Raw genomic sequence first — 72089 nt, forward strand, 5'->3', positions numbered from 1 at the left:
TGGCAGAACTCAGCAGGCTCCTGATGAAGGGTTTCAGCCCGAAACGTCGTCACTACCTCCTCCCATAGATGCTGTCTGGCCTGCTGAGTTCTGCCGGCATTTTGTGTTTTTATTTATTTCCAGCATCTGCAGATTCACTCACGTTGCCTTTGAATTCAAGATTGTACATTGTTTTGTGGGAGCATATTGGAAGAGGTGTTTTATTCTGTTAGGTATATCAGTAACTAGAATTCACACATTGAAAATTAATGATCAAAAAGAGCAAATGAAGAAAATGTTTTCACACCGATTGAGTCTAGGAATGCACAATCTACAGAGGTGGTGAAACATCAACCTGGAGGGACTTTTAAAAAGGAAATAGAAATATCCTTGGATAAAAGATAATTTCCTGGATTATAGGGGGAAAAAATGGAGAATACTCCTAACTCTTTCAAAATGTCAAAGCAGTCATGGTTGTCAACTTCTATGCTACAAGTTTAATGATTCTGTGGGCATTGCTATTCAGTGTAATTCATCCAATTTGAAGCATCTTAAGCATTCTATAGCTCTCCTACTGTTGTGTCTGATTGCCATATGTAGGCTTTGACTTCCATTATTTTGGCTGAAGTTTTTTTTCATGAATTATCAATTTTGAGTAAAGACAAATTCTCTTATATTAGTACTAATATTGATTTTTGCTAGCTTAAGCCTTTAATTCCTGGTCCTACTCAAACAATTTAACAAACCAATATTCAAATTTACTTATTCCATCATACTTTCTCAGATTACTGGTTTCCCAGGTTAAAATGTACACATTCATCCATATATGTCAGAGCTTAGATCTTTAATCGTGATGATCAACCTCCTCTCCACTTTCTTCAATATTTGGATGTCTCTTGAGTTTTGTCTGCAAGAACATAATGATCCAGAAATATTTATTGAGGCCTTTCTACAGTTCAAATATTACTTTCTGTGGCTTTGCTCATTGATATGCTGTACTGATTTAATCTCAAGTCCACAGGCAATTCTAAGTCTTTATCCACTTTATCCTTAGCTACTTCAACACAGTTTATTGACTAAACATGATTTTAATCTTTCCACTTTGTATAAAATATTGCAAACGCCTGCATTAAATTTCATCTGCTATTGATCTATGTACCGGTATATTTTGTTCAATTTACAAGGTAAGGATTATTTTTCTCTTTCATATCACTTTTAATTTGTTTGTTAATCCATTAAGGAACATGCTTTTTTTAGTCTGAACTATTAGCTTTCAATATGGATGGCATTACAGTCATCCTTCCGTATCCATGGATTCCACCTACCGCGGATCGAAAATATTCAGAAAAAAAATTCCAGAAAGTTCCAAAAAGAAAAACTTGAATTTGCCGTGCTCTGAGCACTATGCTGAATCCACATGAATGAAGTGATGTGTAGGCATACCCTGCTGTAGCCTCCTGCCACTTCACAGATCCTCAGTCTCTCTCCAGCACTCATTATTTGAGCATTGTTCGCCTTGCGACTTGTTCGTTCGCTGCTTGTGTTGTGAGCGAGAGGAAGGAGTTTAAGGCTAGTAACGGATGGCTGGCTAGCTGTGTAAAGCGCTACAGCCTCAAGAACTTAAAGATCATGGGGGAATCGGCATCGGCTGATGCTGGGGCAGCATCAGCATTCCCCGAAGAGCTACGATGGTTGCGTCTGTACTGAATATGTACAGACTTTTTTTTCTTGTCATTATTCCCTAAACAATACAGTATACCAACTATTTACATAACATTTACATTGTATTAGGTATTATAAGTAATCTAGAGATGATGCATGAGGTGAGCGTGCTTTAAAAAGGTGCATGCAGTGGGTATTCGGGACAGTGTGATTGAGAAACCGTTGCAGCAGGAAGAGGAGGAGTGAAGGGCTCATGAGATAATTGGCAGGGACAAATAAAAGGATGGGTAGCTGAAGAGGAGTGGCCAGCGGTGTGAGTGGCTTGGGGTAGGAGTGGAGCTTTGAGGCTTTGGCTTGAGAGACTTCGGCGAGCTTGCTCCAAGTGAGGTAAGGCCAGGTAAGTTCCTTTAATTAAATTAATTAACTTAGGAGTAGGTAATGGAGGCAGCAGTTAGGGCAGTCAAATGCTCCATATGTAGGATGTGGGAAGTCAGGGACAGCACAATTGTCCCTGATGACTACACCTGCAAAAGGTGCATCCAGCTGCAGCTCCTGACAAACCAAGTTAGGGAACTGGAGCTGGAGCTGGATGAACTTCAGACCATTTGTGAGGCCGTGAAATACACAGGAGTTTCAGGGAGATAGTCACCCCTAAAAGTCAGGAGGCAAGTAGCTGGGTGACTGTCAGGAGAAGGAAAGGGAATAGACAGGAAGAGCAGAGCAACCCTGTGGCTGTTCCCATCAATAATAAGTGTATCATTTTGGATACTGTTGGTGGTGACAACTTACCAGGGACAAGCTGCGGTGGTCACATCTCTGGCACCGAGACTGGACCCTCAGCTCAGAAAGGAAGGAGGAAAAAGAGGAGAGCAGTAGTGATAGGGGATTTGATAGCTAGGGGGACAGATAAGAGGTTCTGTGGGAAAGATCAAGAATCTCGGATGGTCTGTTGCCTCCCTGGTTCCCGGGTCCGCGATATCTCGGATCAAGTTCTCGGCATTCTCAGGACAGAGCAGTCAGATGTCCATGTAGGGACCAATGACGTGGATAGGAAGAAGAAGGAGGTCCTGCAAAGAGAGTTTAGGGAGTTAGGTGCAATGCTGAAGGACAGGACCTCTAGGGTTGCAATCTTAGGATTGCTCCCCGTGCCACGTGCTAGTGAGGCTAGAAATAGGAAGATAATGCAGCTAAATTTGTAGATAAGGAGATGACGCAGGAGGGAGGGCTTCATGGTTCTGGACCATGAACCTACCTGCTAGTGCTGCTCCGGGGGGGGTTGAAACTAGATTTGCAGGGGGAGGGGTACCAGAGTGTTAGAGCAGATGGTGAGGCAGAGGAGGATAAAGGTCATGTGAGGACTGCTTGTGTGGATGGATATCAAAGGTTTGTATATGATAGAAATGTTCTCAGGTGCCAAACTGAAGAGACTGGGGAAGAGGCATCTGGCTGTCAAATAGAGGAAGAGAGGAGACAGCATGTGAGGGAGGATAGGCAGTTGATAGAGAAGGGGTGCACTGAGATTGAAGGTTTGAGATGTATCTATTTTAACACAAGTGTTGTGAACAGAGCGGATGAGCTTAGAGCGTGGATCAGGACTTGGAGATATGATGTAGTGGGCATTACAGAGACTTGGATGGCTCAGGGACAGGAATGGTTACTTCAAGTACCGGGTTTTAGATGTTTCTGAAAGGATGGGGGGGAGGCAAAAGAGGTGGGGGCTTGGCACTGTTGATCAGAGATAGTGTCACGGCTGCAGAAAAGGTGGACGCCATGGAGGGATTGTCTCTGTGGGTCAAGATTAGGAACAGGAAGGGGTCAATAACTTTATTGGGTGTTTCTTTATAGGCCACCCAATAGTAACAGGGATATTGAGGAGCAGATAGGGAAACAGATCTTGGAAAGGTGCAATAATAACAGAGTTGTCCTGATGGGAGATTTTAATTTCCCAAGTATTGATTGGCATCTCCCTAGAGCAGAAGGTTTAGATGGGGTGGAGTTTGTTAGGTGAGTTCAGGAAGGTTTTTGACACAATATGTAGATAAGCCTACAAGAGGAGAGACTTTATTTGGTATTGAGTAATTAACCTGGTCAGGTGTTAGATCTCTCAGTGGGAGAACATTTTGGAGATAGTGATCATAATTCTATCTCCTTTACCATAGCATTGGAGAAAGATAGGAACAGACAAATTCAAAAAGCATTTAATTGGAGTAAGGGGAATTATGAGGCTATCAAGCAGGAAATTGGAAGCTTAAATTGGAAACAGATGTTCTCAGGGAAAAGTACAGAAGAAATGTGGCAAATGTTCAGAGAATATCTGTGTGAAGTTCTGCATAGGTACTGAGACAGGGAAGTTATGGTAGGGTGCAGGAACTGTGGTGTACAAGGGTTGTAATAAATCTGGTCAAGAAGAAAAGAAATGCTTACAAAAGGTGCAAAGAGCTAGGTAATGTTAGAGATCTAGAAGATTATAAGGCTAACAGAAATTAGCTTAAAATGGAAATTTGGAGAGCCAGAAGGGGCCATAAGAAGGCCTTGGTGGGCAGGATTAAGGAAAACCCCAAGGCATTCTACAAGTATATGAAGAGCAGGAGGATAAGGTGTGAAAGAATAGGACCTATCAAGTGTGACAGTGGGAAAGTGTGTATGGATCTGGAGGAAATAGCGGGGGTACTTAATGAATACTTTACTTCAGTTTTCACTATCGAAAAGGATCTTAGTGATTGTAGTGATGACTTGCAGTAGACTGATAAGCTTGAGCATGTAGATATTAAGAAAGAGGATGTGCTGGAACTTTTGGAAAGCATCAAGTTGTATAAGTCACTGGGACTGGATGGGACGTACCCCAGGCTACTGTGGGAGACGACGGGGGAGATTGCTGAGCCTCTGGAGATGATCTTTGCATCATCAACAGGGATGGGAGAGGTTCCAGAGGACTGGAGGGTTGTGAATGTTGTTCCTTTATTCCAGAAAGGGAGTAGAGATAGACCAGGAAATTATAGACCAGTGAGTCTTACTTCAGTGTTTGGTAAGTTGATGGAGAAGATCCTGAGAGGCAGGATTTATGAACATTTGGAGAGGTATAATCTGATTAGGAATAGTCAGCACAGGTTTGTCAAGGGCAGGTCATGCCTTATGAGCCTGATTGGATTTTTTGAGGATGTGACTAAACATATTGATGAAAGTAGAGCAGTAGATGTAGTGTATATGGATTTCAGCACGGCATTTGATAAGGTAGCCCATGCAAGGCTTATTCAGAAAGTAAGGAGGCATGGGATCCAAGGGGACATTGCTTTGTGGATCCAGAACTGGCTTGCTCTCAGAAGGCAAAGTATGGTTGTAGGTGGGTCATATTCTGCATGGAGGTCGGTCACTAGTGGGGTGCCTCAGGAATCTGTTTTGTGACCCTTCGTGATTTTTATGGATGACTTGGATGAGGAAGTGGAGGGATGGGTTAGTAAATTTGCTGATGACACTAAGGTTGGATGTGTTTAGTGTGAAGGACTGTCAGAGGTTACAGCGGGACATTGATAGGATGCAAAACTGGGCTGAGAAGTGGCAGATGGAGTTCAACCCAGCTAAGTGTGAAGTGGTTCATTTTGGTAGGTCAAATATGATGGAAGAATATAGTATTAATGGTAAAACACTTGGAAGTGTGGAGGATCAGAGGGATCTTGGGGTCTGAGTCCATAGGATGCTCAAAGCAGCTGTGGAGGTTGAATCAGTGGTTAAGAAGGCGGTTGGTTTATTGGCCTTCATCAATTGTGGAACTGAATTTAGGAGCTGAGAGGTAATGTTGCAACTGTATAGGACCCTGGTCAGACCCCATTTGGAGTGCTGTGCTCAGTTTTGGTCACCTCACTACAGGTATGATGTGGAAGTCATTGAAAGGATGCAGAGGACATTTACAAGGATGTTGCCTGGAATGGGGAGCATGTCATATGAGGATAGGTTGAGGGAACTCGGCCTTTTCTCTTTGGAGCGATGGATGATGAGAGGTGACCTGATAGAAGTGTATAAGATGTTGAGTGGCGTTGATCGTGTGGATAGTCAAAGGCTTTTTCCCAGGGCTGAAATGGTTGCCACAAGAGGACACAGGTTTAAGGTGCTGCGGAGTAGGTATAGAGCAGATGTCAGGGGTAAGTTTTTTACTCAGATTGGTGAGTGCATGGATTGGGCTGCCGGCAGCGGTAGTGGAGGCAGATACGATAGGGTCTTTTAAGAGACTTTTGGATAGCTACATGGAGATTAGAAAAATGGAGGGCTATAGGTAAGCCTAGTCATTTCTTGGGTAGGGAGATGTTCGGTACAGCCTTGTGGGCTGAAGGGCCTGTATTGTGCTGTAGGTTTTCTGTGTTTCTATGATTTAAAGTATACAGGAGGATGTGTGATCGACAAGAGATTGACAATAAACTGGACTGGTCAATGAACACTGAGTCTGTCTACAAGAAGGGTCAGAGCCTTCTCTATTTCCTGAGGAGACTAAGGTCCTTTAACATCTGCCGGAAGGTGCTAAGGATGTTCTACGAGGCTGTGGTGGCCAGTGCTATCACGTTTGCTGTTGTGTGCTGGGGCAGTAGGCTGAGGGTAACAGACACCAACAGAATCAACAAACTCATTCGTAAGGGCCAGTGATGTTGTGGAGGTGGAACTGGAGTCTCTGATGGTGGTGTCTGAAAAGAGGATGCTGTCCAAGTTGCATGCCATCTTGGACAATGACTCCCATCCACTCCACAATGTACTGGTTAGGCACAGGAGTACATTCAGCCAGAGACTCATTCCACCGAGATGTAACACTGAGCATCATAGGAAGTCATTCCTACCTGTGGCCATCAAACTTTACAACTCCTCCCTCAGAATGTCAGACACCCTGAGCCAGTAGGCTGGTCCTGGACTTATTTCCACTTGCCATGATTAACTTATTATTATTTAATTATTTATGTTTTTATATTGCTATATTTCTTCATTATTCTTGGTTTGTGCAGCTGTAACAAAACCCAATTTCCCCTCGGGATCAATAAAGTATGTCTGTCTGTCTGTATACACAAATACTACGTCATTTTATATAAGGGACTTGAGCATCCGCGGAGTTTGGTATCCGCGGGGGGTCCTGGAACCAATCCCCCACAGGTACCGAGGGACGACTGTATGGTGTAGCAGTTAGCAAGATGCAATTACAGCTGGGCATGCTCCGGGGACGAAAGAAGATGGCGCCAGTGAACAACGGGATCAAGTGCGACATCCTTTAGATGGTTCAGGAGACCTTTTTTCCACTTGTTTTACATCTTTTTTTCCTTTGAGATGTGTTCTGCGACTGTTGAAGCCTGTGATCTACATTTTGGCGGTCTGTATTTGTGCCGAATGAGTGATCTAGCTCTGACGATACCCACTCTCTGCATCTAAGCTAATGTTCCATCCTTTATCCCTCGTTATTCTTGTACTCTTGATGCATGTACAGAATGCCTTGAGATTCACCTTAATCCCACTTGCCAAGAACATTTCATGGCCCCTCCTAGCCTACCCAATTTCTTTCTTTAGTTCTTTCTTGGCTTCTTTATACTCTCATGTGCTTCATTTGATCCTATCTTCTGAAGATTTGCATGCTTTTCCTTTTACTTCTTGATTAATTTCATTACCCCTCTGGGCATCCAAGGTTCTCTTATCTTTCCATCCTCATCCTTCCTTTGAACAGGAACATACCTTTCCTGTACTCTGTGCAACTGATTTTTTAAACACTCATAATATGTTTGATGTGGACTTGTCAGAGAAGGTGTTCCCAACAAACACTTCTTAGTTCCTGCCTAATGGCCTCATAATTTGTCCTAGTCCAATTTAAAACTCTCCCACGATACAGATCCTGATCAAGTGCTATCCTGAAAGTTAAGGAGCTGTGGCCACTTTTCCCTAACTCTTCACCCACTGAAAGGTTAGTCAGTTGGCTAGGCTTGTTACCCAACACCAGGACCAGTACAGCCCCTCCCCTGGTTGGACCTTCCACATACTGAGTTAATAAACTTTCCAGGATACGCAACAGCTCCATCTAAACTCCTTACTCGATGAAGGTCCCAGTTTATATCAGGGAAGTTGAATTTCCCCATGAGAATAAGCCTGTTATTCTTACAGATTCACTTAAATTGACTATATATCTGATCCTCAATGTCTCGGTAGCCATTCAGGTGTCTGTAGTACCTTCTCATTAGTGTGAATCCACCCTTCCTATTGTAGTCATCAGGGAAACGGTCACAAACAACACACACAAAATGCTGGAGGAGCTCAGCAGGCCAGGCAAAATGTATGGAAAAAAATAAAATTTGACATTTTGGAATGAAACCCTTCAGCAGGACTGGAGAAAAAGAGATGAGCAGTAGATTTAAAAGGTGGGGGAGGGAAGAGAGAGATACATGGTGATAGGTGAAACCAGGAGGGGGAGGGATGAAGTAAAGAGTTGGGAGGTTGATTGGTGAAAGAAATATAGAGCTGGAGAAAGGAGAGTCTGACAGCAGAAGACAGAGGCCATGGAAGAAAGAAAAGGGGGGAGGAGCACCCGAGGGAGGCAATGGGCATGCAAGGAGATAAGGTGAGAGAGGGAAAAGGGGTTGGGGAATGGTGAAGGGAAGGGGGGCATTACCGGAGGTTTGAAAAATCAATGGTCATGCCATCAGGTTGGAGGCTACCCAGATGGAATATCAGGTGTTTTTCCTCCAACCTGAGTGTGACCTCAGCACAACAGTAGAAGAGGACATGGATTGACATATTGGAATGGGAATGGAGAGGGGAATTGAAATGGGAGATCCTGCTTCTTCTGGTGGACAGAGCATAGATGCTTGATGAAGCAGCCTCCCAATCTATGTCGTGTCTCACCAATACACAGGAGGCCACACTGAGAACACCAGACGCAGTGTATAATTTCAACAAACTCACAGGTGAAGTGTCGCCTCATCTGAAGGACTGTTTGGGGCCCTGAATGGTAGTGAGGGAGGAGGAGTAACACTTGTTCCGCTTGCAAGGATTATTGCCAGGAGGGAGATCAGTGAAAAGGGATGAATGGGCAATGAATTTGCATATGGAGTGATCCTTGTGGAAAGCAGAAAGTTGGGGAGAGGAAAAGATGTGCTTGATGGTGGGATCCTGCTGGATTTGGAGGAAGTTCTGGAGAATTATGTGCTGGACGTGGAGGCTGGTGGGCTGGTAGTGAAGACAAAAGGCACCCTATCCTGGGGTAAGAGCACATGTGTGTGAAATGGAAGAGATACAGTTGAGGGCAATGTAAATGGTGGAGGAAGGAAAGCCCCTTTCTTTGAAAAAGGTGGATATTTCCATTCTAGAATGAACAGTCTCATCCTGAGAGCAGATGTGGTGGAGATGGAGGAATTGAGAGGAGGGGTGGCCTTTTTACAAGTAAGAGGGTGGAAAGTAGTATAATCCAGGTAGCTGCAACAGTCCATGGGTCTATAACAGAGATTGGTAGATAAACTGTCTCCAGAGATAAAGACAGTGAGATTGAGAAAGGGGAGGGAGGTATTGGAAATGGACTGAGTAAATTTGAAGGCAGGGTGGAAGTTGGAGGCAAAGCTGATGAAGTCGACAAGCCCCGCATGGGTGCAGGAAGCAGCATCAATACAAATCTTCATGCCTCACCTATCTCCTTGTGTTTCTCTCTCTACTCCCCCACCTTTTAAATCCACTCCTTTTCTCTTTTTCTCCAGTCCTGCCAAAGGGTCTCATCCTGAAACTCAGACTGTACTTTTTTCCATAGAAGCTGTCTGGGCTGCTGAGTCCCTCCAGCATTTTGTGTGTGTTTCTTGGAATTCTGGCATCTTGTTTGTGAGGGAAACAGTCAGATATTCTGTATTCCCACATCTGACAGGGGGAGCATTCCACGCTGACTACTCTATACCAAAAAAGAAAGAGGCTTGTCTCTTCTTATCTGTGCCTTTGCCTCTTCATGTCAAAGACTGTTAAGCAAAAGCCTTCTCAATTTATCACTGGCCACGCTCTGACAATGGCCTACACTCTGTTGTTCTCAGCTGAGGCTGGGCCTCTGATGCTGACACGATCTGTGTCTGCATAGCCCAAAAAGACCGGTCTTGCCCAAGTCTTCTCCTTTTATCCTCTCTCACCAGACTTCCATAGGGCTCTGACTCTTACACACATTCCTCTCGCCTGAGCCATGGAAGACCGGCTTTACCCAAGTCTGCTCTTTCTATGCTCGCACTCCTAAGCTTCAGAAGGCCTCTGATCCTGACAATTTCCAGTCTTTTTGTGCAGCCCAAAAAGACTGACCTTGCCCAAGTCTGTTCCTTTTATCTTCTCTCACCTCTGACTCTGACACACACTCTTCTTGCCTGAGCCACAAAGTAAGTCACCACTACTATGTTTTGTAACTCCAGACACTAATCGTAAAAAAACAACATAGGAGTCAGGAGATAATCATGTACTTCACTTTAGTTTAGTGAGGGCAGCTCCTAAGAAATGGTGGCATAATGATGTAGGCCATTCACTTACATGTACTTACTGCCCGTTACTCTTAATTGCGTTTAGGACAGCAATGAATGACCTCCATCTCTGTATAGAAGGATTCTTCGCTGCTGTTTCCATAATAATTGTTTTTGATCACTTAGGTGTGGTAAACCATGTATATAGGTTGTAACTGGGTTCTCTGTCTGGACATGTCTGGACACGCCCCTCTGCTGACTGCTCCTGTGGCTCCTCCCACAGACCCCTGGATAAAGGCGATTGTGTCACTGCTCCTCCCACAGTCCAGGACAGACATACAGCATGGATGTGGACCTATTTTTCTGTTAATAAAAACCTTTCAGTATTTACTCTACTTCCAGTCTTTTGGAGTACTGTAGATTTCGCACTACAGAGCGCACCTGATTAAAAGCTGCTGGCTCTAATTTTAGAAAGAAAATCAATTTTGTACTTGTACAAGCCGCACCGGATTTTAGGCCGCAGGTGTCCCACGTTGTAATATGAGATATTTACACAGAAAGATATTACACGTGAGGATTTTTTAACTTTTAATTAAATCCATATGGTAACATAAACAAATACATATTGCAAATGCTTTTTTTCGAACCGTGCCTGTAACACGGCTACTTTTAAATATACATACGTATCGGTAACACATAAATTACGTTGCATATACATTCCAATATCTCCTAACGACTGGTAAAAAAATATATACTGTAGCCTACCAGGAAAAGTTATTGATCGCCTTTAACTTAAAAGCAGCGTTCGCTCGGGTCTAATGCCCCCACCTTCCCGTTTATCGCAAACCGGTATTTCCCACAAGACGCGGCGAAACCAGATGTGACGTCATAGTATCCCGGGATGTAGTACTTCTAACTTTAACTAGAAAATACTAACAAATGAATTACTAAGTGAAAATATTATAAACTAAATAACTGCCATAAAGGCAGCACAATGCTTTTTTTTGAGTGTTTTCCATGTTGATGAGGGTGAGTACAAATGACTGATTTACAATAATTTAATTGTGAAAGTGCGCTTGATTTATCATACAATTTCATTGGACCTCTGTGAACTACTCATCAATTTTATTGGTCTACTGTTACGAGGCAAAATGTTTTTGGCGGCATGAAAAAAAATCATGCATTAGCCGCACCGTAGTAAAGGCCGCAGTGTTCAAAGCTGTTCAAAATGTGGGAAAAAAGTAGCGGCTTATAATCCGACATCTACGGTAATTGATAGTGCATCATCAGGGTTGTTAGCCTTCAGCTGAACCCCCGAACCTAGAGGACCAGTGGACCACTCTTAGTTAGGCCTCTACATTTTGACCTGTTTGGCATGGGTGACCTTATCAAGAACCAAACACAAGGCCTAGACTCCAGCCAATGAAGCTCTCCCAGCCATTGAAGCACGCAAGCCTTATGACAAGTTTGTGGTCCTCTTGGAAATCCTTACATATAGTTGGGTAATGAATTATGCAAACAAACAAAGAATACTTAATTAAACAATAAACGTATTTATACTTACTCAAATATTACTGAAGTATTAAATACACAACAGCCAGGTGGCCAGGACTGCTGATTCAGAGAAGGCACAAGATGGGGATCTGTGTTTCCTGATAAACTCTTTTTGTGATTGGATACAGCTGTTTTATCACACTCTTGTTCCCCCAACCTGGATCATCTTAACGTTCTACTTACCAGGAGAGTTTTCCTCTGTGATCCTAACTGCAGCTTACATACCGCCCAAGGCAGGTGTTAAGGAAGCACTCAAGTTACTGAATGCTGTCATCAGCAAACAAGAAACAGCCTACCCCAACACCTTTCAAATTATTGTCAGTGATTTCAATCAGGCTAGTTTGAAGAAATCTCTGCCCAGTAATTATCAACGTATCTCCTGCATCACCAGGAATCACAACACACTCAGCCACTGTTATATGACCATAAGGAATGTGCAGTATACTGTTTGATTCCTAGATCGCATTTTGGGAAATCTGATCCTTTGGCCATCCTCCTCCCATCTGCATAGAGTCAAAAGCTAAAGACCAAGGCTCCTGAAGTAAGGACAATGAAGAGCTGGTCGTAGGAGGCAGAAGAATGGCTACAGGATTATTTAAAGTTGGTGGACTGGGCCGGGTTCAAAGAATCATCAATGGATGTGAACAAACACACCACAGTTGTCACTGACTTTATAAAAACAGGATGAACATGAGATCTGCAATCTGCCAAGGGCCAGATCATTGGTGTTCAGGTCTGGTGACAAAGTAAAATACAAGAGGTCAGGGTACGATCTATAGAAAACTATCTACTTGTAAAGTGGTAGTTCTGGACCAAACTTGGATCATTGAAGGATGCTCGACAGCTGTAGCAGGGCTTGTATTGTATCGCCTCTATCTAAGTGAAAACAAGCCAGATAGGTGATAACAAAGTTTCATTCCCAGATGAGCTCAAGCTCATCAAGAGGGTGAACTCATGGAAAACCTCCAGCCCAGACAGGGTACATGGCCAGATACTAAAGACCCTGTGCTGATCAACACGCTGGAGTGTTCGCTGATATCTTTAACCTCTCACTTGGGCAGACTGAGGTACCACCTCCTTCAAGCAGGCTTCAATTATATCATTGCCTCAGAAGAAAGTGTTAACCTGTCTGAATGACTATTACCCAGCTACACATATCCACTATGATGCAGTGCTTTGAGAGGTTGGTGATGAAACATATCAATGCTTGCCTGAGAAGCAATTTGGATTTTCTCCACTTTGCCTACCATCACAATGGGTCAACAGCAGACACCATTTCATTGGCTCTTCACTCAACTGTGTTACATCTGGCCAGTGAAGATGTTTACATGAAGATGTTCTTCATTGACTCCTGTTTGGCATTCAACACTAACACCTTCTCAAAATTAATCAATAAGCTTCAAGACCTAGGCCTCAATAATTCCTTGCACAACTGGATCCTTGATTTCCTCATGTGCAGGTCCCAGTCAGTTCAAATTGGTAGCATCATTTCTTCCACAATCACAATCAGCAAGGATGCCCCACAAGGCTGTGTGCTTAACCTCCTGCTCTACTCATGTTATACTTATGACTGCAAGGGTAAATGCAGCTCCAATACCATATTTAAGTTTACTGATGCCACCATTGTCTGTCACGAGAAAGCAACATCCATCATCAAATACCCCCACCATCCAGGCCATACTCCCTTCTCGCTGCTGCCACCAGAAAGGAGGTGTAGGAGCATCAGGTCCCACAAACCAGGTTCAGGAATGTATATTACCCCTCAACCATCAGGATCCTGAACCAGATAAATTCACTCAACCTCACTCATCTTATCTCTCAATTGTTCCCACAACCTATGGACTCGCATTCAAGTACTCTTCACCTCATGTTCTCAATATTTATTGCTTATTTATCATTGTTATTATTATTTCATTTTTTCTTTCTTTTTTATTTGCACAATTTGTTGTCTTTTTCACGTTGGTCACTTGTCCATCCTACTGGGTGGGGTCTTTCATCGATTCTATTGTGTTTTTTGTATTTACTGTGAATGCCAGCAAGTAAGTGTATCGCAGGGTTGTATATGGTGACAAATATGTACTTCGATAATATATTTACTTTGAACTTTGATCACTTGTCAGAAAGATGGGATTACTTCAAATGTGGTGTTAGTTTACAATCTCACTGTGACAATCTGTGTAAGAATTAAACTACCTGTGGACCTACATTAGGAAAGAAAAGACTTGAAGCAACCCGATGTTGTAAAAACCCACTATTATCAGTGAATCAGACCTAGTTTTAGTGAGCATTAAAGTTCAGTTCAGATGTTTAAAGACAAAATCTCAGCTGACACAGTAGGAGTGTTTGCATACAGTGAGCTCTATCAGATGAACAAATAGTAACCTATTGTAGAAGAAGAGGAGGAACTGGAACTGGAAATGGTTTATTGTCACATGTACCGAGATACAGTGAACAGTGCGCCTTCCAGACAGATCATGACACATTTAATTACACCGAAGTAATAAAAAAAACAGAATGAAAAATACAGTGTCACTGTTACAGAAAAAGTGCAATGCAGGTTGACAAATAAAGTGATGAAGTTCAAAGACTATGACAAGGTTGACTGGGAGATCAAGACTGAACCACTTAGCATGAGAGGACCATTCAAGAATCTGAAAACAATGAGATGCTGCCAGTACCCGTAACACCACCAGACTAAATCCAAGTTTCATCAGCTCTTTGACAAAGAAAATCCTGTTAGATTTCTACTGATAAAGAGACTACCTTGACCAATCTCACTGCTCTTCATTTTTCTCTGGCATTTTAGGAACTAGCTGTGTGACTGCTTCACACTAACAGTACACTTCAGAGATAATTCAATGTATGCTTTGAGGTTGCAAAATGGTATATATACAAATAAAATGTAAGAACAGAATATTCTGGAAATACTCAGGTCAATCAGCATCTATGGAGCATGCAACATCTGCAGTATTTTCATTTGTAAATTGAGGATTTCTTTGTTACACTGCCAAGTTAGATTCTAGAATGCGTGATTGGAAATAGTGATGACGGTGGATTTAGTTATTACATTCATAAAATCAAAAGACATGGGAGCAGAATTTTCCAATTTGGCCTTTCAAGTATGTTCCACTATTTGATCATGACTGATTCCTTTTCCTTCTTAACCCCATTCTCCAGCCTTCTCTCTGTAACTTTTGACACCCTTACTAATCAAGAACCTATTGAAGTACCAGGTGGGAGATCTGTGGGGAGGGACGTGTGGTCCAGGCAGTCGTGGAGGTAAATGGTCCCTGTGAAAAGTGGAGCGGGGTAGAGGGGGAAAGATGTGCTTAGTGGTGGGGTCCTGTTGAAGGTGGTGGAAGTTGTGGAGGATAATATGCTGGATCCGGAGGCTGGTGGGGTGGTAAGTGGTACTTATCCCTGCAAGCGTAAGTGCTACACCTGTCCCTACACCTCCCCTCTTACCACCATTCAGGGCCCCAAACAGTCCTTCCAGCTGAGGCAACACTTCACTTGTGAGTCTGTTGGGGTCAACAATTGCATCCGGTGCTCCCGGTGCGGCCTCCTCTACATCGGTGAGACCTGACGCAGATTGGGGGACTGCTTCATCGAGCATCTCCACTCCGTCCGCCACAACAGGCAGGGTCTACCGGTTGCCACCCACTTCAACTCTCCTTCGCATCCCCATTCGGATATGTCCATACATGGCCTCCTCTACTGCCATGATAAGGCCAAACTCAGGTTGGAGGAGCAACACCTCATATATCGTCTGGGTAGTCTCCAGCCCCTTGGTATGAACATCGAATTCTCCAACTTCTGGTAATTCTCTCCCCCTACCTTCCACCATCCCAGTTTCACTCTGCCTCCTTTTCCAGCCGCCTATCACCTTTCTCATGCTTCTGCCTTCTTCTACTACCCATAGTGCTTTCCCCTTACATTCCTTCTTCAGCTTTCTTGCCTATCTCCTCCCTGCTTCCTCTCCCCCACCCCTTGATCTTTCCTCTGATTGACTTTTCACCTGGCACCTTCCAGCCTTCTCCTTCCCACCCTCCCCCCACCTTCTTTATGGGGCCCCTGCCCCACCTTCTTCAGTCCTGATGAAAGGTCTCAGCCCAAAACGTTGACTGCTCATTTCCACGGATGCTGCCCGACCTGCTGAGTTCCTCCAGCTTGTTTGTACGTGCTGGAAGAACACAGTAGGCTGAGCAGCATCTGTGGAAGCTAAGGAATTGTCAATGTTTTAGGTTGGGAACCTGTATTAGGTTGTTCCAGGTTCTAGCTTCTGCAGTCACTTGTGTTTGCAGAGATATATGAAGATCTGAAAGGAAACAATGTGCAGGCTGCAGCTAGAAGGTAAGGAAGTGCAGCTGATCAAATCACTGGTACATCTTCAATCAGCCAAACATTTCCTTCTGTCTTTATTCATTCTATGATTCTTTTCAGAAAATGTAAGTCTTTGATCTTTGTAAGTCTTTGTTATATTAACTCACTAACATTCCACTAGGGAGGAAAATGATCACTTTTGTGAGCTTGTATATTAACACTCTCTGAAGCTAATAGCAAGGATTCTTGTGGAAGAAGTCCTGTGAAGTAGAACACCAACCATTGTCTTCTTAAGACAACTAAATGTCGTTTGGTCTGTGTTTCACATTGGTGTTGCCTATCTCAGAAATAAAAAGTGAAAAAAAAACACCTAAATCAATCCCTAAGGAGTTTGCATGTTCTCCCCATGGCCATGTAGGTTTCTGACAGGTGCTCCCGCTTCCTCCACAGTCCAAAGTTGTACTGGTTAGTGGGTTAAATGGTCATTGTAAATTGTCCTGTATTGGGCTAGGGTTTTAAATAGGTGGGTTGTTGGATGGGGTGGCTCATTGGGCAGGAGGGCCGTGTTCTGTGCTGTATCTCAAAATAAATTAATAAAGTAAGTAAATATACTATATAATTTAACAATGAAACTAAATACGTATATCTAATGAGATAATTTCTTGACTCAAATCTGTAAACCTTAATAATGTACAGCAGGGGACTGCAGATGAATATTCATCAAGATTGTTAATGGGACCGTTAAACTTAAATCCAAATAAGAAAGAGACAACTTAAGCTACTCATTTTCAAATGCTTGGCAAAAAAAAGTCTTCCTAAAAAAACATACAGCACTACCTCACCGGGAAGAAAAGAAAATGAAATTATAATCACAAGATCACTGGCCCACAGATCTTGTTCCACCAATCAATACTATCATAGGTGGTCATTAATTCAGCTTTCTTGTTTAATACCCTTATCTTTTAATTCACAGAGTCCAAAATCTATTGTAATTAAGTTTGAACAAAGTCAGTAGGTGAGCCTTGGTAAATTCATAGAATCACTATTATCTAAGTTAAGAAATTTCTTGCCTCATTTGAAAATAATAGCTTCAAATTATTGGCACACCATGTGATCTCTTTTTCAAATGCATAGTTTCATGCTGAAGCTCACCATTCAGGAAATTAGGCCCACCATTTAAGGTTAAGAATGATCTTTGTGCAAATGATTCATTTCTAATGACAAGAATGCATTTAGTGCCATCATTTCTCAAACAAACCCAGTTGTATTGTTGCCAAGAAAAGTAGGTCATACAGTTCTGAGGCATGCTGGTATCAGAACAACCAGGTTTCAATAGCAAAGATTTCTCTGCAGCAGTGGGATTCAGAGAAACCTGCTGTGAGCTGTGGAGTTTCAGAGGTAGGTTTCTTTTCTTTTGTTTATTTATCTATACTCCATGAGCTGTTCACTCTACTGAACCCTACAACAGCCAAGCTTCCTATCCATGGGCAACTGCTCTCCCATGTCCCGATCTTAAAATTCCCAGCCTGAAACTAGCACCAGTCCAGACATGTTCTGGAGCAGCTGGCAGGTCATGGACTGGCTACCCTCCGATGAATTTAAGCAGCCACTGACCCTTCTCATTAACCCATGAATGTTTCCCTTAATATTGAGGAAATGACTTCCACTCCCTCAATCAGCAAGTTACTGTGAGTCGAGGTGGTAAGTCCCTGATAGAAAACTCCGTGTTTCCAGAAGTCACACAGAACTGCATCCTATGGGTTTCCACACTCTTACCCATTCTCAGTGGCTGATTGGCTGACTCTGCCTTACACTCTGATTCCCATATCTGTGCTGCTGCCATCAGTTAGGAGGCACAAGAGCCTCAGGACTCATGCCACCAGGTTCAAGAACAGTTACTACCCCTCAACCATCAAGCTCTTGAACAAAATGGGATAACAGCACTCTGTCTATTTCTGGTGTTCCCACAACTGATAGCCTCAATTTAATGACCCTTTATTTTGTTATTTCATGCCCTCATTAATTATTACAATTTGATATATTTGCACTTGCACGGTTTGTTGTTCATTGATCCTGTTTACAGTTATTGTTCTATAGATTTGCTAAGTATGCCTGCAGGAAAAAGAATCTCAGGGTTGTATGTGGTGACATGTATGTACTCTGACGATAGATCTTAACTTCTGAACGACAGATCTTAACTTCTGAATTCTGATAATAGATCTTAACTTCTGAACGTCTTTTGTTTACTTTGCAATCAGCTGCACGTACTGTAGATAGAACAAATACCACACAAGACACAAGCCACAAAAGCACACATGCTCTGGTTTCCTCATGAATGCCAAGAGCAAGTGAGTTAATTAATAAAATTGCCAATGCAGAATAGCTATTGGGAATGTTGGGAGAATAGGCTCTGGGAAAAATCAGTGTGAAGAGATCTGGCATAGACTCGGTGGTCTAAGTGACTTCCTCCTACATTGTATGGAAATAGTGCCAGAGAGAAAAGCACTGTTAGTCTCCTACGGATGAGATGTCAATGCCTCCATCAGACAGGGGAGGCACCTTGAAGTAGAAGCTGAACATCTGTGTTTCCTTCATCATCATCTCCTGCACATGAAAGATGCTGCCCCTTTTGTTGGAAGAAGAACAAAACTCAGAGCTCAAGGGTAATCAGGCAGGCCCTAAAGATGGGCAGGAACAAAAGAACAAGGAAGGTTATGAGGGGCACCTCCCGGCTCAATATCTACTGCCTCATCTCCAAGTGAGAGGAGGATAAGGCAGTATCAACAAGGGACATACAGAATTCCCTAACAGATAATTTTAATAATGAGGCTATAAAATTATATTACTCTGTGCAAATCTAGATCTCCTCTCTCCAGGTGTTTGTCTTTGCTGTACAAATAACTTTGACATGATGCTATGAAATTTCCTTTAACATTGATCTATTGTATGAAGACTGACCACTGGAGCTACCTCCTGCCAAACATTTATCCTCTTGTTTTAGATACACCTACCATGGGAAATAGACACTGGCAGCTCATCATTCTATGCACCTCTGTCATGTTACCACTCAGGCTTCTTTGCTGTAGAGAAAACAGTCCTAGACTTTCCAATTGTTCTGGGAACCCAAGCTCTACAAGTTACCTCTCAGCATTCAAGAGCATCTCAACATTTTCCTGTACTTATTTCCAAAGCCAGTGTTCTTATATTTTTTATCTGTCATTTTCTTGTTGAATTAATTAAGATACCCTTATCACATTGCCCCCCTGTGTGTCCTCACAATTGACTTTAGAGTTTTTATTATTATGTATTGCAATGTCCTGCTGTCATATAACAACATGACATATGCCAGTGATATTAAACCTGATTCTGATTAAGCAGAGAACTTAACCTTAATGTTCTATCCATAGCAATACATGATTTCCAATTCTATCAGCACTATTGTGTGCAGTGATCTTTTATGAGACATGGAACATCTTCTCAAAATCTAATAATCCCTATTCAGTGGGTTTCCCTTTACATTGCTGCTTATACTCTTAAAAATGAATTTATTTTGTCAATTAAGATTTTTTTCATCATACACCCATTTTGATACGTGTTATGATTGTCTAAATACCATTGAGGTCAATTTATTAATAGTTAAACAACAACCCATGCCAGACTAATTGATTCTGAAGTTGCTAATATTCATTCCCCAAACATTATTTTTAGAATTGTGATGTTATATTTGATGTCTTTCAATCTATGGAATATTTGAAAATCTAAAAAATCTTGAACGTCTGCTACTTTGGGGAATTTTTCCATGAGCAACTCTGTCCTGGTTTCAACATCTTTTTGATTTCTGATCCAAAAATCACTGCATACACCTGGATAGGGTTACCCAGGAAAACAAAGCTCATTGAACCATTCAAGGTTATCAGAAAAAGTTGAATTAATTCAAAGTTTGGAAATATCGATGCAGTGTGCAGTATAGATTTTAGCTTTAGTCATAAACATACAGTTCTCATATGTGATAAATCCAAGACAGGAATAAAAAAAAACTACAAAATCTAAACTCAAGATTCTCAGCTAGAGAGTTCACAATTATATTTCAGCACGTATTGCAAGAATTCCAACAAAGCAGATTTGCAGCTTTCTGTATCCAGTTCCTTGATGCTCGTACAACTAAAGCTGGGCTGTCTTCCTCCTACTCCTTTTCATCTATTGCCTGTAAATCTGTTTATTTCCAAAGTGCCAGGACCTTCCTCTCTTATTTAGCAGTCAGTTACCAGCTTGCTCACTTGTCCTTCCAGATCAGCATATTTCCTGTGAAATATATAAGCTCAAATACTATCACACAAATAATAAATGCAAACATGCTGACAACTATCGCTGATCAGCATATGGAATGCATAAAACCAATAAAAATCTTGTCAATGGCTTCATGCTCTGTTTTACTAAGTAAAGATAACCCAGCAAATGCAAGTTTAAATTAATCTTGCTTATGCATGCATCAGAGGCATTCTGTGGTAGTGACAATAAACAATAACTAATTTGCTCCTCACATCAAAGCAATAATAAGCCTGAATAGCCCGTGTCTTATTTACAGGACAGAAGGTTGATTTGCATAGGTTAACAGATTTATGCGCAATGAGGAGAAGGAAGAGAATTTGAAATAAGTTGGCTTGTCATCCACACACAACCCTAGCATGAAGTCAGTCTTGCTGTGATCATACTTATGTGACAGTCTTGGTTTTATTTATTTTTTCTCTTCCCTTCCAGGTTTTGAAAATGCATGTACTCCTCTTATCATACATCATCCACTCTCTTCACGTCTCCTCATTATTCATAAGGGATTGGAGTTTGTTTGCAGTCCTGTTTAAATTAATAGATTATTTGGCATGAGCTACATCTTGTCTGGTAGTCATATGCTTTTGATTAACCATGCATAATACAATGACAGCATGTGGGTTAAAGCAATTTCATACCAATCACTATCCATTATCCAAATCGTTATGACACATTGCGAGGTCTGACACATCTGCAAGTTCCACAAAGAGCACGCAACTCTTAACATGTGGACCTGAGCACAAATCAGTGACAGCTTAGTGAAAGCTGGCCCAAGATTATTAGCATAATATAATGGATAACTAAAGCAATTTAAATTATAAGCAATGTTCTGGAGCCATTTTGTTCAGGGCATGACAGTAAATAAAAGGTTTAAGATGGGAAACAGAAAAATTGACGTTGTTTGTGAATCTGTTGAAGGCTAATCTGAAATATCCTACAAGATATTTAAATCAAACATTGATTTGAACCACACAGCAAGACTTTCCTTCTTTCAAAAGACAGTTAATTTTAGCATAAAATGGTGATACATGTTGGAGGTTGCATAGCCATTTATGTGTACAGCCCAGAATGCTTCTCACAAGGAATCTCTGCAAATATAAAATTACAAAGTTTGTTCAATGATTATCCCCACATTATATTTTGTGTCTGTAGGCAAATGTATGGAGTGAAGATTAAATAATGAACACTAACCTTACTTAGATTTTATACGTCATACCATCTGATCTTAAACATTCATGGTGAAGATGATCAATGATAATCACTTGACAGATTCAGACTGATACAGCAAATGTTAATTATTTGTTCACATAAGTTATTTGAAATAAGGAATCCATTTTCATTTAATATTTTTTCAGGTAAGCTTTTGTTTATTTTTTTTATAAACACAAGTACATTTTAGAATATACAATATAGAAATCTACAGCACATTACAGGCCCTTCAGCCCACAATATTGTACTGACCATGTAACCTACTTTAAAAACTGTCTAGAATTTCCCTACTGCATAGCCCTCTATTTTCTAAGCACAGAGAGTCTCTTAAAACACCCTATTGTATCCGCCTCTAACACCTTCGCTAGCAGTGCATTCCTCAAGGCACCCACTCTCTGTGTGAAAAACTTACCTCTGACATTCACCTTGTACCTACTTCCAAGCACCTTAAAACTATGCCCCCTCTTTTTAGCTATTTCAGCTCTGAAAAAGCCTCTGGCTATCTATATGATCAATGCCTTTCATCATCTTATACACCTCTATCAGGTCACCTCTCATCCTCCATCACTCTAGGGAGAAAAGGCCGAGTTCACTCAACCTATTCTCACAAGGCATGCTCTTCAATCCAGGCAACTTCCTTGTAAATCTCCTCTACACTCTCTCTTTAGTATCCACATCCTTCCTGTAGTGAGTTGACCAGAACTGAACACAGTACTCCAAGTAGTGTCTAACGAAGGTCTTATATAGCTGCAACATTACCTCACGGCTCTTGAACTCAATCCCAGGGCTGATGAAGGCAACACACCATACGTGTTCTTAACAACACTGTCAACCTGCACAGCAGCTTTGAGTGTCTTATGGACAAGGACCCCAAGATTTTGCTGATCCTCCACATTGCCAGGAGTCTTACCATTAATATTATATTCTGTCTTTAAATTGGACCTACCAAAATGCACCTCTTCACACTTACCTGGGTTGAACTCCATCTGCCACTTCTCAGCCCAGTTCTGCATCCTATTGATGTCCCACTGTAACCTCTGACAATCCTCCAGACTACCTGCAACACCCTCAACTTTTGTGTCACCAGCAGACTTACTAACCCATCCTTCTACTTCCTCATCCAGGTCATTTATAAAAATCACAAAGAGAAGGGGTCTCAGAACAGATCCCTGCAGAACACTACTGATCACCGGCCTTCATGCAGAATACGAACCATCTACAACTGCCCTTTGCCTTCTGTGGGCAAGCCGATTCTGGATCCACAAAGCAAGGTCTCCTTGGATCTCATGTCTCATTAATTTCTGAATGAGCTTTGTATGGGGAATCTTATCAAATGCCTTACTGAAATCCATATACACTACATCCACTGCTCTACCTTTATGAATGTGTTTTGTTACATCCTGAAAGCATTCAGTCACGTTCATAAGGCATGACTTGCCCTTGACAAAGCCATGCTGACTACCCTGAATCAGATTATGTCTCTCCAAATGCTCATAAATCCTGCCTCTCAGGATTTTCTCCAACGGGTTATCTCTAATTCCTTTCTTGAACAAGGCGGGGGGGAGAGGAGAGGACCGAAGCCCAGTAATAGAGATAGGGGAGGGGGTAGGCCCTCTAGGTCCTCTCTTTGGTCCTCTCTTCCCCCCCATTCCTGATGAAGGGTCTCGGCCCGAAAAGTTGGCTACTCTTTTCTCACGGATGCTGCCTGACCTGCTGAGTTCTTCCAGCATTGTGTTCGTATTCTTTGATCCACAGCATCTGCAGTTGTATTTTTGTGTTTTCAATCCTCCAGTAATTCTGTCCCTATTGATGATGCATAGATCATTGCCAGAGGCTCAGCTTCCTCCTCCCCCCTCACTTTCCTGGGGTATATCTCATCTGGTCTTGGTGACTTATCTAACTTAATACCTTTCAAAAGCTCCAGCACATCCTCTTTCTTAATGTCTATATACTCAAGCATTTCAGTCCACTGTAAGTCATCCCCACAATTGCCAAAGTCCTTTTCACTAGTGAATACTGAAGCAAAGTATTCATTAAATACCTCTACTACCTCCTCCGGCTCCATGCACGTTTCCACTATTGCTTTTGATTGGTCCTATTCTCACACACTTTGAGAGAAGGTTACTATTATACCAAGGATTAATTGAGACATAAATTGTAAATGATAAGCAATTAACTCACGTTGGTAATAAATAAATAAATAAATATATTATCTTCATATTTTTTATCCTTACACAGTGACAAAAGTGAAAAGGGTTGCGATACCTCCCTGTGCAACTAGATCCTCAACTGTCTCACTGGCAGAGCCAAGTTTGTACAGATTGGCAGCAGTTCCTCCTCCACACTTACCATCAGCACAGATGCACCACAATGATGTGTGCTTAGCCCCACTTTATACCTCTGAAGGTGTGGCTAAGTACTGCTCCAATGCTGTATTTAGTTTGCTGATGGAGTCCTGCCCCAAGAAAGCAGCATCCATCATCAAAGATGCCCACCATCCAGGCCATGTTCTCTTCTTACTACTTCCATTGGGCAGGAGGTTAAGAGGGCTTAGACATCACACCTCCACGTTCAGGAACAGTTATCACCCTACAACCATTAGGCTACAGAACTGTCATGGATAACTATATTGAACACAACTCTGAATTGAGTCTATGACCTACAGGCTCAATTTCAGTGACCACTCTTCAATTCATATTGTCAGTATTATTTATTTACCTTTTAATTTGCACGTATTGTCCTCTGTTGTTCATTAGCAGCTTATCAGTCTTTGCTTATGCATGGTTTTCATAGATTCTATTGTATTTCTTTATTTTCCTGTAAATGCGGGCAAGGAAATGAATCTCAAGGTAGCGTATAGTAAGATATATGCATTTTGATAATAAATTTAATTTGAACACAAACCGTTAATGTAAAATAGCCTGATGATAGTTAATAATACAAAATGCCAGATCCATCTCTCTCAATGACTAGATGAACTATGCCAGTTCAAAATTCAGATGTTCCCAGAGTTATTTTGCTATGAGTTTGTATTATTAACCAAAGATAAATTACACTAATTAAAATAAGTGATTTGAGCACTTACAGGACTGCAGCTCTGTCTGAGATACTCAACTGTTTCTTCTTCCAGAAATGCTGTCTGATGCTGAATTTTTCAGCATTTCTGTTTTTATTTCAGTTTCCCAGTGTTGCCAGTTAAAAAAAAATCAGTTACAGCTGTTCATTAATTTTACTGATTTTAAACAAGCTTACAAATTGAAAGCAAGCCTCAAGAATAGTCTGAAGAAAGACCCTGACAAGATACTCAAGCATCCATTTCTCGGGTGTACCTGATACAACAACTCCCATGTTCTATTGTTGTACTAATTGTGCTGGTATCCGTCGGTCTCGAGAGACCATGGATCTGCGCCTGGAGTTTCCAGGGCGCAGGCCTGGGCAGGGTTGTATGGGAGACCGGCAGTTGCCCAAGCTGCAGGCCTTCCCCTCTCCACGCCACCGATGTTGTCCAAGGGAAGGGCACTAGGACCCATGCAGCTTGGCACCAGTGATGTCGTAGAGCAATGTGTTGTTAAGTGCCTTGCTCAAGGACACAAACATGCTGCCTCAGCTGAGGCTCAAATCAGTAACCTTCAGGTTACTAGTCTGATGCCTTGCCCACTAGGCCACGCGCCAGCAGTTGTACTAATACATCAATAGTTTCTCCTGAATTCACTATGAAACTTATTAAGGGTGATATTATGTATCAGAATATTAGTTTGGAATGTCCTTACCTGTGGCAATTCTTCCTGCCCTGTGTCTTTTTGATAACAGAACATCATTAAGATAAGGACAATTTTTGGGCCGTTACTTTCACATTTCATGATTAGAAATGAACTCTACCTGGCACAATCATTTTCTGATAACCTTAACTTTTCACCACTTCTATCAACTAAAATGCTAATTTCCTAGTCACCAGTTCACTAGCGTTACCCAGGGTGTGGAATTTTCTTCCCTTTCCCCAAATTAATGTAAAGCAGTTGCGAAGTAACAACTCAAAAATCATTGCAGATTAAGAGAAGATAAAAGTACCCAATTCGCAAAGGCATCTCACCAGAAAACGCATGACCTAAATGGACTTCTGGGATTTCAGACATGTTAAAGCATTGAAATTATAGTTAACATAAAGAGGGACTCAGCTTAAGGAGAAATATTTTAGCATACATTCAGTGGCCACTTTATTAGGTACACCTATACACTTGCTTGTCAATGCAAATGTCTAATCAGCTAATCATGTGGCAGCAAGTCAATGCGTAAAAGCATGCAAATATGGTCAAGACTTTCAGTTGTTGTTCAGACCAAATATCAAAATCGAGAAGAAATATTAGCTAAGTGATTTTGACCATGGAATGTTTGATGGTGCTAAACAGGGTGGTTGGCTTATCTCAGAAACTGCTGATCTCCTGGGATTTTCACACACAACAGTCTCTAGAGTTTACAGAGAATGGCGCAAAACACAAAAAAAAATCCAGTGAGTGACAGTTCTGTGGGTGGAAACACTTTGTTAATGAGCGAGGTCAATGGAGATTGGCCAGACTTGTTTGAGCTGATAGGAAAGCGACAGTAACTGAAATAACTGCATGATGGAACAGTGATGTGCAGAAGAACATCTCTGCATGCACAGCACATCAAACCTTGAAGTGGATGGGCTACAGCAGCAGAAGACCATGGTCATACAGAAATCCTGCACTTAATAAAGTGACCACTGAGTATAATTAATACTGGTAGATAAAACTGATCACAAAACAGATCACTTGCAATACCAGAGGAAACAACACACTGGACCATTGCTACATCACCATCAAGAATGCCTATCATGTTATTCCACATCCTCACTTCAGGAAGACTGATCACCTGGCTGTACTCCTACTCCTTGAGTATAGGCAGAGACTGAAGACTGCAGCACTAGCAGTGAGGACCAGGAAGGTATGGACAAGGGAAGCACAGGAGTGTTAACAGGACTGCTTTGAATCGGTGGAATGGACTGTATTCAGGGATTCATCTTTGAATCTGGATGAGTATGCTGCAGTTGTTACTGACTTCATTAAAACCTGTGTGGATGAGTGTGTGCCTACAAAGACTTACTGTACATTCCCAGACCAAAAGCCGTGGATGAACCAGGAGGTACGTCATCTGCTGAAGACTAGGTCTGTGGCATTCATGTCTGGCAACCCAGGCCTGTACCAGAAATCCAGGTATGATTTGCGGAGAGCTATTTCAAGGGCAATGAGACAATTTTGAATTAGGTTGGAGGCGACATCAAATATACGGCAACACTGGCAGGGTCTGCAAGACATTACTTCCCATGAAGTGAAACCTAATAATATGAATGGCAGCGATGCTTCACTACCAGATGAACTCAATGCCTTCTACGCACGCTCTGAAAGGGAGAACACAACTACAGCTGTGAAGATCCCTGTTGCAGCCAATGTCCCTGTGATATCCGTCTCAGAGGCCAATGTTAGACTGTAAAGGGAGTGACCCTTGCAAGGCAGAAAGTCCCGATGGAGTACTTGGTAAGGCTCTGATCACCTATGCCAACTAACTAGTGGGCGTATTCAAGGACATTTTCAACTTCTCACTGCTACAGATAGGAGTTCCCACTTGCTTCAAAAAGGCAACAATTATACCAGTGCCTAAGAAGAATAATGTGGGTTGCCTTAATAACTATCGCCTGGTAGCACTTACGTCAACAGTGATGAAATGCTTTGAGAGGTTGGTCATGACTAGACTGAACTGCCTCAGCAAGAACCTGGACCCATTGCAATTTGTTCAGTGGCATTTCACACGGCCTTTAGACCACCTGGACAATACAAACACCTATGTCAGGATGCTGTTCCTCGACTATAGCTCAGCATTTAATACCATCATTCCCAGAATCCTGATTGAGAAGTTGCAGAGCCTGGCCCTCTGTACCTCCCTCTGCAATTGGATCCTCGATTTCCTAACCGAAAGACCACAATCCGTGAGGATTGGTGATAACATATCCTCCTCGCTGACGATCAACACTGGTGCACCTCAGGGGTGTGTGCTTAGCCCAGTGCTCTGCTCTCTATATACACATAACTGTGTGACTAGCACAGCTCAGATACCATCTATAAATTTGCTGACGATACAACTATTGTTGGTACAATCTCGGGTGGTGACAAGATGGCATACAGGAGTGAGATATGCCGAGTAGTGAAATGGTGCCATAGCATCAACCTGGCACTCAACGTCAGTATGACGAAAGAGCTGATTGTGGACCAGGGAGGGTAAGATGAAGGAACACATACCAATCCTCATAGAGGGATCAGAAGTGGAGAGAGTGAGCAGCTTCAAGTTCCTGGGTATCAAGATCTTTGAGGATCTAACCTGGTCCCAACATATCAATGTAGTTATAATGAAGGCAAGACAGTGGCTATAATTTATTAGGAGCTTGAAGAGATTTGGTATGTCAACAAATACACTCAAAAACTTCTATAGTTGTACTGTGGAAAGCATTCTGACAGGCTGCATCACTGTCTAGTATGGAGGGGCTACTGTACAGGACCGAAAGAAGCTGCAGAAGGTAATAAATCTAGTCAGCTCCATCTTGGGTGCTAGTCTACAAAGTACCCAGGACATCTTCAGGGAGCGGTGTCTCAGAAAGGCAGTGTCCATTATTAAAGACCTCCAGCACCCAGGGCATGCCCTTTTCTCACTGTTACCATCAGGTAGGAGGTACAGAAGCCTGAAGGCTCACTCTCAGCGATTCAGGAACAGCTTCTTCCCCTCTACCATCCGATTCCTAAATGGACATTAAAGCTTTGGACACTACCTCACTTTTTTATTAATATACAGTATATTTACTAGTTACAATAATATATAGTATTTCTGCAGGTTTTTAAAAATCTATTCAATATACATAATAGATTTACTTGTTTATTCATTATTATTATTATTATTATTTTTCTCTGCTAGATTATGAATTGCATTGAACTGCTGCTGCTAAGTTTAAAAATTTCATGCCCAATGCCAGTGAAAATGAACCTGATTCTGATTCTGACAAAAGTCCTTGATATAAAATTACAGATTCATTATATAATTTGGGTAGAACAGTGGCGCAACTAAAAGAACTGTTGTGCTGCAAGGGTGACCTCTGGTGCTGTCTTGGTGGAGTTTGTAAGTTCTCCCTGTAAATGCTTGGGTTTCCTCCAGGTACTAGTTTTGCTCTGCATCCCAAAATTGTGATGGAGTAATGCTCATTGTAAATTGCCCTGGAGTGCAGGTGAGCCATAAAATCTGGGGGTAGAGTAGCTGATGGGAGTTCGCGGAAGATAAATTAAGATTGTTCAGGTGAGAAGAACAGACTCAATGGGCCAATATGCAGTGTAAATGTTGTATCATTTCATGCCCTGGTTTGATTTTCAAACTGGCATGATTTGTTTTATAATGAGCAGATGATCTGGCAGTGCTTGAGCTGAAGCTGAATTGATAGCATTTGACAGTGAAGTCAATATTAAAACAAAAAAAAGGTGAAGAGTTGGGATAAAAGGTAATTGCAGCAGTTGCCGATCTGATTCATCTCAGTTCTCCAGAGCCACCAAATTCTTCTTTTTAATTTTACAGCCTATGGAAGAGGGGTTATAGAGTCAACGAGTCATATAGAGTCACTGTGGGATTGTCAAAATGATCCAATATCAAGCCAACAAAAGTATCACTACACAATGTACCTCTTATTGTTCAAAATCCTTTTAACATTCATTTTGATTTTGTTTCATATTATAAGATGGCCTTTGCACCTCCACTGAATCTACACCACCCATAAAAACAAAATTATACCCCACGCAATTTGTTTGTTATTGATCAGCCTCATCCTTTACATCACAAGTAATTCCACTAACTGGTATGATATTTCCTTGTCTGTATCAAACTAATGCCACATCCAGAAACCTTTACAGTAATCTGAAATGCATTACATAATGTGTACCTTAATCAAAAGAATATAAACGAAGTACCCTTTGGATTTAAAATGGAAAGTGTTTAGCACCTGGAGGAAATTACTGCTTCTGTGAATTACATTTATGCAGTTACTCTTGCATTGGAACTTTCAAAGACAAGTACACATTGAATTGTATCAATGGACAACATCAAAAACATTAATGATTTTATAGACAATAGACAGTAGGTGCAGGAGTAGGCCATTCGGCCCTTCTAGCCAGCACCACCATTCACTGTGATCATGGCTGATCATACACAATCAGTACCCCGTTCCTGCCCTCTCCCTATATCCCTTGACCCCGCTATCTATAAGAGCTCTATCTAACTCACCCCACTATCTATAAGAGCTCTATCTAACTCAATAAGAGCTCCATTTAACTCTATAAAAGCTCTATCTAACTCATATTTTTATTGTTTATCAGAGATTATAAAAAAATCTCTACTGATTCTATTTACTCATTGATATGATGCTTGGTGATTTTTTTGTAAGGATATTGTTTTAAAGTCCACAGAACACTTTAACCTTTTGGTTCTTTTAAGAATCATTATGTTTGAGCCCACAAATCCATCCTCAGTTTGCAAAGAATGAGGTGCAATATGCTACCTAAAAATTCAGCTGTTCTTTTCCATGGAAATATACTATAAAGGGACAGTAAGCTGATTTTTAACATTTTTTATTAAGGATAGAAGATATCAGAAATGCATAAAGAATTTCCTGTTTGTACAATATAGAATTGGCCAACTGCAGTTAAAATTATAACTGCATTTCATGTTTTAACTTTAAGCTGAAAAGAAAGGAAATTATAGGTCAGTTAGCCTAACCTCTGTGCTTGGGAAAGTGTTGGAGTCTTTTATTAAGGATGAGGTTGATGCACCATCAATAACTCTCCGAGATGTGAGACAAGATATAGGCTTTTATTGGCTGGAAGAAAGAACAAGCAGCAATTGACCACCATACTACATCCTAGAGACTGAGGGCAGGGCCCAGGCTCCAATTGCCTTTATACAGGGGTCTGTGGGAGGAGCCACGGTCAGTGGGAGGAGCCACAGGCGCAGTCAGCGGGGGGTGGGGGGGGGGAGGGCGTGTCCAGACAGGTATATGTAGTTCACCACAGAGGTTTCAAGGTACTTGGAAACTAATGATAAAATAAGTCAAAGTCAGCATTGTTTCTGTAAAAGGAAATCTTGCCTGATAAATCTGTTCGAGGAAGCAGACTGAAGAAAGGTGAGGCAGTGGATGTCATTTACTTGCATTTTCAGAAGGCATTTGATAAGGTGCTGCTTAACAAGATAAAATCCTATGGTGTTACAGGAAAGATACTGACAAGGATAGCAGAATGGCTGACAGGCAGGGGAGGGGGCAGCATGTAGGACTAAAAGGGTCCTTTTCTGGTTGGCTGCCAATGACTAGTGGTATTCCTCAGAGGTCAGTATTAGGACTGCAACTTTTCACATTATTTGTCCATGATTTAGATAAAGGAATTGATGGCTTTTTAGCAAAGTTTGTGGATGATACGAAGATAGATGGAGGGGTAGGTAGTGCTGAGGAAGCAATGCGATTGTTGCAGAGCTTAGACAAATTGGAAGAATGGGCAAAAAAGTGGCAAATGGAATACAGTGTTGGGAAATGCATGATAATGCATTTTGGTAAAAGGAACAATAGTGCGGACTGTTGTCTAAATGGGGAGACGGTTCAAACATTAGAGGTGCAGAGGGACTTAAGAGTCCCTGTGCAAGAATCCTGGAAGGTGAATTTAAAGGTTGAGTCTGAGGTAAGGAGTATTTTTTTTTAGCCAGAGAGTAGTAAATCTGTGGAATGCTCTGCCAGTGACTGCAGTGGAGATGAAGTCCGTGGGTATATTTAAGGTGGAAGTTGATTGTTACCTGATCGGTCAGTGCATCAAAGGATATGGTGAGAAGGCAGGTGTATGGTTTTGGGTGGGATCTGGGATCAGCCATGATGGAGTGGTGGAGCAGACTCGATGAGCTGAATGGCCTAATTCTGTTCCTATGTCTTATGGTCTTATGGACTCAAATTTGGCATTTCCCTTCCCAGTAGTTATCAGTCTATCTTCTTAGAGTAAGATGAGGACTGAATGCAACATTCCAGAAACCAATTGAAGATATGAACTCAAACTCAGAGGGACAAAAATGTAGACAATAATGTTTTCCTATGATGTGAATAGCTGTAAGGGGAAGAAAACTGTCATGTACAGGGTAAAAATTATATCTAACATTACTTATTTTACTTTGTCTTTTTCACTGGTACAGTTTCTCTGCAATTCATACTCTTCTCTAAATCAGGGGCATCAACATTCTGAGGATGAGTTTACAAACTGACTCAAAAGGCCAGGTAACTCAGTTTCCATTTACAGTATTATGTTTTATTAGATTAGATCAGATCAGATTAGATTCAACTTTATTGTCATTGTGCCAAGTATAGATACAAAGCCAAATGAAATCCAGTTAGCGTCTAACCAGAAATGCACCAATAGTGTTATTTACAAAATAACTGGGAATACAAAGTAAGTGCTACAGCACACAAATGTAAAAGTACTGAGACAGTACAATATGGGTGCAATACTGCTTAGTGTTGTGATGTGAGGTTCAGCAGGGTCACAGCATCAGGGAAGAAGCTCTTCCTGTGCCTGCTTGTGTGGGAGCAGAGGCTCCTGTAGCGCCTACCAGATGGGAGGAGAGTCCATGGTTTGGGTGAGATGCATCCTTGATAATGCTTTTCCCCCTGCCCAGGTAGTGTTTATGGTAGATGTTCTCAATGGTGGGCAATTGGGTGCCAATAATCCGCTGGGCAGTTTTCACCACATGCTGGAGTGCTTTGCAGTCTGATACTGGACAATTGCCATACCACACTGAGATGCAGTTGGTGAGTATGCTCTCAATGGTACAGTGGTACAAGTCCGTCAGTATCCTGGGACAGATGTGAGCTTTCTTGATGCTCCGCAGGAAATAAAGGTGCTGTTGTGCCTTTTTGATCGGGATGGAGGAGTTCAAGGACCAGGTGAGATCCTCGGAAATGTGGACACCAAGGAATTTGAAGCTTGATACACGCTCCATTACAGCTCCTTTGATGTAGATGGGGACGTGACTGTGGCTCCTAGCATGCTTGAAGTCCACAATGATCTCCTTGGTCTTCTGGGTGTTAAGGGCCAGGTTGTTGTCGGCACACCACGCAGCCAGGTGCTGGACCTTGTCTCTGTAGGCCGCCTCGTCATCCCTTCTGATCAGGCCAGTCACCGTGGAGTCGTCTGCAATTTTGATTATGGAGTTAGAATCATGAACAGGAATGGAGTCACAGATGAAAAGGGAGTACAGAAGAGGGCTCAGCACACAGCATTGAGGCAAGCCAGTGTTCAGGGTGAGAGTGGAGGAGAGGTTGTCTAACTTAACAGATTGGGGTCTGTTAGTCAGAAAGTCCAAGGTCCAATTGCAGAGGGATGAGCTGATACCAAGCTGGCGAAGTTTGCAATCAGCTTGGAGGGGGTCACAGTAATGAATGCCGAACTAAAGTCAATGAACAACATTCTGACGTAAGAGTTGGGGCTGTCCAGGTGGGTCAGGGCAAAGCGAAGTGCCGTGGAAATGGCACACTCTGTTGACCTGTTGGTGTGATAGGCAAATTGATGGTGATCCAGGGTAGTGGGCAGACAGGATTTCAGATATGATAGAACCAGTCTCTCAAAGCACTTTGCAATATGGGAATGAGTGCAACTGGGTGGAAGTCATTCAGGCCCGTGGCAGTGGAATGCTCCAGCACTGGCACAATGGTGGTGATCTTGACTGGGCCAGGGACAGATTGAAAATGTCCATGAAGACCCCGACCAACTGCCCTGCTGTGGTGAACTGCATATACCTGTCTGGACTGCTGCTGTGGCTCCTCCCACAGACCCCTGCTAACTGCTCCTGTGGCTTCTCCCACAGACCCCTGCTGACTGCTCCTGTGGCTCCTCCCACAGACCCCTGTATAAAGGCGATTGAGGCCTGTGCCCGGCCTCATTCTCCAGGATGTAGTGTTGTTCATTCTTCCAGTCAATAAAAGCCGATCTCGCTTCTTACGTCTCAGAGTGAGTTATTGATGGTGCATCACCTGCACAGACTCTGAGCACACGGCCAGGTATTCCATCCAGACCAGCTGCCTTCCGTACATTCACCCTACTCAGGGTGGCGCAAACATTGGAGGTGGTAAGTGAGAGAGGCAGTTCACCAGGTGGGAGATCCGCTTTGAGGGTGACCTCCTTGTTCTCTTGGTCAAAGCTAGTGTAGAAGTAATTGAGCTCATCAGGGAGGGAAGCAGAGCTGGAAGGGGGCACAGTACTAGGTAGCTTATTTGTTCTGATTTTCTAAAGTTAATGAGACTTAATGTTCATCCTCTGTCAGCCCAATCATTTTTAATCATCAAGATCTGTCAGCAGCCTCAGCAACAGGGGATCATCCATATGAATCTTGTGGAGCAGAATTTGTCATCCCACCCGCAGCCCTTCCAGGGGATTAGGAACAGGAAATTAGTTTGCTGGCGTGTTCATCTGGTCCTCTCCCCATTTCATTGTTGCCGAGGCAGACCTCATTCAAAAGCATTCCCACCCATATGGACTGCAGTTGCTCAAGATCAATGGCACTTCCCACACTACCCATCTGTCTGTCCTGTCATGCAACTCCTACCCATCATGACAGAACTAGTGTGTTACACCTTAGCCTCATCATCCACCTCAGAACCCACAAGTCATCTTCAATCCTGAGGGACTACCTAGGGAGACAGAGAACTCATATTTAATTATTCCTAATCAAAAGCCATATAGGCTTACGGAGTAATGTTGGACTGGATGACATTGACAGGTTGCCGTTCATTCCATTCAGAGCCGTCAAGTACTGACACAAGCACACCAAAGCATTTAGAATTTCTGTGCTTGCAGTTTAGATGTATGGAACATGCTGGACAACAAATGTGGGTATGTCCAACCCCTCACTCTGCTCGTGAACTTACTATCTCGTTACAGTATTTCCAATATGTATTCCTAATCATGCTATATAATCATCTCAGCAGGTCATATTCTATCTCCAATGTTATGCCCACTAAAATCCAGATACAATAATTCAGAGATAAACTATAACAAATTGTTGCTTTGTATAGCACTTTTAGTGTTACCAGGCAGGAAACACTGAACTGAGATGCAACGATATGGATTGGTAAAAATTAGTCTGATCTAAAGATGAAGAAATAAACATTGAAAAGGAAATAGGCATTGGTTTAACTGAAGTAAGAGGAAGCAAAATGTAACAGAGATGCACAAATAGGTGAATGATCCTACTTTTAATAAAAAGGAAGGAAGCAAGGGTGAAAGAACAGGGAGAACATTTAAGAGGAGTCTGCTAATGTATTGTTGAGAATGAGCAATTCAGTAATTCATGGTAAAGGCTCATTAGTTTTTCCTAGTTTGCAAATATTGGCAGTGGCCTCAAAAGGAACACAAATATATCTGTCAAAGTGGAAAGACTAATCTACTTTTATTGACTTCATAATGCCACCATAAAATCTTCATGAAGACAGCAACCCTGGGCAGTCATTGTTTGTGGAAAGCAGATGATCAATGATGTCCCTGATGAACAATGTGAGTTTTCATGGAAGAAGCTATTATACCATACTGAGTACTATTCCTCTTGCCACTGTAAAGGTGACCAAGAAACCGGTTGTGATACTGATAGCAAACCAATAAGAATAATCTCTTCATCTCAGTAGATAGCCCCAAATATCAGTGATTAGATGCTACAAAATGTAGCCGCTCATTATCAGCTGATGGTCTTCTTTCTTCAGAAATGGATGGGCTGGTTATGCTCACTGCTTTTAATACCAAAACAATTGAAAGGAATGTCTGCCATATTGCTGACGTCTTTTAACCTTGGATTTATGATGGCCTGAAAATTAATGCTGTCAGAAGGGAAAGAAAATGAGAAGCATTTGTTTTTTACTTAAGAATGATTAAACAGATTCAAAATCCTATATCAAAATAGGAACAAAGCAATTACGTTTGTTTATCCCAAGCAAGCACAATCTGATGTAAAGCAATTTAGAGAGGTCCAGATTACGTAAATAATGAACAGGATATTTTGTTTGCTGTATGTAATCTTTTGACCTTTTTCTTAGCTTTCTTTATCTCAGCAGAATTTCAATTTGCTTGGTTAATTTGAGGTTGTATTTTCATTTAACTTATTTTATAAATGTAAACCTGTGGTCTCATTATAAACTGGACCGTAGTATTCGATCTAAAATTGACTTTCTTTGGATTGCTTTTGGAGCTTGTTTTATTTAGCTTAGCTGACTCTCATTTGAAGCACTATACAATGTTACTTTATTTAACCCTTTCTATATAAAACCACAAATAGTGGAATATATATTATAACCCTTTATGAACTTTAAGTAATTTTGTGAGTTTTGTGCTCTGCCCATTTTGCTTTGGTGTGGCTTAGGGTGAACAAGTTTTGACTGAGCTTTCCATTTATAATATATATTGTACTTCGAGCCTCCATATCCAACACATCATTATCCACAACTTTTGCCATCTTCAAAGGGATCCTACCACCAAACACATCTTTGTCTGCCCACCTCCCACTCCCCACTTTCTGCAGGGAATTACTCCCTCCATGATTCCCTGGTCCTTACGTCCCTCCCCACTAATCTCCCTCTTGCCATTATCCCTTCAAACTGAAGAAATGCTGTACTTGCTCATTCAACTCCTCCCTTACCTCCATTTTGGGACACATACCATCCTTCCAGGTGAGGCAACACTTCACCTGTGAATCTGTTGGGGTCATCTAATGTATACAGTGCTCCCAGTGTGGCCTCCTCTTCATTGGTGAGACTCGACATAGACTGGGGGACCGCTTTGTCGAGTACCTCAGCTCCATCCGCTAGAAGTCTTATTTCCTAGTGGCCAACCATTTTAATTCCTATCCCCAATCTCGTTCCAACACATCAGTCCAGATCCTCCTCTTCTGCCACGATGAGGCCACTCTCAGGTTGGAAGGGCAACGCCTCATATTCCATCTAGGTAGCCTCCAACTTGATGGATTGAACACCAGTTTCTCCAGTTTCAGCTATTTTCCCCTTCCCCATTTATTTCCCCACTCTGGTCTCTTTCCTCTTCCCCTCACCTGCCTGTCATACCTCTGGTGCTCTTCCTCCTTCCCTTTCTCCCATGATGCACTCTCCTGTCTCCTATCTGTTTCCTTGTGCACTCCTTTGCCTTTTCCATTTATCACAAGCCAGCTTCTTACATCATTCCCCTTCCCCCGTCTGTCTGGTTTCACCTGTCATTTTCTAGCTTGTTCTCTTGCCCTTCCCCTGACCTTCATATTCTGGCATCTACCCCTTCCTTTCCAATCCTAATGAAGGGCCTTGGCTCAAAACATTGCCTGTTTATTCATTTCTATAGATGCTGTCTGACCCGCTGAGTTCCTCCAGCATTTTGTGTGTGTTGCTCTGGATCTCCAGCATCTTCATTATCTCGTGTGTTTACATTTGCATCTTTACTTCTCAGGTCTATCACCCTTGTGGCTTGACTGGATCAATGTCTTTCTTTCTCTCTTGAAGCTATTTGTTCTTGTTGGAGTAGAGCAGGGCTTTCTTTAGTAAGGTAACTACATGTCCTTACTTCATGTAAGAGTCTGAACTCTCGAACTTTGAACTGGATAGCTCATCAGCTAGAATCTGATCCAGGAAGTAGTTTAGACAATGTTAATTCTCTGCTGTTGCAAATCTTGCTGCTTCCTTTAATTACTCATAATATCCAGAAAGGTAAAAAAAGTGTTTGACAACTAAATACACCTATCATCTTTACAAGGAAATATTAAAGCCTCACCAAAATACATATTTTCTGCTCTTATAAATAAATCTGTCCACAATCTAACACGAATTGTAACGTCCATTGTTCTATACCATAATATGGAATGGAATGCATTCACTTGTTTTTGTACATGCCTTCATTCAATAGATAAGGGAAAGCAACAGAAGTTTTTTTGTGTCTCTGCACTTCACAAACATTATTTTATAAGATCCAGCATTAGGGATAGAGGGAATGTCAGTTTGATAGATGTAGCATGAAATAGAAACGGTGGTAGCAGCTTAGAAACTGAAAACACCTTTCAGAACTACAAGGTTTTGGACGACTAAACTGACACCTTGAGTGCTTCTTAACAGCTATGAAGAATGACCCTAAACAATCAGTCTGCATTTCATGAGTGCCACAGGGTCCCGGAAGAACAAAAATCTGAAGAAGAGATATATGTTAAATCTGTTTTAAAAATCTGGAAAATCCAAGATCGCAAGGACTGAGAGCATATATGCTAATGAATTCATCCCTAGTCAATAGCATTAAGTGTGTCCTTTCATTCTATTCAATGTTTTGAATTTGAGTCAATGACTTCAATTGACCATATTTGGAAATGCCAATGAGAACACATTTCTGGATGTTAAAATTTCCTGCAATCTGGCTTTGCATATGAGGCAAGATTTTTAACTTTGACTTTAGGTGGGAAAGTAGGTGTAGATTGGCTCCAATGATACAGGTAAAAGGGGAAGAGGTGCTTTGCAGTGAACATAGAGAGTTGGGGAACAGGTTGAACAGTAGGACATTCAAGGTAAAAATCTCTGGATTACTCCCAGTACCATGTGCTAGTCACAGCAGGAACAAAATGATAGTACAGCTGAATGAATGGTTGAAGAAGTGGTGTAAGAGACAGAGTTTTAGAGTACTGGATCATTGACATGTACAAAAAGGACAGGTTCACCTGAACCTTGCAGGAGGTGGGGAAGCCTGTTTGCTTGAGCTGTCAGGGAGGATTTAAACTAAGTTATCGGGGGATGGGAACTAGAGTGACAAGGCTGTGGATGGGACAATTAGTATATGAGTTGATGCAGTTATAGTGAGACTGTGAGGAAGAATAGGCAGATAACAGGGCAGAATTGCTGTTAGTGGGATGTGTTGAAATTCGATTAGGGACAAAATCGAAAAGAGTGATGAATACAGGACTGAGGTGCTATATTTGAATGTATGCAGTATAGATAGATAGATAGATAGATAGATAGATACTTTATTCATCCCCATGGGGAAATTCAACTTTTTTCCAATGTCCCATACACTTGTTGTAGCAAAACTAATTACATACAATACTTAACTCAGTAAAAATATGATATGCATCTAAATCACTATCTCAAAAAGCATTAATAATAGCTTTTAAAAAGTTCTTAAGTCCTGGCGGTAGAATTGTAAAGCCTAATGGCATTGGGGAGTATTGACCTCTTCATCCTGTCTGAGGAGCATTGCATCGATAGTAACCTGTCGCTGAAACTGCTTCTCTGTCTCTGGATGGTGATGATAAGGTAGATGATAAGGTAGAGCAGTTACAGATCGGCAGGTATGACATTGTGGGCATCACTGAGACCAACGTAAAACGTTGAACAGACCCTTCAGACGCACTCGATCTCCCTGTCTACCTTGTTATAGCTCTTACACTTTATATGTCTGCCTGTATTGCACTTTCTCTGCAACTGTAACACCATAATTTGCATTCTATATATATATTTTTCCTTTTGTGCTACTTGATGTAGTTATGAATGGAGTGATCTGTATACATTGTATGTAAACAAAAGATTTCTCATGGTATCTTGGTACACGTGACAATAAAAAAGTGATTTCCAATTAGACCATAGACCATAAGACATAGGAGCAGAATTAGGCCATTTAACCCATTGAGTCTGCTCCGCCATTCGATTGTGGCTGATCCTTTCTGCCCCTCCTCAGCCCCACTCTCCGGCCTTCCCCGCATAACCTTTGATGTCATGTTCATCAATAACGTATCAAGCTCTGACTTAAATACCCCCGACAACCTGGCCTCCACAGCTGCCTGTGCTAATAAATTTCACAAATTCATCACCCTTTGGCTAAAGAAATTTCTTCACATCTCTGTTTTAAATGGATGTCCCTCTCTCTGAGGCTGTACCCTCTTGTCCTAGACAAGAGAAACATGAGAAACATCCTTTCCACTTCTACTCTGTCTAGCCCTTTCAACATTTGAAAGGTTTCAATGAGATGCCTGTTCATCCTTCTAAATTCCAGCGAGTACAGACCCAGAGCTATCAAACACTCCTCATATGATAACCCTTTCATTTCTGGAATCATCCTTCTGAACCTCCTCAGAATCCATTCCAATGCCAGCACATCCTTTATTAGATGAGGAGCCCAAAATTGTTCATAATATTCAAGGTGAGACCTCACCAGTGGCTTATAAAGCCTCAGCATCACATCCCCGTTCTTGTATTCTAGACCTCTTAAAATGATTGCTAACATTGCATTTGCCTTCCTCACCACTGACTCTACCTGCAAGTTAACCTTTAGGGTGGTCCACACAAGAACTCCCAAGTCCCTCTGCATCTCAGATTGCTGGATTTCTTCCCATTTAGAAAGTAGACTGCATATTTATTTCTACTACCAAAGTGCATGACCATGCATTTTCCAACATTGTATTTAATTTGCCACTTTCTTGCCCATTCTCCTATTCTGTCTAAGTCCTTCTGCAGCCTACCTGTTTCCTCAACACTACCTGCCCCTCCACCAATCTTCGTATCATCTGCAAACCTGGCAACACAGCCATCTATTCCATCATCTAAATCATTTGTATACAGCATAAAAAGAAGTGCTCCCAACACTAACTGCTGCGGAACACCACTAGTCACTGGTAGCCAACGAGAATAGGATCCTTTTATTCCCACTTGCTCCCTCCTACCAATCAGCAAATGTACTAACCACGTTTGTAACCTTACTGTAATACCATGGGCTCTTAACTTTGTAAGCAGCCACATGTGTGGCACCTGGTCAAAGGCATTTACCGTTCCCAGTGCTTGGTGTTACAAAGAGGGCTTAGTTTTTCAACAACCTCCTACTGGATACAGCACAGGTCCCAGTTCCTTGCTGAATTCTAGGTGTAGATAATCCATCATTTCTTCTCATGTCTTTTTGGCAATTTCATAATTTTTTTCAGGTTCATCTACTTGGGGAATAGCAACATAAGTGACAGGTAAGCAGTGCAAGAAATCTGTGAATTTAAAAAAATTTTACCTTCCATTTTTTTCATCTACTTACCCAATCTAATTTTAAATATTAATATGGATTGTACCTCAATCAATACCCTTGGTAGATTTAGGCTGGGTGGTCCTGTCTGGTAGAGACATGAGGAGCCCAATGGCTGCCTGCATAGTTGCAAATGTTATGTAATCCATTAGTTCAACAGTTACAGTTCCACTGTAAATACTACAATCAATTTTCAATTCTCTAAACAATCTGGACAGTGCCTCCACGATGGTACAGAATCAAAGATTGCGAAATCCACTACCAGACTGTGATTATTCAGGTGACTTTGCTAACACACATCTTGAAATAAGAGAGAGACTGAAGGATTTTCACGTGTTTGAAATCATCTTATTGATGTCAAGTTTTTGCAGTAAAACTGCTAAGATTAGTTATCGACCAGGTACACAACCACTTGTTGTGTTAGGCGAAACAAAAGCTCTCTAGCTGTGATAAAAAGAAACATCATAATCAAAAAGGCTGCACTGATTCCAATAGCAGCCAATGACCTTGACTAATAGATAGCCCAACTTTAATATCATTTCTGTTATTTTTTTTCTTTCAACCAGTCTTCACAGTGGCAATATGGCTTCATTTCCTGCATTTCATTTGTTTCTTTGAATATCAAAGCCTCAGTCATCTATCAGTGGGAATATTTTACTTCACTAGTTTTCTATAACAGAATTTATATTTCCATATTTCCTTATGAAATAAAGATGATATTTTCTGATGATGTTTTGGGACTGGCTCAGAGTAATCCGTTTCTCCACATTTTTTTCCTTATAACCCACTTCTTTAACATTCCCGTAGCTTCAGCTACATACTGGGGACAATATTTCGAATTAGGCATGGTGTATTCACAAGGAGAACATGCAGACTCCACACCAACAGCATTGGAGGTCAGGGTTGAACCCAGTTCATTGATGCTGTGACACAGCAGGCCACCCAAATCCACAGACTGCAAGAAATAGCTTACAAGTTCACCATCCGCAGAGCAATGAATTGCTATTGTGAAGGCTACCTTCAGCAAAACACCTTTGCAAAGGAGGTCCAAAGTGTGTAGTGAACAGAACAGACCTTGTGCATTTAACCCATTCAAAAACCATTCCTTCATTTTGCAAAGGAAGTAAACGAAAACAGCTCGATCCCAGGTGTGTCAGCTTTTGGGCTGTGACATCACAAGGAAAGGCTAAGTTGTTTTTTGACCCTGTAAAGAAAGAATAATCCACAAAGATAAAAAGTAATGTTAAAAAGCTCTTGATCCAGCTTCTCGATGAACAGTGAATGAGTCAAATTGCCTCTTCTTGCGCTCTGTCACCAATTTCAAGAATACTATTTACTTCTCCTCAAGACAGTACATAAAAAAAATTCCTCACAATGATCGGGGACTGGTGCTTAGTGAAAATAACCATGCCTAGCAACTCATCTGGCATTGATAGAGCTAACACAATTTTGCAGAGTCAACTTATTGTGCTCTGCCTTGAAATTTATTGTCCCAGAAATGATTGCAGAAATCACAAGGGGCCGTTAGAACAGAATAGAGCTGTTACTCACTAGCCTACTATCTCAATCATGATGACAGGAAGTTTAAGTTACATGGTCATTGGCCCACCCAAAGTTGATGCTTTTGTTATTTGGACTGTTGTTCTGTTGTGATGTCATTGAAACATAACTGTTAATTTAAACAGCTACAGAGGTAAGTGGTGATGTATGAAATTTCAATAGGCACCTTAAAAAATCCAGCTACTTCCTGACTCAGCACTCGTAACAAGGAATGAGCTTCTGGTTTGACACAATGGGTGAAAATGAAAAGAACAACTACAGATGTTGAAGATCTGAAGCAAAACCAGTGAACTGTAGATCGGGCAGTTCAGACAGACTTATAATTTCGGCCTAATGAAAGGTCCCTGACCTGGAATGTTAACTCCATTACTCTTTCTGCAGATACCACCTGACCTGCTGAATGGTTTAGGCTCTTCCTGCTTTCACAGCCTACACCGTGCAGGAGGACTCTGTTTTACAGTTTGTAAATCAAATAACTTTACATTTAAAAGTGTTATGTTCTATTGGGACAGAAGAAACTGCAGATCGTAGGATTTGAAGCAAAAACTAAACTCAGCTAGTCAAGCAGCACCTGTGAAGACAAAGGGATAGTCAATGTGTCAGGACTGAAAATGTAGAAAGAAGATATCCAGGAATGATAGGGAGGGGTGAGATCCTGGTAGCTGATTGGTGAAACCAGTTGAGGGATTGTAGGTGAAAGTGGGAGGGGCAGAGGGGGATTATTGAAGAGGAGATTGATGGGTGATAGGTGGAAAGAAAATTTAAAAAAGAAAAGGAATAAAAGGAAAAAGGCCCGAAGCAAAAGTTTGGGCTCCCAGCATGGTCAGTACTTAGTAACAGACAGTGTGATGTTTGCTTCCAGAATTTGTTGGCATTTAATTGAATTAATTCTTCCCTCTACCAGTGAAATGTTTCCCGTGCCAGTGGCTGCAACACAAGCCCAAAGCATGATCGATCCACCCCTGTGCTTAACAGTTGGAGAGGTGTTCTTTTCATGAGATTCTGCAGCCTTTTTTCTCCAAACATACCTTTGCTCATTGCGGCCAAAAAGTTCTATTTTAACTTTATCAGTCCACAGGACTTGTTTCCAAAATGCATCAGGTTTGTTTAGATGTTCCTTTGCAAACTTCTGATGCTGAATTTTGTGGTGAGGACTGAGGAAAGGTTTTCTTCTGATGACTGTTCCATGAAGGTAATATTTGTGTAGGTGTTGCTGCAGAGTAGAACAGTGCACCACCACTCCAGAGTCTGCTAAATCTTCCTGAAGGTCTTTTACAGTCAAACAGGGGTTTTGATTTGCCTTTCTAGCAATCCTATAAGCAGTTCTCTCAGAAACTTTTCTTGGTCTTCCAGACCTCAACTTGACCTCCACCATTCCTGTTAACTGCCATTTCTTAATTACGTTACAAACTGAGGAAACGGCTACCTGAAAAGGCTTTGCTATCTTCTTATAGCCTTCTCCTGCTTTGTGGGCATCATTTATTTGAATTTTCAGAGTGCTAGGCAGCTGCTTAGAGGAGCCCATGGCTGCTGATTGTTGGGACAATGTTTCAGGAGTCAGGGTATTTATAAAGCTTTGACATTTGCATCACTTGCCCTTTCCTAACGATGACTGTGAACAAGCCATAGCCCTAACAAGCTAATTAAGGTCTGAGACCTTAGTAAAAGTTATCTGAGAGCTCAAATCTCTTGGGGTGCCCAAACTTTTGCATGGTGCTCCTTTCCTTATTTTCACTCCAAAATTGTACAGAACAAAAATAATACACTGATCTCACTTAAAATGTTGAAAAGAATGTTTCATCTTTCACTTTATGACTTTTGGAGATCAGTTCATCCTCTATTCACTTAACTATTCACAGTGACAGAGATTTTGACCAGTGGTGCCCAGGCTTTTGCATGCCACTGTAGTTTTGTCAATGGTTTTAATTCGATTGTTTTGAGTCTTTTTATTTCATCTGTCTGTTTAAACTATTAGTAAGATGATACACCACAGGGGACTGCAGAGAATATGAAATCATTTTACAACAAGTATCATGAGAAGGCCTTGAAATAGTTATCAACCACAGTGAAGGCTTATGGGATTATTCCAACTGCATTCCCTGAACCCCATAATTAGGAACTGTCAAACCTCATTTGTTGAATTCTTAAGGTTTGACGCTTAAGTGCAGAGCTATTGCAACTCAGAGCATTCTCAACATATTACAAAAAATAAGTTAGTGTTCATTTTGTATACATATATATTTAAATATGCTTCAGTTAATTAATGAAATCTTATTAAGATTCATATATTATTAAATGCACATGCACATTTCATGTTGAACCATAACTTCATTGTTGCATGCTGCTTCATTGGCTATAAAATTATCATCATCATATTTTTAACATGAATAACAGTTTATTCATGAACGAGGCCTTCATCCAGCACTGTTGTAATTACCTGTCCTGGATCATTGCTTCAGCATCAATGAATCTAATCCATTTTGCAGGCAGCCTTTTGCTGAAACCCAGTTTCTCTAAGTAATATCCCTCACTTTTCTATTCCAGTGAGAAACATTCTTTCTTTGGATTAGATTTCACTGTAAATTTAAGGTATTGGATAATTTAAACTTTTGCCTGTTGTGAAACTTAACGCATTTGTGGTGTGATGCTGTGAAAGGCTGCTGAAAAAATGTACTTAAAGTAACACTACATTGGAACCACTCTAAGAACTTTATCTTCATTCATGCCAGTACAATTTCCATGTAGACTAATGTGCTAGCATTAGGCTGCATACAAATTTTGCTTTAACTCAATACGCATGATGTCCAGCCATTCCACCGATCTGGATGCAGAGGGCATACTGGGTAATCGTCCACATCCAAGAGTCATCTCCAGAAGCATGGAAAGATACAGATGGTCGCAGAACCTCAGGAGGTGGATTCAGAGGCTGTGTCCCTGTTTTTTGATTGCTCTGACAACCTTTTTGATCGTTCACTGTTGTCAAAAGTTTTACAACTGTGTTGCGGTTGTCAGAAATATTTGAAGCTGCTCAAATAGGTTAAAATAATAAGAAATAAAAACTTAGTTAAGAACTTAAAAAGTTAAAAATATTTAAAAGATAAAATGTGAAAAATACCTAAACATATTGATAAAGTAAAATAAATAAACTATTTACCAATGCTTAGCTTTTCTTAGAGAGGTTTAGCCACTTCATTCAAATAAACTTCAATGTGATTTTTCTGCCAGCCAGTGTTGGCATGAAGAGAGGATTGCCTGGTGTCATGGCCCAAAAATGTCAACTGTTTATTCCCCTCCATAGCTGCTGCTGGACTTGCTGAGATCTTACAACATTTTTGTCTGTTGCTCAAGATTTCCAGAATCTGCAAAATCTCTTGTGACAATTCTTCTGCTCATTATATCTAAACTCTAATGATGGACTCTGTATTGAATACAAGGCACCCTCAGGTAACAAATAGATTCATGTTTGTTATTTCAGTATTGAGAAAATAAACAAAAATAATTTCAATTGGTAACCAAACCTCCACAGTACCGAAATAAATAATATCAAATGCACAGAAAATAAAAAAAAATGAATGAATATTTGAAGTTGTGAGCTATGGAAATCTGGCACAGATGAGGAACTAAAGACTGGGAGAGATCAGCCATGATCATATTCAATAGTGAACAATTGAAAGGCCTAGTTAGCCTATTCCTCCTCCTATTTTCTTATTTTCTTGTGTGTGTTCTTCTGCTAAATATTTCTGATGCATCATCAATAACTCTCGGAGACGTGAGGTGAGATATAGGCTTTTATTCACTGGAAGAGAGCAGTCAGCAGCAAGTGATCACCATACGACATCCTGGAGACTGAGGGGGGAGTAGTGCCTCCAATCGCCTTTATACAGGGGTCTGTGGGAGGAGCCACAGGAGCAGTCAGCAGGGGGGCGTGTCCAGACAGGTATATGTAGTTCACCACAATTTCCTTGTCATATTGGTGTGTAGATTGGTGAGGATCTTGCAAGAGGTAATGTTTCCACTTGCTTGGATATGCAGCTCCAAGATCCGGAGCATTGTGTACTGTTTTGGTCACCCTGTTATACCAAAGAGTTGGTGAAAAATGGCTTTTAAAGAGCACAGAAAAATGACCTGGTGCCAGGACTAGAGGAAATGGATATAAGGGTCATTGGAAAGTATTTGTTCCAGCTGAATGCCACGCTTTTACATGGTAAAGTTGAACCTACCCACCCACCATTTCACTCTTTAACATTTTATGTAAGCTTTTCAAAACTGTGGTTGAACAAAGCTATTAATATTCACCTGATGGCTGGCTGCCACAACAAAATACTCATTTGCTTTCTTTGGAACTGAACAATCTGCGTGACCTTTCTGGGAAGCTGGCATCTGGGCTATTAGTACTTTTGCTCTGAGTACAGACTAATCTTGTTCATAATGTGTCTTGAACTTGATTGAATGGCTAACAGTGTGTTAGGTTTGAGTGGTGATTGATAGAGATTCTTGTTAGTTGAAAGAATTCTGGGTATTCTGTATGAGATGACTGGTACAGACTTAGGGACATGAGATTTATAGCTGTCAACACTTTGACCTTGAGCACCCACATATGACAATAAAACTTCTGCAGGCTCTGTGTATGTCCCAAGTGCTTCATTCCTTGCCTGATCTTGTTTGCTACCTCCTTTCTTGCCAGGTCTAAATGGTTTTCTGGGCCAAACAGAGAAAAAATCTCATACAATTTCCATCTTACTGATCAATACACCCAAGGGACGTATAAGAAAACGGAAGTGCTCACTTTCTGCTCAGTTTCATAAGTGCTTGCTGCAAACTTGGAGAGGTGTCACAACCACGAATTCGGCAACACAGTAGATATTGCAAGTGTCAGGTAATTATTATTTAATCATGATTGTATTTAACTACATTCTTGTCGTCATAGTGCTTGTCGAGACTTGGACAGAGCATAGCAAATCTTCGCTGCTGTTTTGCATTCGGCCTTCCCTGAGCCATTGGACTTTCAAAATCAACTGACTCTGAAGACTAGTGGTATTCATTTAATGTTTAGATATTCTTTTTGGCTGTAGTGTAGATTCCATTTCCCTTTTGAGAGTTTTAATTAACGGCCCTGTTTGGCCTAGCATTTATTGTTCTTTTTTTCCTTTTTCGAATTAAATTCTGTGAACTATCGACCTGCTTCAGTGTCCCTCACTCCGCACTTGGGCCATATCTGAACCGTGGTGACAAGCAGTTAGTGTAACACTATTAGAGCTCCAGTTATAATACCAGGGTACCACTCCCACTGCTTTCTGCAAGGAGTTTGTACGTTCTCCCCGTGACTTTGTGGATTTCCTCCATGTGTTTCAATTTCCTTCCACATTCCGAGATATAAAGGTTAGGGTTAGTGAGTTATGGGCATAGTATGTTGGTGCCAGAAGCATGGCGACCCTTGAGGGCAGCCCGGCACAATCCTCGCTGGTTTGATTTGACGCAAACAACTCATTTCATTGCATGCTTTAATGGACATGTGACAAGTAAAGCTAATCTTAAGATGTTAATCGAACTTCCCATCCTTTGAAATAGTGATTAAAGGCAATGAGCATCTTCCTTTTAAAAGGTGGAAGCATGATATAGTCAATATTAGCTAATTCAATTGTTGACATGAACTCACAAAATTGCATCCCATGGACATGCATTGATGCAATAATCATTAATCATGATAACATCAGCAGTAAGGTTTGTTTGTGATTTTGTGTTTACCAGGCAAATTAAAATACAAATCCTTCCTTGCCTTTAAATATTAATGCTGTACTACTCTAAACATCCTAGACAATCACCGTGTCTTCTTAACAAAATGCATCACTGGCCACTTTATTACATACTCCTGTACACCTGCTTGTTAATGCAAATATCTAATCAGCCAATTATGTGGCATCAACTCAATGAATAAAAGCACGTAGACATGGTCAAGAAGTTCAGTTGTTGTTCAGACCAAGTATTAGAATGGGGAAGAAATGTGATCTCAGTAACTTTCACAGTGGAATGATTCCTGGTACAAGACAAATTGGTTTGAGTATCGGAGAAACTGCTGATCTTAAAGATTCAAGCGTTTGTTTATTATCAAAGTATACAACTCTGAAATTCTTCCACCCGGGTTGCATGAAACCAAGAAAGAAAAGAAGGGCAGCACAAACATCAACCCCCAAATCCCACTTCCCTGCACAAAAAAAACAAACAAAATGGAACAGGCACATCAACCTTCAAGTCCCTTCTCCCGCACTAAAAATGAACAAAACGGAACAGGCTCATTGACCTCCAAATCCTACTCCACCCCCTGCATAAAAAATGAGAGCGATCAGGTGAAAAACATAGAATACAAAAAAAACAAAGAACAAGAATGAAAAATGTCTAAAGACCAAGTCCAGATCCGAAATGCAGAAAACCTGGACAACATTCTCCAGGCACAGCCATTTGCTCTCCCCTCTCCAGCAGTGTGGCAGAGCGATCAACTGGCAGACAGCTGTCGTTCTCCTTCTGCATTCCCCTTGATGTTTCAATCTCCTTGGATTTTTACACACGATAGAGTTTACAGAGAATGACGCGGACAACAAAAAGCATCCAGTGAGCAGCAGCTTTGTGGACGAACATGCCTTGTTAATGAGAGAGGTTAGAGGAGAATGGCCGGACTGATTCAAGCTGATAGGAAGGTGATAGTAACTCAAATAATCACTGGTTACAACAGTGATGTGGAGAAGCGCATCTTAAATGCGCAATGCATCAAACTTTGAAGTGGATGGGATACACAGCAGAAGGCCATGGACATACACTTAGTGGCCACTTCATTAAATTGAGGAGGCAGCTAATGAAGTGGCCACTGAATGTAAATATACTGTATCTTCACCAATATCTCGGCATTCTATTACCCGATTCATTTAAATTCTTTATCACCAAAACTATGATCAGAAATTGAATGTAAATCCAGGACACCTCATACGGAAGCAGGAAATCTCATCTTGAGACCATAAGATCATAAGACATAGGTACAGAATTAGGCCATCTGGGTCATCGAGTCTGCTCCACCATTCAATCGTGGCTGATCCTTATTTTCTCTCTCCTCGTCAACCCCAGTTACCAGCCTTCTCCCTGTAACCTTTCATGCCATGTTCAATCAAGGACCTATCAATCTCTGCCTTAAATACACCAAATGACCTGGCCTCCACAGATGCATGTGGCAATAAGTTCCACAAATTCACCACACTTTGGCTAAAGAATTTGCTCCACATCTCTGTTTTGAAAGGGTGCCCTTCTATCCTGAGGCTGTGCCCTCTTGTCCTAGACTCTCCCACCATGGGCAAACATCTGCATCTACTCTGTATAGGGCTTTCAGCATTCAAAAGTTTTCAATGAGAACCCCCATCATCTTTCTGAATTCCAGTGAGTACAGACCCAGAGTCATCAAATGTTCCTCATATGATAACTCTTTCATTCCTGGAATCATCCTTCTGAACATCCTCTGGACCCTTTTCTAATGCCAGCACATCTTTTCTAAGAAGAGGGGCCAAAACTGTTCACAATACTCAAGATGAGGCCTCACCAGTGCCTTATAAAACCTCAGCATCACATCCTTGCTCTTGTATTCTGGGCCTCTTGAAATGAATGCTAACATGGCATTTGCTTTCCTTACCACTGACTCAACCTGCAAGTTAACCTTCAGGGTGTTCTGTACAAGGACTCCCAAGTCCCTCTGAAACTCAGATTCCTGGATTTTCTCCCCGTTTAGAAAATAGTCTGCACATGTTTATTTCTACTACCAAAGTGCATGATCACGCATTTTCCAAAATTGTATTTCATTTCCCACTTTCTTGTCCATTCTCCTAATCTGTCTAAGTCCTTCTGCATCCTATTTGTTTCCTCAACACCACCTGCCCCTCTACCAATCTTCGTATCATCTTATCCCAGTACTCTTCTGTTTTCCTCTTCTGTATTCATGCTTGTTCTTTCTGCCATTTAGCAAACAGGAAGTCGCTTTTTCTGACACACTTTGGGGGAATATGTTTCTGTGGATTGTGTTCATATAAATATAATGATACCATCTTCCACAAACTGTTAAATACATATACTGATCCCACTCTTTGTCTGTAAGGATGGCATAAGTTGGCACTATTACATTAAGTCACCTTATCGTGACTGTCTGTAATTCTGACTGTCTGTAATTTTGAATTCATTTCAAACAGTGAGAAATGTCAGATCATCACTGCTCATTCAGCTCTGTTGTGGATTACAGTATAATCTGTTGAGCAAAATTATGGAATAATAGTAGCTGGTGAAAGTGGATGAATGTAAAGGGTGAAGGCAGGCATCTTTATCATTATCCAGTCTACAATAAAACTGAAAAGCCTTTATTATTGCCATGCTACTTTCAAAATAAAATGGTCATTACAATCTTACCAGTGAAAGGAAATGTTGAGAAGGCTCTTTGAAATGTCAGTCATGATTCTAACTAAAATAGGGGGAAATGGTTGTCGTTTTAGAGATTTTTTTGCTCCTAAATTTGAACCTCACAGTAACACCCAAAATGTTATTGAAACCGTACAAATCTGTATGAATTATTTATGGGAGGTGGAGGGATTTCTGGAATGAAAAGCATCGTCTTGCACCTGGAAAAGGAAAGATAAATGGTACTTACACAAAATGCTGGAGAAACTCAGCAGGTCAGGCAGCATCGATGGAAATGAACAAACAGTTGTTGTTTCCTCAGGACTGGAAAGGAAGGAGGAAGACGTCAGAGTAAAAAGGTGGGGGAGTGGAAGGAGGAAAGCTAGAAGATGATAGCTGAAGCCAGGTGGGTAGAAAAGGTAAAGGGCTGGAGATGAATGAATCTGATAGGAGAGGAGGGTGGAGCATAGGAGAAAGGGAAGGAGGTGGGACACAGCGGTGAGGGGATAGGCAGGTGAGAAGAAGCAAGAGACCAGAATGGGGATTAGAAGAGGAGAAGGGGAGGAAACATTTTTTTTTCTGGAAGGAGAAATCAATATTCATGCCATGAGGTTGGAGGCTACCCAAATGGAATAAAAGGTGTTGCTCTTCCACCCCGAGGTTGGCTTCATTGTGGTACAAGGGCAAGCCATAGACAAACCTGTCAGAATGGCAATGGGAAAGGAGTTTAAATGTTTGGACAACAGGAAGTTCTGCGTTTGAAGATAGAGCAGAGGTGCTTGACAAAGTGGTTCTCCAATTTACAACAGGTCTCACTGAAGTAGAGGAGGCCATATTGGGAGCATTTTTTACAATAAATCAACCCAGCAAATTAGCAGGTGAAGCGTTGCCTTACTTGGAAAGGTTGTTTGGGGCCTTGAACAGAGATGAGGGAGGAGATGAATGGGCAAGTTGAGCACTTTGGCCACTTGCAGGGATAAATGCCCAAAGCAGGATTAGTGAATAGGGGGGTAGTGATGAATGAGCAATGGAATATTGGAGAGAGTGATCCCTGTACAAAGCAGGGAGATGGGTTGGGGGGGAGAGGGAAATAAAGATGTGTTTATTGGTAGGATCCCTTTGGAGATGATGGAATTTGTTTAGAGTGTTGTGTTGAATGTGGAGGCTCGTGGAGTGGCAGATAAGGACAAGAGGAACACTATAACTGTCAAGGTGACGGATAGATGAGATGAGTGCAGACGTCTAGAAAATGGAGAAGATGCGGGTGAGAGCAGTATCAATGGTGGAGGAAAGGAAATCCCTATTCTTCGAAGAAGGAGGACATTTCTGATGTCTTGGAAAGGAAAGCCTTGTCCTGGGAACGGATGTGGTGGAGACAAAGGAACTGAGAAAAGGGAATAGCATTTTTAAAGGAGACGGGGTGGGAATACATATAGTCAAGTTAGCTGTGGTAACTAGTCAAGTTACGAAAGATGTTGGTCAGCAATTTGCCTCCAGAGATGGATACAGAATTTGAGAAAGGGGAGGGAGATGTCAGAAATGGACCAAGTGATCAAGAGAAAGGGTAAATAGGTTGATAAATTTCGAAGAACGATGACTTAAGAGAAATTAAAGGGTCTATCTTTACCCTGTGGGGCCTATTTACATTTTGAAATACCTCAGATCTAACCATATTAAGGCAGTTAAAATATTTAATTGAATTGATAAAATATAATTTCTATATATATGATCTAAATCGAAGGAATATTCATCAGAAACCGAAATGGATGTGATGAACAATTGTAACTACATGATCAGGTGAGGATGTTTCCTGTTAAGAAGCACAATCATGACTTGTGAAATACTTTTTCACATTGACAAGGCATGAGGCAGGATCATATTCAATGTATTTCAGTTGGATGCAGTTACAGAACTTGGGAAGTTCAGTACCATCCTGCCCAAATCGTTCTACATGCCTATTACCTTATTCACTACCTTAAACTTTCAAACCTCCAACCACCAACATACCTGAACTTAAGGAAATGGTAATGAGTACATGATAACGCTATCACCTAGAGTACAAGCTAAACACCATCCTACAGAATATTGTACCTGCTTGTGCTGTTGTCATGTAATTCCAGTGACCTGGGCTCAATACTGATATCCGGTTCTCTCAATGTGGAATCTGCATGTATTGCTGGCACTGTATGTGTTCCCCGTAATTACTCTGGCTTCTTTCTACGTCCCAGAGATGTGGAGACTGGTAGGTTAAAAGACTACTATAAGTTACTCCAAGTGTAGAGAGAAAAAAAATGTAGGTGAAGTGTAATTAATGGACATATGGTGGAAAATGTGAAGAAAAATATTTGGGGATTGGGATTGTTCTGAGGTCTGGCAGAATATTAATAGGCAAAATGGCTTCCTTTGACGTCATAAGGGTATGGAAGTACGTAGAACAGTACAGAAGAGCACAGGAACACAGGAACAAGCCCTTTGGCTCACGATGCCTGTGACTACCACAATATCGATTTAAAATAATCCCATTTGCCTGCGTATGATCTACATCTCATCATTCCCTGCATGTTCATGAGTCTGCTTAAATGCCTTTTAAATATTTATGTTGTATCTGTTCCTACCACTTCATTTGGCAGCATATTCCAGGCACCTGCTTGTAAAAGAAGTGTCTTGTTAACTGTTCCCCCCTCTAGTATTCGACATTTCCAACCTGGGAAAAAGACTCTGACTATTTACCGGAGTTACAATTCACATAATTTAATATACTTTTATCAAATCAGCCCCCAGCCTTTGATACAACAGAGAAAACACTTCCTTTCCTTACGAACTCAAATCTTTTCATCCGGGTGATCCCAAGATGGCGCTGGCGATATACGGCAACGTTTCAATGAGCAACTTATAAAACTACTAATTTTTCTACTAGATATACTTCTTTTGGACTAGAATCATTGCAGGATTCTGCCTGTAATGTTCCTTTTGGAAGTGTACTTTTGAACCACCTGAATGATCATATGTTTTTGTGTTCTTCTGAAGGATTCGGCAGGCTGGACTCTTGAGAAAGCAGGAATGGGAGTTGTCATGGAGACCCACTACTCTGGTGGAGAGACTGAAGCCCCTCAGCTGGAACATCAGGGCATGAGAGTTAACACTAAATTGACATTTAGCCGATTTAAGCATTGAGCCAGATTTAAAAGATTAAGCCATTGAGGCCAGGGGCGGAGATCAAAGTGGCGTTCAGTTCACTGCTCCATGTTAGCCAAGATCCCTCAGCTGAGCTTGTCCCTCTGCCTGCATTTGACCCTTCTCCCTCTCTTCTCCCTGCCTCCATTGGGTCAATGCTGCCAGGTGCAGGAGTAGATGTCGCCTTGCATCCATTGGGCACCTAGACCAGCATCATTCACCTCAGCACTCAACTACAGACTCTGCAGCTGTGGCCTGCAGGCATCGTGCTCCTGGACCGGCTTCACTCACATCAGAATGAACTGGCTGTTGGGGTCTCTGCAATTCATGCTCTGCGTGTGATTTGTTTACCTGCTTTTTATTATATGCACAATTTGTTCTTTTTTTGCACAGTGGATGTCTGTCAGTCTTTGTTGCATGGGGTTTTCTCATGGATTTTATTGTCTTTGTTTTGTGGCTCCTGCTAGAGGATGAATCTCAAGGTATGCATACTTCGATAATAAATTTACTTTGAACTTTAAACTTTGATTTCCCGATGAATTTCTTTTTCAGCTTTGTCAATGTCTCCACATCGTTCCTGCAATTCAACAACCAGAGCTGCACAGAATACTCCAAATATGCCTAAAGAAAGTTTTATACAGTTGCAACATGACTTCCCTATTTTGATACACAGTGCCCCAACAAATGAAGGCAAGGAAGCCATGTGCCTTCTGTACCACCCTACCTGCATGTGTTGCCACTTTCAAGAAGCTGTGGACATGCATCAGAAGTTCCTTCTGTACATCAATGGGATCCAAATATCTAATGTATACTTTTGTCTCACATGTGCCCTCCCAGAGTGCAATACCACACACTGGTTTGAATTAAATTCCATCAGACATTTTTTCTGCCCATAATTCCAACTGACATCTGCTGTTTCTTTTGATAACTTTCCTCAATTTTACAACACAATTGGTATGTTCTCTGTAAACAAAGAGTGAAAAACTAAACTGTAGTTATCTCTGTGTTATTGCTTACTGGGTCCCTACTAGCAATTACTAATTCATGGCATTACAACACATCATGAACCTTTTCACCACTTTAAATGCTAATACACGGAAACATAACTTCCACAATAAGAAGACATAATGGAAATCAACATGCCAGATCAATACAAGGTCATGAACGATTATTCCATTTAAGTTCTCCCTCTTGTACTCATTGTTGATCTTTTTTTCAGAGAACCAACTTCAGGGGAACATAATGATCAAACATTGTTGACTGCAACCTTCAGTCCTGTTTTTCAATAGATTTTGATCCAGTTCCAATACCAAATGGACTTTCTTTCATGAGGTGCTGTTCCACAAGTCAAGCATCCCATTGGGAAAGAAACATACATACTCAAGGCTTACCTAAGAAGGAATTGGTTATTGATAATTGGTTTACTATTGTTACATGCCCTGAGATGCATGGGAAAAGTTTTGTTTGCACGCCATCCAATCAAATCATTTCATACGTGAACACATCATGGTGCTACAAAGGAAAATAATAACAGAATGAAGAACATACCGTTATAGTTAGAGAGGCCGAACCAAAGAGAGTGATGAATCAGCATATAGGAGGGAGACTGAAAACATCGAAAGACAATTTTTTAAGAAGTGTTGCTTCCTCAGAGTTTTTGTGCTTACAATAAACTGCTTGAAGCTGAATACAAATATAATTTCAGGCTATTTGTATCACATAGTGTTACGAAGGATGAACAACTCTGATGGGCAGAAGGGTGCAGAATCGCCCATGCCCCCTCCCTTTTGGAGAATCGCAAATCGCTACTATTTCGATGCTGTTAACAAGGAAGTAAGAGAGACAAAAGGAAATCTGCCAGGGCAGTTGTTATTGATAACAGCTCATGAAAGTTAATGAGAGAGAGGCACAGCTAAGGTGGAATGTCTCCTACTAACAAAAGAGGGACGGAACCATTGATTACTGCTATTGTCTTTTGGAGAAGGATTGTTTACTTGGTACTGTTCTATTCATTGAAACCCCTCAGGGGGCAACCAGAGTGGGCTGGTTTGATGGGTTACATCATCCCAACCTGATTGACACCTGAGATCCCGTGAGTGGGGATAAAAGTGGGGTCTGGGGTAACACCCCTCAGACTCACCAGGAGGAACACTAGTGAGTATCAGAACCCCCACGAGACAGGGTGGGACATTGAAGACCGAACGAAGGGTCGGTAAATTTTAACTCACAGTGTTTTATAGTGAGGCCGGTGGGGGCTTGTGTGTGTGTCCACCCTTGCCTGGGTGACGAGTCCACCAAGGAAGAACGGTCTAGCTAAAGGACGGAGAGGTCATACGTGAATGGCCACAACAACAACGCATTGACGGATTAAAGTCGTAAAGGAAAGTTGGCAAATCAATAGCTGTTACTGTTCTCTCTCTCTCCCTCTCTCTCTCTCTCTCTCTCTCTCTCTCTCTCTCTCTCTCTCTCTCTCTCTCTCTCTCTCTCTCCAACAATTGCAACGCAGCGACCAACAACTACCGCAGCCTGCATGAACTGAACTGAACTTTATATTTCCATCTGACAATTCATTATCCCCTAGACAACGATAGAGCTTGTTTCTTATTGATTATTATTATACCCGCACTTTTAGGTTTAGTATTGATGACGTATATTATCTGTATATTTGCATTGATATTATTTTTGTGTATTTTTACTAATAAATACTGTTGAAAATATTATCACCAGACTCCAACGGACACTTCTATCTTTGCTGGTAAGACACCCAGTTACGGGGTTCGTAACAATAGGAATTTGGAGAAACAGAGAAATAACTTTTATTGAATATAATGTGTTTAATTGCATAATGGCACTTTGCAATAGTTCAGCTAAGCTAAAAATATTTTGTTGATGATTTTCATTAGTACTCAGTATCTGAGATTGAGTGTCCAACAATAATCAGACAGCATTGATGGATTCCAGTTGTTGGCCTGATACTGTTTCTCCATGACAGTAATGTCCTGGTGAAATCTTTCACCATGCTCGTCACTGACAACGCCAAGATTTGCAAGGAAGAAGTCTAAACGGGAATGCAGAAAATGAATCTTTTGTGACATGTTGCACTTTATGGTTTTGTATGCTTGAAGCATGTTGTCAACCAGCTTCACATAGTTTGATGCTCTATAGTTGTCAAGAAAATTTTCAACAACATCCTTGAATCGCTTCCATGTGCTTTTGTTCGATCCCACTAGAAATATTTGAATTGCCTGTCATTGCCGATCTGTTTGATTTGTGGACCAACAAAAATGCCTTCCTTAATTTTGGCATCAGTCATTCTAGGAAATATCTTTTTCAAATATCGAAGTCTTTCACCTTTCTTGTTCTCGCTTTCACAAAATTTTGCATAAGCCTCAGTTTTACAGTATATAAAGAGGAGGCAAACATATCTTTGTTGGGTCTACAAGTGGCTTATGTGCCACACTTTTCTGCTCTGGGCCCAACTGCTTATGGACTGGCCAATCCTTTTCAAATCCTTTTTCATACTTTAGCATGGCTGTCCCATTCACAAATGAAACAACAGTATCCAAGATGCATTCCTGGTAGCACCCTTTCTAAAACTTGCCCTTGCATACTGCATATGCTCTGCCTAATCAAGCCCAAGCATGCTTAGACAAGATAGAAAAGCTTTCAGCTTACATTGTGGGCAACATTTCAATTATGAATCAAAGTAACAAATATAGACGACTTTTTAAAAAATGGTGCATGAAAGTGAAATCTCATGGTGGTTTTTATGATCAGCAACCCAAGATTCATAAGCATACCCAAAAGCATTCAAGAAGCAAAATTTTTGTTGTTCAGTGAAAATCTGCCCAATTGATGTAATTACACTAACCTCTTACTCAATGTCAAGGAGCTGATTATAGACTTCAGGGGAAGGAAACCTAATACCCATAAGCCATTAGAGGATCAGAGGTGGAAAGGGTCAGTAACTTTAAAATCTGTGGTATTATTATTTTCGAGGACCTGTCCCGGGCTCAGCATTTAAGTGCAATTATGAAGAAGGCACGGCAGCACCTCTACTTCCTTAGGAGTTTGTGAAGATTTGGCATAACTTTTTAGAACTTTGATAAACTTCTACAGATGTGTAGTGGAGTGTATATTGACTGGCTGCATCACAGTCTGCTATGGAAACACCAATTCTATTGAATGGAAATTTCTACAAAAAGTGGTGCATATGGAACAATCCATCATGGGTAAAGCCGTCCCCACCAATGAGCACATCTACATGGACCACTCTCACCGGGGACCCCTACCATCTGCTATGTACTCTCTCCTCACTGCTGATATCAAGAGCCTCAGTACTCACACCACTAACTTCAGAAGCAGTATCTACCCCTCAACCATCAGGCTCTTGAACCAAAGGGGATAACTTCACTTGCCCCATCATTCAAATGTTCTCACAACCTAAGGATTTACTTTTAAGGACTTATCATCTCATGTTCTCGATATTTATTTACTATTATTTCTTTCTTTTTGTATTTGCACAGTTCGGTGTCACTTGCACACTGTTTGAATACTGAAATTGGTGTGGTCAGTTATTATTATTATTCTATGGATTTATTGAGTATGCCCACTGGAAAATCGATCCCAGTGCTGTATAAGGTGAAATGTACAGTATGTACTTTGATGATAAATTTACTTGAACTTTGGTGTGCTTTCTTGGCCATAGTGTCTCAGTGATTTGTCTAGGACAAGATCTTTGTGATATTTACTCCCAGAAACTTGAAATTTTCCATTTCCATCTCAGCACCATTGACATAGCAAAGGGGCATGTACTCAGGCCTGTTTCCTAAAGTTAATAACCAAATGTTTTGTTTAGCTGGCATTAAGAGAGAGGTTGTTATCTTGACACCATACCACAAAGCTCTCTATCACCTTCCTGTACCCTGCCTCATTGTTTTTAAAATTAGTTGCACTTTTGTGTAAATTCTGTAAATGTTGACCTTTCTCTAGCTTCTTCTCTTTGATTTGGATGGTCCTATGAGCCGCAATCTCCAAACTGCAAAACTTACAGTGTCTTAGTCTTAAAAAATGAACAACTGAAAAACCATGAAGAGACACATAACCATCTCCATAACTATATCATGGATGTGTTTATTTTAGGTGCCATAGCAGCATGCATATCACCTGAATTTTAGTCGTTAGCACAGAGTTATTGCGGATAGATTAGAAACAGGTAGATGGAATCAGTTTGGATCAAGTAAACAAGTATATACAATAAATCCAGCAAATGCTGGAAATCTTGAGTAGCACACACAAAATTTTGGAGGAACTCAACAGGTCTGTCAGTATCTATGGAAGGAAACCTTTTAGGCTGAGACCCTGATGAAGCTTCTCCATACTGGATGAAGGATCTTGGCCCAAAACATCGTCTATTCATTTTCTTCCATCAATGCTGCCAAGTTCCCCCAGCATTTTGTGTCTGACACACAAGCATTAGCAGGGAATAAACTAGATTAATATATTAATTCAGGGTAATCTCAGCAACACAAATGCAAAAAAAAAGTGGTAATGTACTGTACGATGAGGTGGCGGGTTATCTACTAATGCAAGAGGAGAACAACATTGACCTTAAAATACCTCCTTTGTTCCACACAAAAAAAGGTCATGGGTTCAGGGTTAATTAGTTTAAATAAAGAAACAACTCCCTAACTGAATGCTATATCCATGGCTGCATGTTACTACCCTGCCGTGGAGAGATAGGAAAGTTAATTAACGTCTTTAAGCAAGGCTAAAATACTGTAATTGAGATATTGAGAAATGTGATTATTTTTCTCTCCAAAAATATATATTTTACTTAAAATGAATATGATTATAAAAATGGTACATCACATCATCTTTCACCTTACCAAGCACAGCATTAGATTTATTTGCAATACAATATAATCATTAATCCATATTTCATTCATGTTTCAGCCCCATACATTCTGTAAGTGAAACAGCTGGGAGATTATAACATTGGACCCAACCTCTCCATGTCAATTTGCAGGAGAATCCTTTATCACATTGTTTACCCACAGAGTCCATACAGTGACTACACCAAGATCTTGTGCATTCCTCGACACCTACACTTACACCATGGAGTCTGCAACATTTACTTGTGGATGACTTGTTGCAATGGAAGACCATGCTTGGGAAGATCAAAATACATCTTACACTGAGTTGGTGACCTTCCACCAATAGTTAATATTTGCTTCAGGCATGCCCCTCAGAATAACCCATGTGGCAACGTCCTGCATTGCAAACTTCAGTAAACACATTATTGATGAGGATGCAGTTAATAATCTTATCCACAACACTGCCACCTCAAGGGACGTGTGATTGAGAATGTGGCTGTGCATGAAGAATTTGACAAGGAGTTCTTCTCATCACAACCAAGGGTGGTGTAATTTCTTGTTTGAGATTTATGGCAATGATGCCTTTTAGCGAATTGACAGCCTATTAGGGAACTATCCAGCTGGATCTATCACTCCTTACAAAACCCCCAGGACATTCAATGCCAGCGACTGCCTGATTGACTTATGGTGAAAGGGTATTTTTCTATAATGGACAAGTATGCCAAGATCCAACTGAATGGAATGCAATGAGACCAGACCATCCCTTATGACACTTGGGACAGGTAGAACCTTAGTACATGTTTCTCTTAGAAGTAGTGTACCTAAATTTGATGCAGCAACATCCAAAATTGACTGAAGTCCACGTTTGATACATTTCCCCACTCCCCCACTCTTTCCATGGAGATCTGTACATAAAATTGCTATGAATACAAGCCAGATGAAATGGTAGACTACTGCAACATAATAGCAGGGTAAAGGCCACACCCAATCTCTGTACAGGAATTCTGAGAGAGTACTTTGTATCTGATAACCATGATTAATGGGATGAATGTTTATTTTACTTTTGCTACTTGCTCCAACAAATTTTGCTTCTTATGTTGGTTCCCCTGAATCAGATGCTCCCCAATTTCAGGTAATTGGACTTGATGGTGAAAGGAATAAAGTATTTGCTGGACCAGTTGCCAAAGAACATAGCCTAACTTTTGCTTCAATTGATTCTGGTCTGAGGCTAGTTCAACCTGTTTGCAGATGTTCATCATCCACAGAGAAGTAATTTCATCCATGTACAATGAGACTGTGACCCAAATGTCTCACTGCCTGGAATAGTCATGTCTTTAATGTCTGTGTTTATCCTAAGCTCCACAATAGTTAACCCACAGGTTTTTCAGGTACTGGAAATCAGGCAGTTGGTGGGTGGGAGCAACTTACAATGCTTCTTTGGTTGACAAATCCCCTCTTTCACCACATCCTGTTGAGGCGAATGGGTGAACCCAAATGCAGGATACTGACACGGAGAGACAGAGTTAACACCAGCAAACAACAGCGCGGAAACAAAACTTAGAATACACAATTCTAAGCGGCCTAGGACGTGGGCTACCACACTACCACCCTGGTTGAAGCAATGATCTGGCGATGAGTGGATAGAAAGCTGGGGTATTTATGCTCCTGGGTCGATGAGATTCAGGTGCACCACAATCAGGAAGCCCCGGAGAACAAAATACCACGCCCACTGCATCGACACACACACAAACAAACAGAGAGAGACTGACGGGGAGCAGGAGAAACACGGGGAAAAGGGAATTAGGAGAACATGAGGAATAAACAGAAGGGATGGCCGCGACTGTGACACTTCCATCCGCCATTGGTGAAATCTTTATCTTCTATGATTATACCTCTATGCCACTCTGTAATCCCAGCCCTTTTCACCAGAGGTTTATATTTTCCAATTTCTTAAGACTTTTGCTTAGGTTTGTCTCTGGTTCTGATTCATCTTTTATAGTAATAATAATTAGTACCTTTGTTATGTAGATTGAAAATTTATCACACTTTACCATCGGCAGGTACAGTGTTAATGAAGTGTTGCATTCTTGCAGGTACAGACTGAGTTGTTAGATCACAACTCTGTGTGCTTTTCCTGGAAATTTAGGCCTATTTTAAAATTCTCATGTCATTATATGCAGAAGCAACAGGTATCCTGGCTGACATTTCCCACCTGAACAATAACTTGTTCTTTCTTTGCTTTGTGGCTATCTGGAGAAGACACATTTCGGAGTTGTATATGGATACATGCTTTGATAATAAATGAACCTTTGAACCTTTGACATACTATCAAATTCTTTTGATTGTCGGTAGATACAATTGGAACTGCTGGTTCACAGCTCCTGTTGGCTGGGGTGTTATCTGTCTGACTCTGTATGACTGGTATTCTTAATGTTGGCACATGTATTCCTAATGGTGTTGCTTATCCACAGTAGTGTGGACCAACGGCAAAAGAGTGCAAAGGAAATTGATGGTATGTGAAAAAGAATAAGTTTTAGGAGAAGAGTGGGAATTAGAACTGAAGGATTTGCTCTGTTGGGAGCTGGCATGGGTTGCATGGTCTCTTATATTGTTACAAATTCAATAAAAATTAACTTTGTAGATTCTTTCTAGATCCAATATGTCTGCTATGTTTGTAAATCTAACAAGTCACCACATTACAAAAAAATACTTCCATGAAATTGATGAAAGCATTACTGAGAGGTCTGCAAAACTACTCGATAAATCCCATGCTATAATGTTCCCTTACACTATATTAGGGAATTGTTGCAATTAGTAATGATTCTGTAATATGCAGCAACAGCCGATAGTGTGAAATTTGCTCCATTTATACTGCAGAATGAATTTTTGCAGCACTGTCAACAACACATAAACAGCTGTTCAAACAGCTGTTCAGAAAATGCAGTCACGTAGCAGAGTGATTTCCTGGCCAGCGCTCCCTTTGATGGACGAGTGTAATGGTGAAATTAGCTCTGCAGTTGCTGATTTTTGCACCGAGGTCATTTGGAATAGTGAGGGAGGGAAGGAAAGAAGCACTAAGTGAGAATCAACAGGCCCCAAGGTAATCAACATCATTTTTGCAAGAGGAATGCAGACAATCTGCACCTGCTCTCCTCCATAGAGCAGAAGGCAGACTAAAAGCAGTATGCTTAGCATTCTGGTTCCAAAGGCATTTGTCAAGATTGCTTTCTCCCATGAAAGGAATGCTTCATGCAATTATGTTGATGACAGGACAGGTCTGTATCTGGAGTAATTATTCTTCACAGGAAAGGTGTTCAGAGAGTTGAAAAAATGAAGGCTTAAATGAAGTTCACAGGATGAATAGACATTCTCTTATGATGTGAGTTGATGCATTTCTGCAGAACTGATGTAATTTAGAACAAGGCTTTGCCCTTCCACCGTCATGTTCAATGGCTCTGATTTTAAGTGCACCACCCACCGATATTGAAAGTACCGAAAATTTAAACTGATATAACTAATAATAATGAGCAAAGGTAAATCGGTAATAGCAACTTTGGTTCAAAAATTATTCTTTCTTCTCCTGCCCTTGACCTTACCCACCAACCTGGCTTCACCTATCACCTTCCAGCTAGCCTCCTTTGCCTCCCTCCCCATCTTTTTGTTCTGGTGTCTTCCCTCTTTCTTCTCAGCCTTGAAGTGAAGGTCTCTGCCCAAAATGTCGACTGCTTTTTCTTTTCCATAGATACTGCCTGACCTGCTGTGTTCCTTCAGCATTTTGTGTGTGAAAGCTAGCGAAAGCTGTTTACTAACCAATGACCTTGTTGAAAACTCATATGCATGTAGAATAAAGTAAGGAATGTGCTTTCAAGGCCAACAAATTATTAGCATTCATTTGTGTCAAGTAATATAAAAATATTGACATGTTTGGAAACTCAACAGAGAAATACGTACAAGTCTGCAGGGCATTTGGTGTAGGGGGACTAATGAAGGAATATTTTAATAACAGAATTCTAAACGAGGGTGAAAATAACTGAGTAACTCGAACAATAAGTTTTCTGAAGCTGTACTGTTCTTTTATGGTGTTAGATACTTAATATACTGTATATAGCTATCAACCAGATGTAGCATTTTGGTGAAAAAAATAATGCTGATTTTAAAGGAACACAGTTGTATTCCCAACCTTGATTTATTTTTGTTATAGCTGAGGACTCTGTTTAAGTGGACCGCTTGAAAGTAGACATGGCAGTGTTGATACACTCGCATAAATTAAACTTTACATTGGTAAAGGGTAAAATTGTACTGGGTCACATGGTAGTGTAAAACTTTATAGCACTATTGATCATTGCTCCCGCCACTATCTGTGAGGAGTTTGTGTGTTTTCCTCATGACCACGTGGGTTTGCTCTGGGTGCTTTGGTTTCCTCCCATATTCCAAAGAGAAATATTTCAGGGTTAGTAAGCTGTGGGCACTCTGTGTTGGTGATAGAATCATGATGACGCTGGCAGGCTGCACCCAGCACATCCTTGGACTCTGTTGGTCATTGACACAAAACAACATTTCACTGTATTTTTTCAGTGTTGTGATGTGTCTGTGACAAATAAAGCTAACCTTTACCTTTGGTCCATTTAGTTAGTAGATGCTGTGTGGTAACTGGTAATACATGTACCATTCGGATATTGAAAACATGAGCCACAGCTAAAACAGTCATTTGGATTATTCAACAAAATCCCAAAAGGGAGAAATCCAGGAGAATGATAAAGAACACATGTTACAGTGCTGATACAGAAGTAATGGATTGACTGTCAGTCAGTTTCTTTCAGCTGTTACTATTTTTTTCTATTTTATATATTTGCTGAAAATTATTTCTAAGTTTGTGCCTCATTGAGTCATATTTGATTAATGAGAGTATCATGTATAAAGTATCATGAGGTGTGAATGTTATTGCTTTAAAACCAGTGATGTAAACAGAAATCAAGGTCAGAACTATTCGAAGTAGGATTTGCCCAATTTGCTTTGTACTAGGAAAACTAGATACCTTGATGGTTCATTGCCTCCTATGTTTATAAGAAGTCCTGCATTCAATTACCAGTCTGTCCACTAAGAGAAGGTGTCACTTAGAAACAAATTGGAGCTATGTTGGATCTCAGAATACATTAAGTTTGGGACAAAGTGCAGGAGAAAAAGTAAATGTTTAAAAATGCAATGCAAGAGCAACATTAAACATGAAATTACATAACAGAGAAACAGATCATTCTGCCCAAATGATCCATGCATGCTTTTATGCTCCACACAAGACCCCTATTCCATTTCCTCCCGGTCTTCAGCTGATATCCTCAAAAATGAATCTTCAGCGAGCAATGTCAGCTATTCCTTATGATAGCAAACTCCACATTCTGGTATTCTTAAGATAAAGTGTTATCTATATATCTCCCTTCACTTGAATATAAGGACCACTGCCAGGTCTGCTCTCACTGACACCTCCCAGCATGCACATGCAGGCATCTCCAGTATTCACTCAACTAATTGGATTCACCCACCGCTCATTTCACACTCATTACCTGCAGACTATTTAACCCCAGGTCTCTTCCCCAGTCCTGTCCACTCATTGAGCCATCCAGCCTCAATCAGTTGCTCCCAGCCTTTACTCTCTCTCCCTAAAATTTACCTTATTATCTCTTATGTTTAGCTTCTGTTCCCTCTTGTTAGGTAGCACCTTGTTATTTTGCAGTCTATGATTAAAATTATTGTTTACTGCTAATGCGTCTCCACTGCTCTGCTTTTGAGTCAAGCCTTCTCTACATTCCTGACAGGACAAATGAACCATTGATCGTCCCAGCAGAGTATGCTTACTTAAAGGAGATCATAGGCCGACACGAATACATGATCCAGAAGAAGCAGGAAACCATTGACCACCTGTTGGCCATGCTCATCCAACTCGCTCCCTCAGTGCAGCAACTCCGTGCCAGCGAGCCTCCTTGCTCTCAGCCCTGGATTCCTGCAGCCGAACAATTCAACAGATTTCCAACACGACGCTGCCGCTTCCTTTCCCAGTGCATTGTACACTTCAAACTCCAGTGAACTCCATATTACACAGACCAGGCCAAGATTGCCTTCCTCTTCTCTCTCAAGACTGGGCAAAATATGACCTGGGACAATAAAGGCACCATTTGCAAAAAAAATGAGGATTTCACTACTGAGCTGCGCTGATACTTTGTCTGAGCAAAGGGTGACGCTCTGTGCTGGGTTACGTTGTTGAATTCAGGACTATTGTGCTGCAGCATGGCAGGAATGCTGAAACACTGATTTCACATTAACATCATGGCTGTTTGGAGTGCTTCAGAGATGAGCTGCTTACTCAGGAGATGCCCACCGACCTGAAAAGGCTCAACACCCTGGCTCTCTGCATTGAAAAGTGACTTATGGAATGACCCTCCTAGTAATCATCCAGATCCCGAGTTCCATTTCCAGAACCATTTCGGCTGCAGGACCTTCCACAGCAATGCCGACTGAATCCAGGCAGTGATGGAGAATTTCCTTAATTCCCCAAGAGTATGAGCATCGGTGGAGAAACAACTTACGTGGCTACTGTGGAGCAGCCGACCACTAAGACATCAATGTGCACTGTGTATGGGAAATCACCCCTCCTGGTAGAGACGAGGGTCTTCCTATCTGTCAAGCTTTCCCAGGCCCCTTGTTCCAGCACCATAGCCCGTCTTGCTCTCCCAAACTTCCTCTACATGGCTCTACATGGCCTGAACTCTCTGTGTGTAGCTTGGATTTCCTACTAAACCTATTTCTCACCCCTCCAATATCATAGCCATTGATGGATGTGCCTTTGTGTCTGTGACAGTTAGGGTGTGCACATGTCCTGTGCATATGAGCATCAGAAAGCACCGTGAGTCCATATTATTCCTCCTGACAGGCCACCTAACTCTCCTCTCATTTTGGGTTACCCTTGGCTCTCCACTCCCAAGCCCCACTTTGCCTTGTCATCCAGTGCACTGCTGATATGGGGACCCACCCACCGGATTACCTGTCTGCAACCTCAGTTGACTTCACCCCATAAATCTGCTGAGACAGGGGAATCCCTCGACCTTGCCAAACTCCCGCAGGAATATCATGACTGAGCAATTGCCTTCAGTAAAAGGAAAGCCAGCACCCTGCCGCCTCACAGACCACGAAACTGTGCCATCAACCTCCTCTCAGCCACCCCCGTTACCTGAGGCCAGTTGTTCTCCCTCTCCTTCGAGACCCAAGCCATGAATGAGCACAACACCGAAGAACTAGAGCATGGTTTGACTCACCCATCCCAGTCCCCATCCCAGTCCCAGGATTCTTCTTCATCAAAAAAAAGTGTCTTTGTCTCTTCACTGACTATTATGTATTCAACAAGATCACCATTAAGAACTATTACCCTTTCCCCTTGTTTAATAGCACATGCAAAACACTTTGTGGAGTCCAGGTCTTCACCAAACAGGATCTATGGATCCATAGAACCTGATCAGCGTCCACCAGTGGGCTGAGTGGAAGATGAAGTGCATTACACCCACTGGCCATTATGAGTACTTGGTGATGCCTTTCAGACTTTCCAACTGTCCAGCTTTCAATAGTGAGATCCTCTGAGGCATGTTACACAGTTAAACATCCATTTGCATCGATGACATCCTCATCTTTAAGAAAACCCAAGATCAGATCTGTTACATTAGTTCATTTGTTCAGTGTCTTCTCGAAAACCAACTGTACTGCTAGCTGGAAAAATGCCAGTTCCACACACCAGTCATTTCCCTCCTGGGTTATGTCCTCTCACCCCAAGACATAACCATGGACCCAGAGAAAGTATATGCTATCATTGAATGACCCAAACCACACACCCTCAAACAGCTACAGCACTTATTCAAAGGTTCAAATTTTGTAATTTGTAATCAAAGTATACAACTCTGAAATTTTTCAATTCTCCGGTAGCCCTGAAACCAAGAGGGAAAAGAAAAGCAGCACGGTCATCCACCTACAAAATCACACCACCCTGTGAAAAAACAAGGACAAAACGGAACAGGCACATCGACCGACCCCACCAAATCCCTCCTCCCACACAAAAAAACAAACAAAATGGATAAGGCACATCGACTCCCAAATCCCTCCACCCGCATAAAAAAACAAACAAAATAGATCAGGGACATTGACCCCAAAATCCCTCATCCTGTACATAACAAACAAAATGGGTCATGCACATTGACCTTTCCCCCAATTGCTCCTCCCCAACAAAAAAACAGACAGGATCAGGCACATTGACCCCAAATTCCTCCCCCCACTCCAAAAAAGGATAAGATTGGGTGAAAAAAACACAGAATATAAAATCTATAAGACTGAAAAAAAGATTTTATAGTCGAAGTCCACACCCAAAATGCAGGAAAAGCCTGGGCAATACTCTCCACAGCAGCAGGCTCTCCCCTCTCTGGTAGTATGGCAAAGCAATAGGCAGTCAGTTCTCTCCCTCTGCATTTGCTTCGATGCTTCAATTGCTCTCGCTGCTTTAGTCGGTGAACTATGAAAGCTTTAATTGGCAAAATGGAGCCAAGCATCGGCTCATGTCCTGTCTTGCAGCCAGCCCACTCTGCCTCTCAGAGACTGCAAAGCGCTGGAACACCCAAACAATCTCCAAATTTCAGCATTCGCCTTGATTTTTCAGTCACCCTTGTTGCTTTAATCGGCAAACAATGAAAGCTATAATCATCAAAATGGGGTCAAACATTGGCTCGTGCGCCATCTTGCAGCCTTCTCGCCATGAGGTTCACTCACGCTGCCTCTCCCTCCCGACAGCTGGGAGGCTGCAGAGCACTGAAGCTCCGAAATGATCATCAAACAGCAAAACACTGTCTCCAACAGCTCCACAATCACATTCAAGATGAGAAACAAATGGAAAAGACATAAAATAGGTTAAAAAATGGTTCCATGATCTAACCAGAAGATGTTGACTGCAGGCACCATCTTGACTGGAATAAAAAGACTTCTCCAGCTTCTACCACAGTTTCATCAGAAACTATAGCCAAATTGCCGTTCTTCTCAACTCCCTCACCAAATCACTTACCTCATGGATAATCTGGTCTGCTTCCCTGGACCATGATTTTGAGGAGCTGTGGGGACACTTCACCACAGCTCTCATTCCCCACCATCCAAATCCCTCCAGACCTTGCTTTCCTGGGCACCACCACCTTGCTTTCAAGGACTGGACAGAAAGACACACCCTGGTCCCTTTCATCTCACTCCAGTTCAACCCTACACAACAATGTCATGGAATAGAGACAGTAAGCTACTCGCTGTTAAATGGGCTTCAGAGGAATGGAGGCAACAGCTGACGGCAGCACTGAGCCCCTTGTGATCTGGACTGACGACAGAAACCCATATTCATTCAACAGACCCACCAACCCAAACCAGGTCAGGCTCACTGGCCCCTCTTCTTCACACAATTCAACTTCACTATTTCCTACTGACCCAGTTCTAAGAACATGAAGGCGGATGCTCTATACGTGCCAGTAGCCATGCACTCCGGTGCATCCCATTGGACTCACTGCTCATCCCTTTCAGGTCATCCGGGTACATGACTAACTCTGGACCTCCTGTGACACTGGTTCTGGTCGCAGGCACTGGGTTGTTGCTGCCTGCATTCAATGTGCCCAATCAGCATTACTCTGGGCTACTGCGGCCCTACCGTTCCCTCAAGACCAACATTCCCACATCATTATGGAATTCCTCAAGGGTTTGCCACCTTCCTACGGAGTCATTGTGATCATGACAGTGCTGGACCGATACTCCAATGTGGCCCACTTACATTGCTCTCCCCAAACTTCCATCAGCCAATTGACCTGGCTCTTCAAAATGCAGTTTCCCACCACAGTTTCTCTCAGGACATAGTGTTGGACCAGGGCCCACAATTCATCCTCTGCTTCTGATGAGCCTTCTGCTCCCTCCTTCACATCTCTTTGCGTTGTAATTGGCAAACCAACGGTCAGTGAGAAACAGCCAATCAGCAAGCGGAGATGTTTCTGTGATGATTTGCTGCCTTTAACCCATGTCCATGGAAGAAGTATCTGCTCTGGGCAAAGTTGTCCCACTATCTACGCACTTCCTCTGCCACAGGTATATCACCCTTTGGATTACTTCATGGACAACCACCCCTGTTATCCCTGCAGAAGAGCCAATGATGGAGATCACATCCACCATGGGTTTGTTTTGCTGCTGCAGGAATGCTTGGAAGAGGGCATGGTTGTCCTTCCTTGCTGCCAACTGTGCTTACTGCCATCTTGCCAACCACTGTTGGTGCCCAAGCAGACTACTCAAGCCCATGGACCATGCCTGGCTGTCCACCCGAGACCTGCCCCTATGCATTATCTCCCGCAAGTTCTCACCCCAGTTCTTTGGTCCATTCAAGGTCACCCATCGCATCAATCAATCCAGTCACTGCCATCTCCGGCTGCCACAATCCCTCAGGATCACCTCTACCTTCCACGTGTCCTCCCTCAAGCCTGTTGCCTATGGACCACTCAACCCACTTGAGAGCCTGCACCTCCAGAACCTAGGATGGTAGAAGGTGGCCCAGTGTTCTTAGATTCACATCACCATGGATGGGGTGTGCAGCAACCAGCTGACTGGAAAAGAGGTCTTAGGTGCGATCCTGTTACATCGTGGATTTATCGTTCATCGATGAGTCCCACCAGACCCATCTGGATCATCCTGGTCTGTCAGGGGCCAGCTGTATAGGGGTTGTCCTGTCAGGCCTGCTCCTGCTGAGACTTCCAGCCTGCACCTCCCAGGTTCCACCTAGTTCATTGGAGTCATCTGCCTCTCATTCCACATTCATCACCTGCGGCCTATTTTACCCCAGTTCTCACCTACAGTCCTTGTTCATTCATCAAACCTGTTGACCTTAATGAGTTGCTCCTAACCTTCACTCTCCCTGCCTAAAGTTTATCTTGTTGCCTGTTATGATTAGTTTCTGTCCTCTCTTGTTTTGTGGCCCCTTTCTGGCTTGTTATTTTGCAGTCCAATACTAAAGTTATCATTTACTGCTAAATCATCTACACTGCTCTAATTTTGGGTCAAACCTCTTCTACATTTCCTGACAATCACAACCCTTTTTTTTAAAAGAAAATGAGTGAGCTATTTAGTTATGGAGCTTAAGAACTGGTAAAATTTATAAAATCATAACCCAACAATGAAAAAGAGCAGAGAAAATTTGATGGATCAGAAAGGGAGAAATATTTTCTATGAAGCCTATTCAAGTGAAATACAGGCATGATACAGATGCTATTATAGAACTAAATTCAAATGCATAAAATAAAAGATTCTCATCTCAGTATAATATGCAATGACTTACAAAGGAAACATTATGCATTAGGCACATCTAATGTGTATGGTAAAAAAATTTCCATTTGCCAAAGATCAAAATTCAAAAGCTATGGGATAATTTGAGAAGTAGGACAATTTGACAACCTTACAATACACATTCAAGTGTGACAAAGTACAGAAACAAAGAGGTTCTTTGCTTACCAAATTAATCTGTGGAACTATGCTCTGCAGGAGCACAGGAACTGCTTGATTCCATATAAGAACACAAATACTCCAATGGAAATTCCTGTTATGGGTGTCCATATGAAGTCTCAGTAGCTGTTGATATTGTTCCCCGGCAAACAGTCAGGAAGAAAATAGTAGGAATATGATGTTCATTGCAGAAACATTACTGGGAAATCAGAACAACAGGAGAAACATCACTTTTTTATATGAATGTCACTGGAGCGCATATTTTACTCATTTGTCTCAGTAGTACTAGTAACAATTTACTCCAGAACCAGTACGTCTGACCTACATAGATTATATTTCACTATCCCCTAGAGCTGCCTGAAAAACATACCTGAATGTATTATAAGTGGAGAACTGAATTCGAAAAACGGGTCTGTAAAGGTTCATCCAGGATAATTGTTCAGAAAGGGCAAAAAAAAAACCTCCAACCTCATGGAATTTTCAGAAACACGGAAAAGATTACAAAATGCACATCTTCAAAAATATGGTTTTGTTTATCTGAATGCATGGCTTAGTGCAATGCACAGTTGTTGCTGTGTTGTACAAATACTGGAAGCAACCAGGGATGTCTTTCCCCTTGTCAAAGGTAAATGCACTGAAACTGCATTATGTTTTTCCAATGACAAACTCATTAACAGGTTAAAACCTGGAATTTTGAATGCTGCCGTAAATAAGGCGCTAAGAATAAAAGAGTTGACACCATTGTTGAAATAACAGACAAAGTGGCATTTATGTTTCTGACATTTCAGCTCAATGCTAACAGGACAGGCTCACAGTTGGTGTTCAGAGGGAGAGAAAACTGCATTGAGAAAAGGACTCTTGACCCATGAAGGATAACTTATTTATTTATTAATCTCTCTGAT

This window comes from Hemitrygon akajei, chromosome 1 (assembly GCF_048418815.1).
Source record: "Hemitrygon akajei chromosome 1, sHemAka1.3, whole genome shotgun sequence".
Classification (NCBI taxonomy): domain Eukaryota; kingdom Metazoa; phylum Chordata; class Chondrichthyes; order Myliobatiformes; family Dasyatidae; genus Hemitrygon; species Hemitrygon akajei.